Source organism: Mercurialis annua, linkage group LG7 (assembly GCF_937616625.2).
Source record: "Mercurialis annua linkage group LG7, ddMerAnnu1.2, whole genome shotgun sequence".
In the NCBI taxonomy this organism is placed as follows: Eukaryota; Viridiplantae; Streptophyta; class Magnoliopsida; order Malpighiales; family Euphorbiaceae; genus Mercurialis; species Mercurialis annua.
Window position 1 is genome coordinate 39,174,134 of NC_065576.1, and position 72,089 is coordinate 39,246,222.

At 34.0% G+C, this 72,089-nt stretch overlaps 1 protein-coding gene across 3 annotated transcripts; it reads right to left on the bottom strand.

The window, feature by feature from the left end:
* Nucleotides 1–33,838: 33,838 nt before the first annotated feature.
* Nucleotides 33,839–39,954, bottom strand: LOC126655736 (putative protease Do-like 14). Of its 3 annotated transcripts, none has more exons than XM_050350016.2 (12): nucleotides 39,764–39,954; nucleotides 39,574–39,659; nucleotides 38,948–39,019; nucleotides 38,700–38,827; nucleotides 38,328–38,614; nucleotides 38,092–38,158; nucleotides 37,744–37,874; nucleotides 36,747–36,867; nucleotides 35,191–35,283; nucleotides 34,445–34,569; nucleotides 34,227–34,287; nucleotides 33,839–34,088 (listed from the first exon to the last, which is right to left on the bottom strand). In XM_050350016.2, the coding sequence occupies exons 2-11, from the start codon at nucleotides 39,650–39,652 to the stop codon at nucleotides 34,269–34,271; spliced, it is 1,122 nt and encodes a 373-aa protein (XP_050205973.1). In that variant the 5' UTR covers nucleotides 39,653–39,659; nucleotides 39,764–39,954; the 3' UTR covers nucleotides 33,839–34,088; nucleotides 34,227–34,268. The 3 variants fall into 3 exon arrangements, with proteins under 3 accessions (XP_050205973.1, XP_050205974.1, XP_050205975.1); XM_050350017.2 differs by having other exon boundaries at nucleotides 39,741–39,954; XM_050350018.2 differs by lacking the exons at nucleotides 39,574–39,659; nucleotides 39,764–39,954 and adding an exon at nucleotides 39,493–39,532.
* Between the last annotated feature and the right edge of the window lie 32,135 nt (nucleotides 39,955–72,089).

The window sequence follows — 72,089 nt, forward strand, 5'->3', positions numbered from 1 at the left end:
TACATAATTATGTAATGATTGTATTAAATTGTATTTTTAGGTTTTTTTTATTGATATAATCATGGAAAATGATGGAATAGACAAGACTACAACTAGGGGTGTGCACGGTTCGGTTCGGTTCGGAGTGCACTTTACCATAACCGAACCAAACCACCCCTAATAAATGAAAACCAAACCACCCCTAATAAATGAAAACCAAACCACCTACTTCGGTGAATGGTTTTTTCGGTTCAGTACACCGAAATTTCGGTTTTAACCGACCGAACCAAACCATTTAACCGAAATTTTAGAAGCATCAAACTTTAAAAAAAATTCAAAACGAAAATAAGAATACAGATCTGAAAATCAAAATTACAGATTCAACAATAATTCAAACCAAATACTCTACAATTACAAATTCTTAAGGCATAAACTAAAATATGCTTATCACTCAAAAACTAAGAACTATGACAAAAAAACTCAAAATATCAGAACATAAATTAGCAATTCATCATTGCCGGCGACATGTGAACGGTCTCCACTGTTCTCCGATCTCTGGTCATCGTCATCTTTAATTACTCGCCGAACTTCACTCCTCTGATATCTCGAATATACAGATGCCAGGAAAGAGCATGAGTGAGGCGGAGATAAAAAAGAGATGGAGTGAGGCGGAGATAAATGAAGCAGAGATAAAGAAATATGGAGTGAGAGGAAGAAACTTAGAAAAAATATAGAAAATGAAAGTGAAGGTAAGGATGTGGGTTTGAGGCGGTGCAGTGTTAAGTGAAATGTTAGGGTTTTGAAATTTATAGAGTATATATAGTGTCTTATGAAAATGACCAAATTAACCCTTTACAATTTATATTATTTTGGTTTTTTTGGTTCGGTTCGCTGTCCGAACCCTAAAACCAAACCGAAACCGAAAACTGTAATTTTTGAAAATTCAAAACCAAACCACTCCATTTTAACCATTTTTCTTTCGGTTTGGTTCGGTTCGGTGTGGTTTGACTCGGTTTTTCGGTTCGACTCGGTTTTTGCTCACCGCTAACTACAACAAGTAAGTGTTTTTTTATTGTCATTTTATTTTTATTTGTTAATTATTGATGAATCTTGGTGTTGTGATTTTATATGATAAGTGAATTGCTAAGTTAATATTACTTGATGAGTCAAATTTAAGTGAATTGATGGGTTTTTGATTTTTTATTTTTCTTGTGAAATTTTTAGATAAAAAGAGAAGTAGAACTTTGTTGGGTTTTTACCAAAATGTGCCTAGGAATGTTGATTCTAGTAATCCATCATCTTCAGAAGCAACTAATATTCAGCATAAGAAAAATCATATAGAATTTAATCCGGATGAACTTATTGCCGATCCTGGGAATCGAAAATGTATTGAAAGGTTTCATTCAACAATTAGAGATCAAGTTAGGAGGGAATATTTGTTAAAGGGTTCATGTCAACCACTTGGCCATAATTTTCCAAGAAAAAAACAAGGAAAAGACATGAGAAATTTTAAAGAAGCATGGTTCAAGAAGCTTCTTTGGTTAGAGTATAGTGTGGAAAAGGACTCGGCATATTGTTTATATTGTTATCTCTTTGCTTGTCCTACTTCAAGAAGTGAAATTTTTACAAATAAAGGATTTAACAATTGGAAACATGCAATTGAAACTTTTAATGAACATGTTGGCCAAGTAAGAAGTGTTCATAATGACGCAAGACGCCACTGTGAGGATTTTCAAAATCAACGACAAAGCATTTCTCATGTTTTAAGTACTCAAAGTCGTGAATTGGAAAATGCTTATAGAATTCGTTTGACAACGTCTTTACATGTTGTTCGCTTTCTTCTTTTACAAGGTCTAGCATTTCGTGGTCATGATGAGGCTTCTAACTCCTCAAATCAAGGGAATTTTTTGGAGCTAATGACATGGTATGCGAAAAGGGATGAAAGAGTGAGAAATGTTGGTGATAATGCTCCAAGGAATAATCAAATGACATCTCCAGATGTTCAAAGAGATTTGGTTAATGCTTGTGCCTCGCAGACAATATTAGTCATGCTCACTGAACTTGGAGATAGGAATTTCTCCTTACTTATTGACGAGGCTAGGGATAAGTCAATAAAAGAACAGATGGCAGTAATTTTGAGGTTTGTGAACAAGAAGGGTGAAGTAATTGGAAGATTTCTTGCTATTGAGCATGTTACTGACACTTCTTCCATTGCTTTGAAATCAGTTTTGGATATGTTGTTTGCTCGTCATGGTTTATCTATTTCTAGATTACGGGGTCAAGCATATGATGGAGCATCCAATATGAGAGGAGAGTTCAATGGATTGAAGGCAATTATTCAAAGAGAAAACCCATTTGCCTTTTATGTTCATTGCTTTGCCCATCAACTACAACTGGTAGTTGTTTCTGTTGCGAAGAATATTCCAATTATTTGTGACTTTTTTACCTACACAAGTATGATTGTCAACATAGTTAGTGCTTCTTGCAAGAGGAGAGATGCATTGCAGAAAAATCATCATGAGATTACCTTACAGCAGTTAGAAGATGGTGAGATTTTTTCTGGGAGAGGTAAGAACCAAGAGGCCAATCTTGCTAGACCAGGTGATACTCGTTGGGGTACACATTATGTCACATTGATCCGTTTGTTGTCTATGTGGGATTCAGTCTTATGGGTTTTGGAAAAAGTCTATCAAGATGGTCCCATTTTAGAACAAAAGGGCACTGCAAGTAGCTTGATTGAAAAGATGGAGAATTTCCGTTTTGTCTTTATTCTTCATTTAATGATCAAGATGTTGGGTGCAACAAATGCCTTGTCAAAGGCCTTACAACAGAAAGATCAGAATATTATTACTGCTATGAACTTGATTGAAACATTGAGAGATGTGCTACAACAATTGCGGGTGAATGGATGGGATGCTTTATTACAAGAGGTCACTATATTTTGTCACAAAAATTGCACTCTGGTGCTTGACATGGAAGAGCAGATACCAATTCGGGGGCGATCTCGTCGTGAGGGGCAATTGGTAACCTACTATCATCATTATCATAATGAGATTTTTCTTGCTGTTATTGATTTGCTGGCTACTGAGATGAGTAACAGGTTTTCTGAAACCAGCGCAACCTTATTGAGGTACATTTCATGTCTTGATCCTAGAAACTCATTTGCTAGATTTGATTAGAACAAATTGATTTGTCTTGCTGAGCTATATTCCGATGATTTTTCCTCCACTGACTTGGGCATCTTGAAAAATGAGCTTCATACTTATTTTCATGATGTGAGCAAAAGTTCTGATTTTGCTAGTTGTGATGATCTTGCTAGCCTTGCAATAAAGATGGTTAAAACTGGTAGACAGTTAGTGTTTTTTTTGGTTTATCGCTTGATAGAGTTGGCTTTGATCCTACCGGTGGCTACAGCATCCGTTGAGAGAGCTTTTTCAGCAATGAACATTATCAAGACGGATTTACGCAACAGAATGGGAGATGAGTGGATGAATGATATGATGGTATGCTACATTGAGAGGGGGATATTTGCCACAATTGATGATGAAGATATTTTACAATATTTTCAAAACAAGCAAAACCGGAGAATTCAACTTCCGTCTCAGAACCACTCCTCTACTTAGTATTATGTTGGTTTTATGTGTTTTTTTGTTGCTATAAAACTCCACTATTTAGCGTGTTATTTTGTCGCTATAAAACTTTATTATTTAGCGTGTTATTTTGTCGCTATAAAACTCGATTATTTAGCGTGTTATTTTGTATATCACTCCTCTACTTAGTGTGTTATTGGTTTTATGTGTTATTTTATTTAGCGTATCTTTTTTATTTTACTATTTTAAATTTCGCCCCTCTTATATTTGAATCCTGGCTCCGCCACTGGATTTAACTATATACAATTATTCACTAATATACTTTCTACAGATACAAATTACAAGTGGAAGTCAATGATAATACAGAAACTACAACGTTTGTAATATTCGACAATGACGCCAAGCGCTTCTAAGGATGATTGCGGAAAAAATGTCCAACAAACAACAAAAAGATTTTGAAATTCCAGAAGAATTACAAAGAATAATCGGCAAAAGATTTCTTTTCAAAATAAACATGAATGAATGGAATTTAAAAAAAGGATACCAAAGTTTTAGAGTGACAAGAATCTTGTTGGAGGAACAAGAAAGCCAAGATCAACCATCGCAACAACAAATAATTCAGGTAAACCACACATTGTTTAAGTAATATTGTTTTATTAAATTAATTTTATCATATAGCATATAGTATTTTGTATATTTAACAACTTTCATCAACCAAACAAAACAGAAGATTAAGAAGGAAAAAGAGACAATTACAAGTTCAATAGAAACAGACAAAGGATCAAATTCAGAAAGTCAAAGCGAGGAAAATTTAGAAGATGATTTAGAAAGTAATGAAGAAAATGTCGGTAAAGTAATAAAAGAAGTTGCACACAATGAAAAGGAAGTCGAAAGTGAACAAATATTTGATGAACAACTTCCTTACAAATCAAGAAGTAAAAAACAAAAGATGATGACAGCGCTCGAATAAGAGCGGCACAGGTTAGAATATTTATTTTTGTTATTTACGGTTTATTAGTAATATGAAATTTTCAATTTGCTTTTTATTCAAGATAATTAGGTTTTTGTGTATAGTTTTGTTGTTGATGAATAACCGGTAGAGTTTTTAATAATGTTAATTATGATGAATTTTTACTATTAATATAAATTGGAAAAGCTGTTTTACATTAGTTTAAGCACTAACTAAAGAGTTATCTTTTGGCATAAATGTGATCAAGAATGCAATTTGTGTTTTTTGGTTGTTGGTATAGACGACCATTATTAATATCTAATCCCTTATCTTGGTTATATGATCAGATTCCAAGTTTTTTATGGGAATGTTTCAGGAGGTACTGTTTGGGAATGACGCTGCTGGTTATGAGCCCTTTACTATTTCATTTGATTGGATTTCGTTTTGTCCAAAGGAGATATATTATGTTGCTTGGATTTCTTTTTGTCCTGATTTATTATTTTTATTGGTTTTCTTTTTGTCCTGATAACATTCATTGTTATTACCTTATTTGATGTTCCGATGCTTTATAAGACAATCAATTTTGTTTGTGATATCTGAATCCCACAAATGTTTTATTTGTGATGTCTGGATTCCATAAATACAATAATAATTGGCATTGTTGGCAAAGTCTATGATAGTTGGCATTATTCTATATTGTTGTTGATTATAATAGCTTTCTGTTGTTGATTAGTTGGCTTTCTGGCATTAGTAATTCTTTAACGACCTGTAAATATGTCAAATAGCTTTCTGTCAAAATAAAGAGTTGGTTTATATTATTATATTTGAATAGGAGATAATTTCTTTTAATTGTTAGATATCACAACCGGAATAAAATAGCAAATCAGTAAGCATAAAAATTGAGTATTAGTCAGGTCTTATAATTACCTCAAATTCAACTATCATAATTAGTATCAATCAATTTATGGCATAGTCCTAATTAAGTCATTAAACATCAAAATACCACTTTTCAGTCTTATCACATTGCAAGTTGCTGAAGGTTTTCAAAAAAATTAACCACATTATTGAATTAAAGTTCTTTTATAACTATGCATCAGTTTTAAAAGAACAAGGCGATCTTCATGAACTTTATCCGTGACAATTATTTATTAAATGTGTTTTCTCCAAAATTAAGTGCTGGCTTTTATTATTATATATTTGTTTTTGGGATAATTTCTTATGATTATTAGTTTTAATGTTATTAAGAAATACAATTTTATAAAGCATCAAAAATTATAAATTAAACTCAAATAAAAAGCAAAATTACGAATTTCACTCAAGAAAATCTATCATTCTACTACTATTATGTTATAGGGGTAGAAATTCGTAATCATTCTCTCATTAATTTATGAACTATTTAATTAAAAAAAACAATTAATTTTGAATCTTAAAAAAAATATCCATCTAATTTTTAAAATATGCAAATTGTACATCTAAATCTTCTATAACAAACTCTATATATCTATCTAATACGTTTTTATGCAAACTCTATAACTAAAAAATTTCTATAAATCAACCTCTACATCTAATTCTTATATCATTCAAACTCTACAACTAATCCTTTCATAATGTTAAGTCTATCCAATTTGTTTATTACGCAAACCCTGGCTCTATATAAGTTCAAATATTTCAATAATAAGTCATTCAATTTATTTTTTACTAAAAAGCATCAATGGAGCATAAACTACCTATTGAAGAACAATTATGTGGTTCAGGTAACAATTAAACATTAAATTTAAAGATTTCAATTCTGTTTTTTCAATTAGAGTTAGCATAGTTATTTGCATACAGATAATTAGGGTTGATATACTTATATATAGAATGCACACAGAATTTGGAGAAACAATTTAGGCAGAATGTCTCATGGTATGTACGAGAATGGAGATGGGTTTGATGCTCAAAACACCCATACCAAAGAACGTGCCGTATTTTTTAATATAGCTATCAAAATTGATGAGTTAATGGGTCAACTTTTATTTTTTTTATTGATAAAATATTAAATATAATTAACACTTTAATATTCTAAAGTACTACTAAATCTTATTATCACTATTGCTATAACATTAATTATACTGATACTAATTTCATACTTTTATTTTATTTTCTGCAGATACGGTGTCACTGATACAAACAAATATGAAAAATTTGACATTTTCTTTTAAAATTCTTCGAAAAATAGCTACAAAAATGAAAAAAAATCAAGCATAGAAGATTTACAAAATTTTCAATTAATGTAAGTATAGCTTTAATATAGAAAGAAATCTAATCACCTATATTTTTTTTACAGGTCATTCAAATTTTATATTGCAACTCAAAATTCAAATTATTTGAAAAATTTGAACCTTGAGTTTCTTTTATATATATATTCATATGTCATGTTAAACAAAATCAATATAATATGATATTAAAATATAAAAGAGCCAATAACAAATATGCTCTTTTTATTATTGGAATCTATCAATATATTTTTTCAGGAAAATTAGTGCAAGGACTTCGTAATCTAAAGCAGTCTTATAAAAAAGGAAACAAGCATGCAGGTTTTGCATATGCGGTAATCAGACACGCATTTTACAGTGGAATAGGAACATCAATTTTATTATCAATTGCGAAAGAACCAGATCATACAAGAAAATTTGATGAATATCGTAAAGTATTGAGAAGTATGGTACCTGATCCACATTTCATTATCAAAAGTGGCTGCAGACAGATTTGCATGGAAACAAAAGAAGGTCATTGGAGAGATAAACAACAAATACCAATAGAACAAATAAAATACAAAAAATGTATCGTATATATTCAATATTTTAAAACAATTCATTATTAGGATTGTTAGATAGATTTTTTTTATTAGATTATAAATTATGAATTTTAATTTTTAGAAATTATTTATATTATTTATTCAAAATTTAATCACTTAAAAAACTATATCTAAATTTGATTCCGCGCAAATGCGCGGGGTTTACGACTAGTGATAATAATCTTTGAGAAAAACAAAGTATGATAATAAATTCTATTAATTAAATATAATTAATTAATAAGTTATAAGACATTATTTAGATTATTTTTGTAAACATCTTGATGGTTTAAATAAAAAGAGACAGAGTGCTTCTTTACTTGCTCATAAATAATGTGTATTTATTTCATATAATTTACACTCTCCAATTGCAAATTAAACTCTTAATGATATATTTATTTCTATTATTTTGAAACTTCTCTTTCAATTAAACTCTTAGACTTTTAATTATTAAGAAAATGAGTCCTATTAGCTTAACATTCTTATTAAAATGGATACTTAATGCATACAAAGCTAATCTGTCACGACCCAATTTCATGAATCGTGACCGGCGCTAGGGTATGGGTATGGTCGTACCAAAACCCGTAACAAGCCTCGCGGAAATCAAATAAACATTTAAACCTGCAGGAACTGCTCGGGGGCAACCGAGACTCCAACATAAGTCTAGCAATTTATATTACAGTTCTAATATAAATAACTTAAATATCTGAAACGTTCAACGGCATGCCTTAAATATAATTATAAAATAATTCAAATTAGTAAACATGCCAATAATAAATAATTGGACAAAACGACACTCCCAATGTACAATAACCAAAGTAATATATAAACTAGTTCTACTGCGGTGGTCTAAGAGTTCGAAAACAGTAACTAGTTTAAATAATATAAAATCTCTGAGGAATCAAAAGAATCGGAGTGGAACAGCTTTCAAATCATAAACCTGGAAAATTTGGGAAAACAACGGGGTCAGATATACTGAGATGAGTTCGCAATACTATTTACATTTATTAAGTTTAAAATCCTTAAATCAAAATATTTTATACTAATATAGTATGATTATGGAAAACAGTATTGAAATGATCCCAGCGTAAGTATGACATAGCATACTGATAAACCCAGAGTGGACGGGAACAAATCCTCGTCATATATATACCAGCGTAAGCAAAACTTTAGTCTGCCGATCCCAGAGTACTTACAGGTGCACACAGTCTCGATACAAGCCTATCGAGCAGCTCGTTTCAATCCATATCCATAATCCGTAAAAACAGTTTAAAACAATTTATAATATTAAAATATGATGCGATACTTAATAAAGCGGTAAATAGCACTACAAACTCACTGCTTGCTTATCCACGTGATACTTGGCAAACAGCTAACCCTGCGTAGACTCCGAAGCACGAGTAGTCGACGGGTCTAAAATAATAAATAAGTTAATATCTGACAACCCCTAACTCTAAGATTACTAGACTCCACATAGGACTAGTACAAATAAAAAGACAGATAAAATCACAGAGAAACACAATTCTCAAAATAAATTATAATGTCATAATAATTCTATTGGAGTTAATGACCATTGTATTCTTCATTTGCTAATTATTTCTCAAATTACCCCCAAAAAATAATTAATTATCATTTAGTACCTTTCAGACCGCGGAACTGTTCCGCGGTTTGAGTAAACCGCGGAACTGTTCCGCGGTCTGGCTTACGTGGCTCCTCGCTGGCCAATCAGGGAGGAGCCACATGGGCAAAGAAAACCGCGGAACACTTACGCGGTTTGCTTTGTCCAACGTGGCAAACCGCGGAAGTGTTCCGCGGTTTGCTCCACCTGCGTCCAGGTGGAGCCACGTGTGCAGACCGCGGAACAGTTCCGCGGTTTACCCCAAGCCGCTTAAGTGTTCTGCGGTCTGCATGGCACAAATGAAGAAAAAAACTTAATCGGGGGCTAATTTAAGAAATTTTCTTAATTTTATAAATAAATATGTCATTAACCCAGACTATTGAGTTCGCACTTAAAATCCAATCCGAAAATATTACTAAAATAATATTTAAATAATAGTTAAAATAAGTTCCTCAAATAGGGGGTTAGCCGAGTTTCTAAAACTACCAAACTAATCCCACATGTCGGGCGACCCAAGTCTAACCCGACCCAACCATTTAACCAGAATTATAAACCACAGTTTATAATTATAATTTGATAAAATATTAATCAAATATCAAAATGGAACTCAATAGCTTGAACCAAAGTAATCAATAATTTTCGGAAAAATACCTCACTAAAATAATTTAATAATTAATTATAAATTAAATTATAAATTTAGTTAAATTGGCACGTCAAGCCAATAATAAAAATTAACAATTATCCAAGTAATTATTCATTTAAAAAATTATAAAATAACTTATTGTTTTTATAATAATCAAAAACAATTTAAATTATAATCGATACTAATATTATTTTTAAATTTAAAATAATTTAATCGACCAAATTGATATTTGAAAGTTTGGTTCTAAAATTGTATGTAATCAATTAACAGACTAAAAAAACATGGAAATAAATTGAGACCAACCAAGTAATTGACAAACAGAAACCAATCCAATATGGTTCACAACGTTTGGATCGAACCAAGCAACAATAAATTATGAAACTATGGCCAAAGGATTAGTGAACTCTCAGAGTAAAATAACAATTGATTTCAGTGTCCACACCTCAAGCCACATGATTACTTTAGCCCGGACAATAAACAATTTCAATAAAATCAAACAATGGCCATCAATATTTAAATATCAAAACAGTCGCCAAAACCCAACTCACATGAGTTCACGACCAAACGACGAACCCGATTAACAGTACCCAATTACTTCTTTAAATCAAAAAGAACAACAAACTTAAGGTAACCTTCAACTAATGAATTAAGAATAATCTCCTAACAAGCATGAAACATACTAATAAAATATGAACAACATTGACAGCAACCATATTAAAACATTCACAGTTTTTAACAAAATAATACGGTGAGACGACGACGATTCTAACGAATAGAATAACGTACCGTTGTAAAATCCAAGACTATAAAATTGTAGAAAATCGAGTCTAGAATGGCTAATTTCAACAAGCTTTTGAGAAGAGATTGCAGCGTTTTTCTTCAGAAAAAGCTAGAGAAAAGTGACGGCTAGGGTTGATGGAAGTGTAAGATTAATAAAATTAGGTTTAAAGAATAATCTAAATACTTAAGGAAAAACGTTGCAGAATAAATAACAATTGTTTTCAATTTAAATAATATGACTTGGTTAAGCATGGAGGGAATAAACAATTCCATGTGTGAATGGGCTGAATAATGTGAATTTATTTAATTAATGGCCAAGGCAAACATGAGCCTAATTTGTTCTATGTTATGTTATTTTATTTTATTTTTTTATTGACAATGTGTATGGCTAAAAATTAATAATGCATGACATAATCTATTTATTTATTTATTTATTTTGAATAAACATTAAGCATGGTTAACATATTAAATTTTATAATACAAATCAAACACGACTCGAACTACGACCGAATCAACGAACGACTCAAATAATATTAAATAAAAATATTTAATAATAATATTAATAAATTACCTAAACCTCGACGGAATGCAAAAAAAATTAAATTAAAAATATAAAAAAATAATTTAAAATAATAAAATAAAAATACGGGATATTAAATTCTCCCCAACTTATTAAAAATTCGTCCTCGAATTTAACATAAAACAACTCCAATAAAACATCAAAGATAGTGTGCTCACAAAATAATAAAAATACATAAGCAACAAACCCAACAAACATCGAGAGAAAAAAAAAGAATACCGATTCTGCAAAATGTACTCCGTCTCCAAATTAAGCTTCTCAACCCCAACTTATTAAAAATTCTTCCTCGAATTTACCACAGACCCAAGGTACTATAAACATCAACCATAGCACGCAAAATCACACATAACTCAAAATACCAAGCAACGCATCCTCAACGGAACGAAAGAAAACAATTACGTATCACAATTCCCGATTTCTAAAGTTACTCACGACCGAGTGACATCTCAACGGATGAGAAAAACAATAAGAACCGCTTAAATCAGTCTAAGGAAAAACATCACTGCAATTTCAATGGATTAACCCAACCTACCCAAAGAATTCTACCACAAAGACAACTGAGGAGAGTCAAGCGAAACGAAACATATTATAACCGAAAACATGTTGAAATTTTTTTACAGACATACTCCCAAACTTATAAAAATACGATCTCGAATTTAAAGCTGATTCGAAATATTCAAATGATCCCCACACGCATACGCGGAAAAATTCTTAGTTCAACTATTTGGTACCTCACACGACTTCTCAACACCACGAGTGAACGAAATGGAAGTTTAAAAATTTATTTATACCCGGGAAATAACCAACGCGCTACAAGAGAAAAAGTTTCAAAATAACCAGATCAAGTCTCCAAGACTACCAAGCAACACCACAAGTGTAGGAACAATCTCAAAATTAAATTGAAATCTTAATAAGCCAAACTCCAAAACTACAATTGAAACACACACTCTCAATGGAATTAATCTTACATTACTCAACGCATACGCACTATAAAACTTATAGTGGTCATAATACCAATTACCTCACATGAGAAAGCTTATCAGCAAATCAAAATATCGTCCTGCTTATAATTGCTCTTACAAATAATGGCTTAAAACTAACTAGCACTAGAATCGTCCTGGTTCAACTAACTAATATCAGTTCAACAATTCCATCAACCTTTCAAACCCAGAAGTAAGAAAAACACACCAATTCTAAGGAATACATATCTTAAACTCCTGACAGCATAATTTTGTTTCATCATCGACATTTATTTTTAATCACTAAGACCCCGAATCCTACTGAAGATCATTAAAAGCAAATCGCACTCAAATTGATTATTGGTTATGCTCAAAACATAATTTTTCCAGAAAAACACTTTACGTAAACACAAATATATAATAACGCAATCCACCTTTAATTTGAAATCACTGGCACCTCATATTAAATTTTCAATTTTAACCGAAATAATTAACCCGTTGAAAAATCCTTTTGTTTGTAAACGTATCAACATAATAAGATACTCTCAATTTGAAATCATAACTGAACCTTACTTTCAAAATAAATTCACAATTTTTTATAAAATCGTTCATTTAGAAAAATCTTAAAATCCACTTTTAAATCAAAACTGGCAAGGTTTCATCATTTTTCAAAAGTTAAAATCATAAAAATAAAAATTCCTTTATTTACAAAAAAATTTCCTTATCGGTAACAAAACTTTTAAACATAAATTGAATCTGTAAATACAAAATTCCTTTTAAACCTTTCAGTGTAAATAAACACGCAGAGCATAACCAATTTCCATAAATCAAAATTCCTCAAATTATATAGTATAAGCTGACACAAATTATTTTAATTATTTATTTATTTTTTATTTTTTTTTGCACTTACCACAACTAAACCTCAAGTGCAACTTATAACCATAGCTCCTATTTACCAAATGTTGATACTCTAATAATATGGAATAAATCCTTACAATGCAATTCCTCTTAAATCACCACCATCATCACAAAGTATTTGTCTAGTTTCCAACCAAATAAAAATTTCAAAACCGTTTGAAATTTAATACCTTTTAAACACTATTTTTACAATATAACTCGCGAGTTTATAACAAATTTTTTTTTTTTTGAAAAATCTCACTGAGAAAATTTATTTTACATAATTGTGCGTCAGGGTGATGACAGCTCTCATCGCTAAAGAGTTGCATTCAACCCTAATAATTTAATGACGTGATGAATGTTCTAAATGCATGTATCAATTATTTATTTCTCTTTTAATTAGTGATCTGTCACGACCCATTTTCATGAATCGCGACCGGCGCTAGGGTATGGGTAATGTAGTACCGAAACCCGTAGCTAGCCTTTCATTTAATTCATAAACACATAAACCTGCAGAAAACCAATGCTCGGGGCAACCGAGACTTCAGCCTAAACTAGCAGTTATAATAATCAACAGTTAATATAACATGCTTATTCAATTCTGAGTCTAAAAATAGGCATATCATAAATAATCCGAAATAATTACATAACATGCCAGAGCAATATAACTAGTCAGACCAATCCGACAAACAACTGTAATAATAGTAAAGACGTCTAGTCAACTACTGCGGCCTAAGAATAAAATAGTTTGACAGTTTATCAAAATAAATGGAACCTCCGAGGAAAAGTAAATGCGGAGATCACCAGACTCTCTCAGATCATAACCCTGGGAAAAATTGGGAAAACAACGGGGTCAGATATACTGAGATGAGTTCATACCACTATTTACATTTATTAAGTGGAAAACCTTTAAAACATTTAAAACATTTAATAACGATATTACAGATAATAGTTGGAACCCTAATCCACAATTCTAAAATAATAATCATAATCCAATAGGTCTGGTCCCGAGAGCTGAGCTACACCGAGTTACCACTAACCACACTTATACCAGAGTCCCGAGAGCTGAGCTACACCGAGTTACTCTACCTGGTCCCGAGAGCTACGCTCACACCGAGTTACCATATTTCCATGTATACTTTACCCAGATCAATACCGGTGCGCACGCAGTCCTAATGATGCCCATTAGGTAGCATGTTCCAACTAAGAGCCATAATATAAAAACAGTTCGAAATATACGTACAGTATATATATTTTATATTAAAATAACAATTTACTTAATAAAGCGGTAAATAGTATATATAAACTCACTGCTTGCTAATCCGCGTGAAATACCGGCAAGCAACTAACTCTGGTTCGCCTCTGAAGCACGAACAGTAGACGAGTCTAGACAAATAAAATAATTATTAAAATCAGGCCCTAACTCTAAAGAGTACTAGACACCACATAGGACTAGCACAAATAACACGTCGGAATAAATAATCAAAAGCACACACAAATAATACCCATTAGGTAATAAAACCCAATTAATATAAGTCTATTGAGTTCTCGCTTATAATTCAATTTATAAATATTATTTAATAATTTTAAATAATAAATAATTTCCAAATAGTGGGTTAGCCGAGTTACCAATAACTACCAAGCTAACCTCACTTGTCGGGTGACCCAAGTCTAACCCGACTCAAACGTTTATCGAATATAAACCCGAGTTTATATTTATAAAGTAATTCGATAAAATAATAATCCATTTTAAAAGCAGAACTCAATAACTTCAATTTCAAGTAACCCAAGTTACACCCCAAAAATTTAACCATTTTAAGTTTATAAAAGTTTAGGGACTAAATTGCACTTTAGCCAATTAGGGACTAAACTGTACTTTTGCCAATTTGATATTTAAAATCAAATTAACTATTCGTTATCAATTTATAAATTCATAATTTAATCAAAAACCAAAAATTATCCAATAGATAAAATTTACTTAAATAGTCTTTTTTTTAAAAATATTTAGGGGCTAAACCGCAATTTAGCCAAATTGACATTTCAATTAAAATTACATATAATTACCCGAGTAATTATATTAATTTAAGTTATAAATTTTTTTTTACGTATACAATTTGCCTATTAAAAATCAAAGTTTTTATCGAAACAATTTACAATAACTTAAAGGATTCAATTAATTCAAATGAAACAACTTGATAACCAAAGTGGCTAATTAGCCACCTTCATCATTTGAAAAAAAAAAGAGAACCCGCCTAACCCTCTTCCCATTTGCAGAAACCATATAAATGAAACATTCCTAAAAATCAAAGTTCCCTAATTCATCAATAATCAAACAACACTAAATTCCATCAAAACCTTACAATAATACATCAATCTCAAGCATGGACAACCCAAACATAAATCGTCTAACCAAAATCAAGAAACAGTGGCAACTGCAAGGCACGGACGACGGCAAAAATTCAACCAACAACTCAATCGTGACATTCAAATTGATAGCTTAAACTGAAATCACTAATCATTCCAATCGATTTCTAACCATTTACATAGAAAATCATTGACGAAAGAAAAGGATAGCATCGGCAGCAACAATGAAATAAGAAACAGATTACACAAAGCTTTAAAACGGAAACCGTACGGCGATTGAAACGAGATCGATTACGTACCGTTTAACAAAACCGAGATAGGGAATCGAAGGTACGGGAGTCTAGAACGTCTGAGATCAAACGGAATCAGTTTCGATCTAAAAACGAGAGAGAACGATCAAAAACACTGAGATGTCGATTAAGGCAAAAATCTGGAAATTTGATGAACAAAGGAGCTTACCCGAGCAGCAACTTTGGAGGATGATTACAGCTACGTTTCTCAGCGAAAGAACGAAAGAAAAGTGGCTAGGGCTACCTTGCAGCGTGATCTAGGTTTTATATGAAGAAACCGATTAAAAATAACGTAGGGAAGTGAGCCGTAAACGAGTTCGAAGTGGGCCAAACGAAAGGGTCCACGGGAACAAATGGTTCTCGAACGGGAATGGCCCTTCAGGCCTGATTCCCGTTCGAGAAAGGGCCTGGTCTCGAACGAGACCAGGCCTGCCAATGGATTCTCGTTCGAGAATCCTTGGATTCTCGAACGAGAACCAACGTTTTTCCTCAGGTCTCGATTGAGACCTGAGTCAAACGGAAGTGGTTCAACCACTACGGTTGAACCACAAACCAAAGAAGAAAAATCTTTTTTTTTTTAAAACCGAACCAAAACGAATCGAACCACAAAAATCTACGAAACTTCAAATACCCCTCAAAACACATCCGGAACCACGTCGGAAATTAACAAAATAAATTCAAAATTTTACGGGATATTACATTCTCCCCAACTAATTAAAAATTCGTCCTCGAATTTAACACGATAAGCAATTACCATTAGAACAACACGTAACACAAGTAAAAATCATAAAAGTCACAGAAATCAAGATATTGTACCTCACGGAAATAGAAAAGGATAGCGATTCCGCATATCCAACTCGGTCTCCCAAGTACACTCCTCTACAGAATGATTGCGCCAGAGAACTTTGACCATCGGAATCTCCTTGTTCCGCAATTTACGCACCTGCGTATCAACAATCTCAACTGGGTGTTCCTCATAGGACAGCTCCTGGTCAATCTCAACACTCTGAGGCACAATCACGTGCGAAGGATCAGAAACGCACTTTCTCAACATAGAAACGTGAAACACCGGATGTACTAACGACATGTCTGGCGGTAGAACCAGACGATAAGCCACAGCTCCAATCCTCTCCGAAATCTCATAAGGACCAATATACCTCGGTGCCAACTTTCCCTTGACACCAAAACGAACCACGCCTTTCATAGGCGAAACCCGAAGAAATACTAAATCACCAACCTGGAACTCAATGTCTTTCCTCTTCGGATCAGCATAACTCTTATGCCGACTAAAAGCAGTCTCTAACCTCCGCTTAATCAACGGTACCTTCTCTGAGGTAATCTGAATAATATCCGCTCCCGAGAGTTTACGCTCTCCGACCTCCTCCCAACAGATAGGAGATCTACACTTGCGCCCGTACAAAGCCTCATACGGCGCCATCTCGATACTCGCGTGGTAACTGTTGTTATAAGAAAACTCGATCAACGGCAAATAAGTATCCCAGCTACCCTGAAAATCGAGAACACACATCCTGAGCATATCCTCCAACGTCTGAATAGTCCTCTCAGACTGACCGTCAGTCTGAGGATGAAAAGCTGTACTGAAATCCAACCGAGAACCCAAGGATTCCTGTAACGCTTTCCAAAACCTCGAAGTAAACACAGAATCTCTGTCTGAAACAATAGAAACCGGTACACCATGCAAACTGACAATCCTGTCGATGTACAACTGAGCCAACCTCGAAGAAGAATACGAAACCTTAATTGGAAGGAAATGAGCTGACTTGGTCATACGGTCAACTATAACCCAAATGGAATCGTACCCCTGCCGAGTACGTGGTAAACCAACCACAAAGTCCATAGCAATCCGTTCCCACTTCCACTCTGGAATAGGTAGTGGTTGCAGATAGCCAAAAGGTCTCTGATCTTCCAGCTTCACCTGCTGGCAAGTCAGACACCTAGAAACATACTCAGCGACATCCTTATTCATTCCGCTCCACCAGTACGTACCCTTAAGATCATGGTACATCTTAGTAGAACCCGGATGAACACTATAAGCAAACTTGTGCGCTTCCTCCAAGATCTGGTCCCTCAAACCATCTGAATCTGGAACACACAGTCTCGAACCATGTCTCAGAACACCATCCACAAAAGTAAACTCAGAATTACTGTCCTGCTGAATCTCCTCAATAATCTGTTTCAACTGTGGATCCTCAGCTTGTAAAGCTTTGATCCGATCAATCAAAACGGGTTGCACTTGCAGCTGTGCTAACAAACAACCAGTCTGAGAAATCTGAAATCCATAGCCTGAAACTATCAAACTGTGCCACTCCCTAACCATGGGTCTACGCCCAATTTCAGAAATATGAGCCAAACTGCCTGAAGACTTGCGACTCAACGCATCGGCTACCACATTAGCCTTACCAGGATGGTACTGAATAGTACAGTCGTAGTCTTTCAACAACTCTAGCCACCTCCTCTGCCTCAAGTTCAACTCTCTCTGATCAAAGATATATTTCAGACTCTTATGATCAGTGAAAATCTCACAAGTATCACCATATAAACTAGTTCTACTGCGGTGGTCTAAGAGTTCGAAAACAGTAACTAGTTTAAATAATATAAAATCTCTGAGGAATCAAAAGAATCGGAGTGGAACAGCTTTCAAATCATAAACCTGGAAAATTTGGGAAAACAACGGGGTCAGATATACTGAGATGAGTTCGCAATACTATTTACATTTATTAAGTTTAAAATCCTTAAATCAAAATATTTTATACTAATATAGTATGATTATGGAAAACAGTATTGAAATGATCCCAGCGTAAGTATGACATAGCATACTGATAAACCCAGAGTGGACGGGAACAAATCCTCGTCATATATATACCAGCGTAAGCAAGACTTTAGTCTGCCGATCCCAGAGTATTTACAGGTGCACACAGTCTCGATACAAGCCTATCAAGCAGCTCGTTTCAATCCATATCCATAATCCGTAAAAACAGTTTAAAAGAATTTATAATATTAAAATATGATGCGATACTTAATAAAGCGGTAAATAGCACTACAAACTCACTGCTTGCTTATCCACGTGATACTTGGCAAACAGCTAACCCTGCGTAGACTCCGAAGCACGAGTAGTCGACGGGTCTAAAATAATAAATAAGTTAATATCTGACAACCCCTAACTCTAAGATTACTAGACTCCACATAGGACTAGTACAAATAAAAAGACAGATAAAATCACAGAGAAACACAATTCTCAAAATAAATTATAATGTCATAATAATTCTATTGGGGTTAATGACCATTGTATTCTTCATTTGCTAATTATTTCTCAAATTACCCCCAAAAAATAATTAATTATCATTTAGTACCTTTCAGACCGCGGAACTGTTCCGCGGTTTGAGTAAACCGCGGAACTGTTCCGCGGTCTGGCTTACGTGGCTCCTCGCTGGCCAATCAGGGAGGAGCCACATGGGCAAAGAAAACCGCGGAACACTTACGCGGTTTGCTTTGTCCAACGTGGCAAACCGCGGAAGTGTTCCGCGGTTTGCTCCACCTGCGTCCAGGTGGAGCCACGTGTGCAGACCGCGGAACAGTTCCGCGGTTTACCCCAAGCCGCTTAAGTGTTCTGCGGTCTGCATGGCACAAATGAAGAAAAAAACTTAATCGGGGGCTAATTTAAGAAATTTTCTTAATTTTATAAATAAATATGTCATTAACCCAGACTATTGAGTTCGCACTTAAAATCCAATCCGAAAATATTACTAAAATAATATTTAAATAATAGTTAAAATAAGTTCCTCAAATAGGGGGTTAGCCGAGTTTCTAAAACTACCAAACTAATCCCACATGTCGGGCGACCCAAGTCTAAATTGAGACCAACCAAGTAATTGACAAACAGAAACCAATTCAATATGGTTCACAACGTTTGGATCGAACCAAGCAACAATATATTATGAAACTATGGCCAAAGGATTAGTGAACTCTCAGAGTAAAATAACAATTGATTTCAGTGTCCACACCTCAAGCCACATGATTACTTTAGCCCGGACAATAAACAATTTCAATAAAATCAAACAATGGCCATCAATATTTAAATATCAAAACAGTCGCCAAAACCCAACTCACATGAGTTCACGACCAAACGACGAACCCGATTAACAGTACCCAATTACTTCTTTAAATCAAAAAGAACAACAAACTTAAGGTAACCTTCAACTAATGAATTAAGAATAATCTCCTAACAAGCATGAAACATACTAATAAAATATGAACAACATTGACAGCAACCATATTAAAACATTCACAGTTTTTAACAAAATAATACGGTGAGACGACGACGATTCTAACGAATAGAATAACGTACCGTTGTAAAATCCAAGACTATAAAATTGTAGAAAATCGAGTCTAGAATGGCTAATTTCAACAAGCTTTTGAGAAGAGATTGCAGCGTTTTTCTTCAGAAAAAGCTAGAGAAAAGTGACGGCTAGGGTTGATGGAAGTGTAAGATTAATAAAATTAGGTTTAAAGAATAATCTAAATACTTAAGGAAAAACGTTGCAGAATAAATAACAATTGTTTTCAATTTAAATAATATGACTTGGTTAAGCATGGAGGGAATAAACAATTCCATGTGTGAATGGGCTGAATAATGTGAATTTATTTAATTAATGGCCAAGGCAAACATGAGCCTAATTTGTTCTATGTTATGTTATTTTATTTTATTTTTTTATTGACAATGTGTATGGCTAAAAATTAATAATGCATGACATAATCTATTTATTTATTTATTTATTTTGAATAAACATTAAGCATGGTTAACATATTAAATTTTATAATACAAATCAAACACGACTCGAACTACGACCGAATCAACGAACGACTCAAATAATATTAAATAAAAATATTTAATAATAATATTAATAAATTACCTAAACCTCGACGGAATGCAAAAAAAATTAAATTAAAAATATAAAAAAATAATTTAAAATAATAAAATAAAAATACGGGATATTAAATTCTCCCCAACTTATTAAAAATTCGTCCTCGAATTTAACATAAAACAACTCCAATAAAACATCAAAGATAGTGTGCTCACAAAATAATAAAAATACATAAGCAACAAACCCAACAAACATCGAGAGAAAAAAAAAGAATACCGATTCTGCAAAATGTACTCCGTCTCCAAATTAAGCTTCTCAACCCCAACTTATTAAAAATTCTTCCTCGAATTTACCACAGACCCAAGGTACTATAAACATCAACCATAGCACGCAAAATCACACATAACTCAAAATACCAAGCAACGCATCCTCAACGGAACGAAAGAAAACAATTACGTATCACAATTCCCGATTTCTAAAGTTACTCACGACCGAGTGACATCTCAACGGATGAGAAAAACAATAAGAACCGCTTAAATCAGTCTAAGGAAAAACATCACTGCAATTTCAATGGATTAACCCAACCTACCCAAAGAATTCTACCACAAAGACAACTGAGGAGAGTCAAGCGAAACGAAACATATTATAACCGAAAACATGTTGAAATTTTTTTACAGACATACTCCCAAACTTATAAAAATACGATCTCGAATTTAAAGCTGATTCGAAATATTCAAATGATCCCCACACGCATACGCGGAAAAATTCTTAGTTCAACTATTTGGTACCTCACACGACTTCTCAACACCACGAGTGAACGAAATGGAAGTTTAAAAATTTATTTATACCCGGGAAATAACCAACGCGCTACAAGAGAAAAAGTTTCAAAATAACCAGATCAAGTCTCCAAGACTACCAAGCAACACCACAAGTGTAGGAACAATCTCAAAATTAAATTGAAATCTTAATAAGCCAAACTCCAAAACTACAATTGAAACACACACTCTCAATGGAATTAATCTTACATTACTCAACGCATACGCACTATAAAACTTATAGTGGTCATAATACCAATTACCTCACATGAGAAAGCTTATCAGCAAATCAAAATATCGTCCTGCTTATAATTGCTCTTACAAATAACGGCTTAAAACTAACTAGCACTAGAATCGTCCTGGTTCAACTAACTAATATCAGTTCAACAATTCCATCAACCTTTCAAACCCAGAAGTAAGAAAAACACACCAATTCTAAGGAATACATATCTTAAACTCCTGACAGCATAATTTTGTTTCATCATCGACATTTATTTTTAATCACTAAGACCCCGTATCCTACTGAAGATCATTAAAAGCAAATCGCACTCAAATTGATTATTGGTTATGCTCAAAACATAATTTTTCCAGAAAAACACTTTACGTAAACACAAATATATAATAACGCAATCCACCTTTAATTTGAAATCACTGGCACCTCATATTAAATTTTCAATTTTAACCGAAATAATTAACCCGTTGAAAAATCCTTTTGTTTGTAAACGTATCAACATAATAAGATACTCTCAATTTGAAATCATAACTGAACCTTACTTTCAAAATAAATTCACAATTTTTTATAAAATCGTTCATTTAGAAAAATCTTAAAATCCACTTTTAAATCAAAACTGGCAAGGTTTCATCATTTTTCAAAAGTTAAAATCCCAAAAAACAAAATTCCTTTATTTACGAAAAAATTTCCTTATCGGTAACAAAACTTTTAAACATAAATTGAATCTGTAAATACAAAATTCCTTTTAAACCTTTCAGTGTAAATAAACACGCAGAGCATAACCAATTTCCATAAATCAAAATTCCTCAAATTATATAGTATAAGCTGACACAAATTATTTTAATTATTTATTTATTTTTTATTTTTTTTGCACTTACCACAACTAAACCTCAAGTGCAACTTATAACCATAGCTCCTATTTACCAAATGCTGATACTCTAATAATATGGAATAAATCCTTACAATGCAATTCCTCTTAAATCACCACCATCATCACAAAGTATTTGTCTAGTTTCCAACCAAATAAAAATTTCAAAACCGTTTGAAATTTAATACCTTTTAAACACTATTTTCACAATATAACTCGCGAGTTTATAACAAATTTTTTTTTTTGAAAAGTCTCACTGAGAAAATTTATTTTACATAATTGTGCGTCAGGGTGATGACAGCTCTCATCGCTAAAGAGTTGCATTCAACCCTAATAATTTAATGTCGTGATGAATGTTCTAAATGCATGTATCAATTATTTATTTTTCTTTTAATTAGTGATCATACTTAATGCTCAATGCAGTTCCCTATTTGTGGCATTTCAAATGCATGTTCATGATATGTCTGGGCACAATTATATGATAAAAACATTTCAATTACTTTAACAAGTTAACATTTGAAATCAATTTTCCTTCGAAACATTTTTCTAGACATTACACTCTGTGAGACGGGCACTCGTCCATCTTGACATATTTGCCCATCTCTATTATACTAGTTCACCAATTTACATCGTTATTAACGAAATAACCTAAAATCAACGACGAAACTAAAATTTACCTAACAACAAATTCCCCCTCAAATCGAATTGAAAATTTTCTAAAGGCATCAAACAACACGAACGCCTTCACAGTCCCACTATCAGTTTTGGTATATCACTGATCTACCTAATGAAAGATGCCAGTGTATTACTACACTGATCAACCTCGAACACAGTTTCCACATTCTTTTCCAGAATGCCAAAAGCCGAAAGATTTAGATACACCAATTTATCACAAACGAGCCCGTCCTAAAAACGCATAACGCTCAAAATTTCACGCACTAGGAAAACGCTCACGAGTACAATTATCCCTCTGGTGCTGAGTAATATAACTCAAATCGCCTTTCTCTGACAAAGACAGATTTTTGAAATTCAAATCTGCGAACAGCTCTTGAGAATCGCTTCTCGAATTTAATGATAAGAAAGTTAATCACTTCTATTTCCAGGGTCAAACGTCCGATCCGGCTAAATCAATTAGAACATCTAAATTAATCGCAGGGTCAAAATAAAGGTTCGAATCGCACATCGACACCAACGCCAAAGTTAAGCCAAAGAAAAACTAGCGAGGAGTACCCTCACGTGCTACTACACACAATGAGGCCAACGGGAACAGAACCGATATGGCTTAACTTAAACAAACACAATAGACAAGAATAATAACACAATAATATAGGTCAAGAACTGATCACACATACGAAAAGCACTTAAGCATCTTGCGGTAAAACAATTACTCATCTGGGTAGCTAACCAATATAATTCCAAAAGATTAAACATGCAACATCTTATATGGCCAACGAATTCCTACCGACATGTTGACAACTCAAAACAACATGTTATTGATGAAAATTTAAATCATACAATAACATTTTCAACACATCAACTCAAATCAAAATAATAAAGATATTGGTCAAAAAGTACTTATCAAAATCCACTTTGAAAGATAAAATTTACAAAATAGATTTCAAGTTCATGTCGAGCCCACAGTTTTAAAATCATTTTCCGGAAAACCCCTTTATGAAACTATGATTATAATTGTTCCCAAACGCCTCAATTTAAATCATCGAATTAACCGAGTGATTACCACTTCCAAGCTCAACTCCAAATTTGGGTGACCCAAGTCAAACCCCTAATATCCATTTATAAAACGTATGCAACACATTTTCAAATCCGAAAAAAACGTCTTTCGAAAATAAATCTCAATATTTTCAAAATAGGTAGTTCGACGTCACCCAAAGTAATAACATCAACTCATTGCCCAAGTAGAAAAACAATTTTTCTTTAACAATCTTTTCAGAAATACTGGCTCCAATCAAAATTTGTAATCGAACATAAGACCAACAACACCAAAGTGTTTGACAAATCGAAATATGGTAAAATTACAAAATTAAAATTAAAGTATCAAATCGATATCGCCTTTGAAAATAGTATTATTTCAAATCAATCATTTTGAAAACACCAAGCTAGACGTAACACTTTAATATATTTTTTTAAATACAAGAATTCCATTTTATTTCAAAATAACAACCCTTTTTCAATCCTTAGTCAAATGCAAAACTTTGAAATATAAGATTTTCATTTTACTAGCAAGATACTAAATATAATATTTTAGAGTGTCGTGTCCAGACTACCCATTTGACTTTTTACGTCACAATACTAGTTAGGTAAAAAATAATTTTCTTAAGGTAGTTTAAAGCCAATACGTGGCCAACAACATAATTCACAAATGTGAAAAAGATTTTTCGGTCAAAATCATTTAAACTCAAAACAGTGGCAAATCCTGACAAATATAATTTAAAAAAAATCAAGACTCTCGGCCAAAACCAGAAGTACTCAAACAATTTAATGACAACAACATCCTTAAAGTATAACAGCCAAAATATATCACCCAAATGAAAAGCAACATCATCAAGATAAGGCAATTTATATCATACCCAAGTATGACATAAAGAAAATTACCAACAGAAGATTTTCCGAGAAATCAAAATCAATTAATTCACCCAAGTGAAATAACATCAATATAGTAAAATAAAAACATCAAATCAAAGCATAATTAATGACTGACTTGATGCAATTATATCGGTGTAGGCAGAAAGTTTTAAAATCAAAAGATGACGTTTCAAAGACAAGATGTGAACCTAATTCCGCAGTAGTTCCTATGACTCTATAACAAACTTAACAGAGTAAACACATAGCAAGCGATGACCTTGGTTTGAAATCAAAGCTCTGATACCAACTTTGTCACGACTTAATTTCATGAATCGTAACCGGCGCTAGGGTATGGGTATGGTCGTACCAAAACCCGTAGCAAGCCTCGCGGAAATCAAATAAACATTTAAACCTGCAGGAACTGCTCGGGGGCAACCGAGACTCCAACCTAAGTCTAGCAATTTATATTATAGTTCTAATATAAATAACTTAAATATCTGAAACGTTCAACGACATGCCTTAAATATAATAATAAAATAATTCAAAGTAAACATGCCAATAATAAATAATTGGACAAACCGACAATCCCAATGTACAATAACCAAAGTAATATATAAACTAGTTCTACTGCGGTGGTCTAAGAGTTCGAAAACAGTAACTAGTTTAAATAATATAAAATCTCTGAGGAATCAAAAGAATTGGAGTGGAACAGCTTTCAAATCATAAACCTGGAAAATTTGGGAAAACAACGGGGTCAGATATACTGAGATGAGTTCGCAATACTATTTACATTTATTAAGTTTAAAATCCTTAAATCAAAATATTTTATACTAATATAGTATGATTATGGAAAAGAGTATTGAAATCATCCCAGCGTAAGTATGACATAGCATACTGATAAACCCAGAGTGGACGGGAACAAATCCTCGTCATATATATACCAGCGTAAGCAAGACTTTAGTCTGCCGATCCCAGAGTACTTACAGGTGCACACAGTCTCGATACAAGCCTATCGAGCAGCTCGTTTCAATCCATATCCATAATCCGTAAAAACAGTTCAAAAGAATTTATAATATTAAAATATGATGCGGTACTTAATAAAGCGGTAACTAGCACTACAAATTCACTGCTTGCTTATCCACGTGAAACTTGGCAAACAGCTAACCCTGCGTAGACTCCGAAACACGAGTAGTCGACGGGTCTAAAATAATAAATAAGTTAATATCTGACAACCCCTAACTCTAAGATTACTAGACTCCACATAGGACTAGTACAAATAAAAAGACAGATAAAATCACAGAGAAACACAATTCTCAAAATAAATTATAATGCCATAATAATTCAAGACTATTGAGTTCGCACTTAAAATCCAATCCGAAAATATTACTAAAATAATATTTAAGTAATAGTTAAAATAAATTTCTCAAATAGGGGGTTAGCCGAGTTTCTAAAACTACCAAATTAATCCCACATGTCGGGCGACCCAAGTCTAACCCGACCCAACCATTTAACCAGAATTATAAACCACAGTTTATAATTATAATTTGATAAAATATTAATCAAATATCAAAATGTAACTCAATAGCTGGAACCAAAGTAATCAATAATTTTCGGAAAAATACCTCACTAAAATAATTTAATAATTAATTATAAATTAAATTATAAATTTAGTTAAATTGGCACGTCAAGCCAATTATAAAAATTAACAATTATCCAAGTAATTATTCATTTAAAAGATTATAAAATAACTTATTGTTTTTATAATAATCAAAAACAATTTAAATTATAATCGATACTAATATTATTTTTAAATTTAAAATAATTTAATCGACCAAATTGATATTTGAAAGTTTGGTTCTAAAATTGTATCTAATCAATTAACAGACTAAAAAAACATGGAAATAAATTGAGACCAACCAAGTAATTGACAAACAGAAACCAATTCAATATGGTTCACAACGTTTGGATCGAACCAAGCAACAATAAATTATGAAACTATGGCCAAAGGATTAGTGAACTCTCAGAGTAAAATAACAATTAATTTCAGTGTCCACACCTCAAGCCACATGATTACTTTATCCCGGACAATAAACAATTTCAATAAAATCAAACAATGGCCTTCAATATTTAGATATCAAAACAGTCGCCAAAACCCAACTCACATGAGTTCACGACCAAACGACGAACCCGATTAACAGTACCCAATTACTTCTTTAAATCCAAAAGAACAACAAACTTAAGATAACCTTCAACTAATGAATTAAGAATAATCTCCTAACAAGCATGAAACATACTAATAAAATATGAACAACATTGACAGCAACCATATTAAAACATTCAAAGTTTTTAACAAAATAACACGGTGAGACGACGACGATTCTAACGAATAGAATAACGTACCGTTGTAAAATCCAAGACTATAAAATTGTAGAAAATCGAGTCTAGAATGGCTAATTTCAACAAGCTTTTGAGAAGAGATTGCAGCGTTTTTCTTCAGAAAAAGCTAGAGAAAAGTGACGGTTAGGGTTGATGGAAGTGTAAGGTTAATAAAATTAAGTTTAAAGAATAATCTAAATACTTAAGGAAAAACGTTGCAGAATAAATAACAACTGTTTTCAATTTAAATAATATGACTTGGTTAAGCATGGAGGGAATAAACAATTCCATGTGTGAATGGGCTTAATAATGTGAATTTATTTAATTAATGGCCAAGGCAAACATGAGCTTAATTTGTTCTATGTTATGTTATTTTATTTTATTTTTTTATTGACAATGTGTATGGCTAAAAATTAATAATGCATGACATAATCTATTTATATATTTATTTATTTTGAATAAACATTAAGCATGGTTAACTTATTAAATTTTATAATACAAATCAAACACGACTCGAACTACGACCGAATCAACGAACGACTCAAATAATATTAAATAAAAATATTTAATAATAATATTAATAAATTACCTAAACCTCGACGTAATGCAAAAAAATTAAATTAAAAATATACAAAAATAATTTAAAATAATAAAAGAAAAATACGGGATATTACATAATGTTTCTGCGATTTTTGGTTGTTTCATTATATTTGAATTAATTTAATATTATTACTACAATAATTAGACTTTTACTTAACCAAATAACTTTTCTAATGGAATTAGAATTTTATTTAATTTTATATTTGTTTATTAAGTATAATAATTTGTTATTAGAATTATACTTGTATTTAACTTAGTAATTTTTTTAATTATTGAACACTAATATCGTAATTTTGCCTGCCCCCGCCCTTCGCTCTTATAGTATAGTTATTATTATTATTATATTATAGATAGATAAATTATAGACTAGCGTTTCGCCACGTGCTACGCACGTGAGCGACACTTATATGACCCGTTATTTAAATTAACCATTAATTAAAATATTAAATATAATACTTGATTTTTAAATAAATTATTATGAATTAATTTAAATTGAAATTATATCACATCTATATACATGAGAGACATATATATGACCTGTTATGCGTATTATATATTAATTCAATTATTAAATAAAATTATTAGTTTTTATAAATTATTTTTTATTTAAACTAAAATTATATTACATAAATAATATTTATATGACCCGCTATATATGTTAAACAGTAATTATATTGTTAAATATAATATTTGATCTTTTAATAATATCATTATAAATACATTGCAGATTATAGATATTATATATTATCCAAACAAAAGAATTACATAAATATATATTTCTATTTCTGCAAATAATTTAAATTTAAAAATTACGGTTTTGAATAAAGAATTCATTCATTATGTGCTTAACATATTATATATAAACTCATATTTATGAAGCTATTAAAAAAGAGAGACGTTTAAAACAAAAACAATACCTTTAAAATTAGAATCGTCATAACATTTTAAAAAGCAATTCTTTTTTTTTCTTACTGAACACTTAGATTATATGCTAATTTCCCTAAATACGTGTTTCGCAAAAATAATTATAACTTTACATTGCAAGTTTTGAGTTTTATTTTTTGACTTTTTGCCCTAACTTTATTTACCTGTTTTGTTTTTTTATTTACCAAAATACCTTTTTTGGTTTTTCAATTTCGGTTTTCGGTTTTTCGGTTCAGTCAATCAAACCGACCGAACCGACCGGCAGTTTTTTTATATAGTGTAAGATTAGTGTATATATAGTGTTAATTTTTATTTTTTATAGATTTTTTTCCTGAAATTTTTTATAGTATAACAGTAGTGTTTTTATGGTGTTTATATAGTGTATAAGTAGTATATAAGTAGTGTATAAGTAGTGTATTTATGGCATTTGTAGTGTTTTTGTGGTTTAACCATAAAACACTGCAAATACACCATAAACACTGCAAATACACCAGAAACACTGTAAATGCACCATAAATATACTAAAAACAGCAGAAATACACTATTAATACACCAAAAATACACTAAAACGTAAAGATATTATAAAATTATTACAAATGCACCATAAATCAATATTTTCTTTACAAAATCAGTAGCAATAAACAAATTTATGAATAAAAGAAGACAAAATAAATAATTATATGAATAATAGAACAATTTTATAAACAAAAAATTATAGATCTACAATAATTTACTTACAAAATATTTAAATCATTACAAAAAATCTAAAAAATTACACAAATCTAAAAGCGAGTCGAGAAATCCATAGCGCGAACGGAAAAGACGAACGGACTAGCGCGAACGGAAAAACGACCGGAAACGACGAGAAATCTATCGGAAATAGACTAACGGAAGAGCGACCGGAAAGACGAACGGAAAAAATGAATGGAAAAATAATTGGAGGAGATAAACTGAAAATCAAAGAAAAGAGAAGAAGAGAGAGAAAAGAGAGAAAAAAAGGTGGCTATAAAAAAATTTAACATAAAATAAAATAAGACTTCTTTATATATTATGTATTTTTTATAAATAAGTTAGCTTATTAGGTAACATAGGATAAGAGGAAAAAATGGGTTAAAATTGTATAAATACTTTACTCAAATCAGGTATTTGAAAAATAATCCCTTAGATTATTGCACTAAACTTCACACTTTTTATTTTAAATTGTATAATATTGCTCTTTATCTTTTAATAGAAGAATGCAATTATATATTTACTAAACTTCCAATGTATAACCACTTTTGTTGTCACTAAACTTCCTTTCCTAACCTAATTCCTACTATATACTAATATATAATTATACGTATTTAATGTTAGTGGAATTGTTTCTAGCAAACAATCCAAACCCAAATACAATTCCATCAAACAAACAATTGTAATTCAATTCTTACTATTAACATATTTTTTATTAACTTTTAATTCTAACTTCGTAATATTTTTTATTATTGGAGGATAATATTGAGTCTGCGCAATGGGACATGTATACGACTATTATTTGTAATTGAGAGAACCAATAAAGTGCTTTCATTGTCTCTCACTAATTAAATTTTTTTTACTAATTCTCACCGAATAAAAAAACACCGAATAAAAAAAAATAGTTCTCACTTTTTTAAAGCCTTAAATGCACAAAAAATCACCAATTTTCGCGTAAATTTAGTATTAACATAATTTTTTAATTTTGGCAAAAAAGTACATGAACTTTCAAAATTTTGCAATTAAAGACACCGACACCATTTTAGATGTAAAACGACGCCATTTTAGATTAAAACGGTGCCGTTTTGAATGTAAAATTGCACTATTTTTCATAGGAAAACACACATGGTCTTAATTGCAAAAAAAAATGAAAAGTTCGTGTTAAATATGCCAAAATTAAAAGATTGTGTTAAATACTAAAAACACGCGAAAATTGATGATTTTTGGTGCACTTAAACTTTTTTAAAACGAACAAAGGGTCAACGCATCCCCTGAACTTGAAACACAGAGTCATTTAACCTAATTTTAATTTGTTTGAGCAACCAACCCCAAAACTCTTCATTTTTGAGTCAAATAACTGCATAATTTATTTTTTTTATTGCAAAAAATTAGTTTAGGATAATTTTATCGCAACAATTAGAAAATCTTTTAATTTCTATTTCACATTCCTCACCTCAGATTTGTATTTTACGCGTTTTTAATATACAATTATTGGATTATCTGACCCAAAAATGAAAAGTTTTGGGGTTAGTTGCTCAAATAAGATAAAACTGGGTTAAATGATCTTCTGTCACAAATTCAGGAGGCGTGTTGATCCTTTTTTTTTTAACTACTGATTTAAGTGGTCTCTTCATAATTAACAACATCCTATCTCTCATCCATATATATCGTGATAAAAACACCCATATATATTCATCAAAAAAAAAACACCCATATAACTGAAATATTTGCCAGTTTTCTTTTCGTCAAAAGACACCTTATATTATTATTAATCCATCAACGAACAAAAATTCCTCCTAATTCTTGTCTTTTTAATGAGAATGGTGGCTGTTGCATACTTTTGCCAATTATATGGCAAGAAGTGTGCCCATTATTTTTAAAAAGTACATCAAAATAGTTTTTCCAACATAAATGTGGCTTGGTTATTTTTTTTTAATATTTATATACTCGGTATTCTCTTATTGAATTTATATTTTTAATAAAATATGTAATTTTTTAGTTAATTATATGGAAATATAATTTTAAGATGAATTTTTTGAACACTAATAATTATAATACAAAATAAATTCCTCCCACAAGCATTCACCATCTCTAATTATCAAAAAAAAAATACAAAATAAATGGTTCAATAATTAAAATTTCATTAAAGTTAAATAAATTATTTATGAAAAATTAAAAAAGATATGAATTTATTTTTTATTCTAAAATAATTGCTTTAGAATTCTACTAAGTTATTAATTGCTCTATATAATTTATTCAACCAATAAGGTTATTTAAAGAGGTAAAGAAATTTAAGTTTAATAAGTACAAAAAAAAAAAACTAAATCGACATTTTAAGAGAGACAACATTATAAATAGAATAACAAAAACATTACTCTTGATATTCTTTTTAAAAATAACTACAAAATTTTTAATATCAAACATGATTGATTTATATTTCCTTCATTGATGTAAATTTAATAACTTATTTATAATTATAAAAAATGTTTAATCTAATTTGTCAATTTAAAATTCAAAATCTCTAAAGAGTCAGAATATCGAATTTCTTCATAAATGCATACAAAAGTAAATATAATATGACATTAAGATATAAATGAGCCAACAATAAACACGGTGTGCTTTTTATGAATGATATGTATATTAAAACCACAAGCAGTGACAAAAAATTCAACTTCGAGCTTTCGTACAAAAAGTGGCACATTCTAGATGGCAAAAAGGCTATGGCCCAGAAAGAAGGCAACAATCATGATTTAGATAATAAGATACAAAAAAAAAATTCTATGCGGTAATCATAATAAAAAAATATATATTGTATTATCAATTGTGAAAGAACATGTAACACAAATAAATTAATTTGATGCATATCTTAAAGATACCGAGAACAATGATATCTGATTTATATATCATTAAGAAAAAAAAAAGCTATGTGAAATCTTTTAATACTTTATAATAAAAGAAAACAAAAAGAAATCATGACAAATAAAAAAGTCATTGAAAATATAGTATGATAAGACTCCAAGACAAAAGCTTCACACAATATAAAAATATATGATAGATATTTAATATTTTAAAATAGTTGATTATAATTGATATAATAAAATTTAGTTTATTTACTTTTTATTAGTTTATAAATTTTAAATTTATATTTTATATTTTTCATATTAATGTCTTTTCAATAAAGATATTATTAATATAGATTCCGCGCAAATGCGTTTTACATTAATACGAATTATGACATTTAAAAAAAATTATATTTTGAAAAATTGACAATTCTAATTTTATCAACTTAAAAGAATAGTAAATTTAAAACCTACAAATATTTTACCCAAAAAAGGCCTAATTATTTAAAAAAAACCCCACCTTGTAATAATTTTTCGTTTATACCATGACCTAGGAAAAAGTTCATTTGTATCCTATTTTTGATTTTTCGTTTTTAACTGTACCCCGAAGTACTAAATTGATCTCTTTTCATATACAAAAAAGGCTAAAATAATCCTTGAAATTTAACTATTATTCTAATAAGACATTAATCATATTAATTGTTCAAAAATACCTTCTTTTCCAAAAAAAATTAAATTGATAATAAATATTTAATTTACATAAATTTCTTTTTTTTTTAAAGAATTTCGGGCTCCTCCTCGAAGGAGGAGCACGAGCTGCTCCTCCATGGAAGGAGGAGCAGCTCAGCTCCTCCTCCCATGGAGGAGCACGAGCTGCTCCTCCATGGAAGGAGGAGCAGCTCAGCTCCTCCTCCCATGGAGGAAGGAGCAGATCTGCTCATTCCTCCATGGGGGAGAGGAGCAGCGTGCTCCTTCCTCCCATGGGGGAAGGAACAGATCCTCCTTCCTCTATGGGAGGAAGGAGGGCTCCTCCGGCATCAAAACGATAAAAAAAAAATTAAAAAAAAATTAGCGGGTTCGATATATCGGGGAAGTACGATGGTACGCCGAAAATATTTTTTTAAATAATTTAATTTGTTATTAAAATATTTAAAAATAATAAATTAGAAGATTTATTTGAACATTTTTAAAGTTGGAGGACTTATTTGTATTTTTTAAGATAAAGAAAAATATGGTGGAACCCTTCTATTTAGTTGTTATTAACATTTTTATCCTTAAAAATTTTATATAGTCAATTGTACCCTTTTTGGGGTAGAGATGAAAATGAAAAATCAAAAAAAGGGTACAAATGAACTTTTTCCTAGGTCATGGTATAAACGAAAAAATATTACAAGGTGGGGGTTTTTAAAGTAATTAGGCCCCCAAAAAATAGGAGTTAACCAGTATAGTTACTTATTAAAAATAAAAGATTCATATACAAGAAACAATCTAAATAAAAAAAAAATATGAATAAAGGTTCATCGATTAATATTTTAAAAAATGTAAAAGTGATGATAAATAAAAATCATGCACACACGGACCAGAGCTAGTTTCAGTAGTACTCGCACAGCCAGCTGGTTGTTAAAAGTATGTTTACAAAGAGATTCTCAAAAGTTTAAGTTAAATTGCTTTCCAGGGATATCGAATTGCAACCCTATACTGAACTATTTAACAAAAATAATTCCCAAACTCAATTAAATTGCTGGGGTATGACATCCTACAGAACAAAGCGAGAGAGGTTATAGTACCAAAACAAACTAATAACTATTAAAAAAAACACAATTTACTGTCGGGTGACAGTATTAGTTTAACAACAGTAACACACATGCAATGGAACACAGGGATGCATGCTTACATTTGGCAGGCCGACCCCCAAAATTAGCAGGTAGTCCATCATTCATCGCCAAAGCGGCCAACTAATGGAAGGATTAAAACATAAATCATTGATGAGAAATAAATAAAACGGTGGGAACTCCAAGAGCTAAACAAACATGGTTCTGATATACATAACCTATCACTGGCTTAATAGAAAAAAGATGGTTCTGATGTACACCGGCTTAAAGAGATGCATACCTATACAATCTATCTGCTGTGGCCTCATCCACCTTCATTTTAAGAAGCAAAGGATCATCATTACCTGTTCTAATGACCACCAGCTCCACATGCTCCCCAACCTTGCTCCACATACTTTCAAATAACTGATACCAATTTTTATAACCAGATATCAAACCAGCAGTTATTCTTTGTTGCATATCCTAAATACTAAAATTCAAGGTCAAAAAGGAAAGGATGAATATTTTATTTACTTTATGCTGATAGTGGTATATATTCAAAATGGAAGGATAACTAAATACTCAACTAGCTATATCAGTGAAACAAAAGAAATGCACAGTAGTTGAGAAAATGTGTCAAGAAAATCATTTTCTAGCTTCAACAGAAAATGTCTAACAGGGAACATAAAAATCAGTGCTTAAGAAACAAGCACATGCTTGCTAGATGTCGAGATATAAAAGCAAATGTTCCAAGGACAAGAAAGAGGAACATAATAGTAAGAGAATAAGTAAATCAGCTGTCAGAAAAATAGGATCGAGAAAAAGATGATGACATGTGCATAAAAGAACATCCAAACTGTGAATCAGTGCAACACTTGTGCCAAGATTATAAATTCAACAATAATTTTCTTCAAAGAATCACATGTACGACTGTTCAAAACCTTCAGCGAAATGGAATAGAGATAGAGAACCTTTAGCCTTTTTTTCTTTCTACGGAATAATAAAATAGCAACATTACTAATTGCAGCAGCAAGAACGATACTATACCTCCAAGAAACTTTGAACGGTTTTCCCATCAAATTGAACGATAACATCATCTTGTCTTATTCCAACAGAATCAGCAGAAGAGCCTTGTAATACCTATTTGACAGTTCAGATCACTAATCCAATTACTACAAACATTTCAGTTGCAAAGGACAGCAAAGGTAAATGCCAATTGACCTGATATCATGGTCAACATGCCTATGCAAATAGGGCAAGGTGCTCGTGTACATCAATCATAGTTGTTAAAGCGCAAAGCGCACTTGAAGCGCAAAGGGTCCCATATCGCTTTAAGCGCAAGGCGCAAAAAAAGCGCACGCCCGAGTGAAGCTCGGCGCATATATGTAAAAAAATATTAAAATACCAATAACACACAATAATTGTCCCCAAAATTAAATATATGCTTTTGATAAAATCATAAGTCCAATAAAGCTACTAGCCTACCGCTAGTTGCAACCTAAAATCATCTATTAGTATGTTTTATATTAAAGGCTTGCTTGGATGATCAGAGAAGAGAAGAGTTGATCCTTTGTGGAAGTTTGAAAGGTAGAAAACAGAGAATTGGAGAAGAGGAGCAGTCGTTTAAATTTTCTATGCATTCTTTTAATATTTTTAAAAGCCCAATACCCAACTAACTCTTTTGTTAATGTTTTGTTTTTAAAGGTCCAAAACCCAAGCCCAAAATTATTAGGGTTTCTCAGATGCGCTAAGCGCGCCTCAGAGGCTCGCCTGAGCGCTTTAGCGCGCCTGAGGCGCGCCTTGATGAAGGTGGTCGCCTCAGGTGTTTCTGAGGCGCACCACCTGCGCTATGCGCTATTCTAGCGCTTTAGCGCGCCTCAGGCGCGCTTTTAACAACTATGACATCAATGAGCTTCAAATTATGAAGCTCGTGAATTAAACACTTGAAGTTACACATACTCATTTTCTCCAAGAACACAAAACTGTAAAACTGCAGCTTTCTTAGATAAGTGCATGAGACATTAACTTCCTAATAATGGTCAATTATAGGGAAGCTCTCAATAAGGTGAAACAACCTAATAAGCTATTTGAATTAAACTATGATGCGCAAGGTATGATGTAGTTTAGCACTTTGCAGGTTTGAAAACAATCTCAGAATAGTTGAGTACGGTACGTTTTCAAGTTATTGTAGCTTATTTTAAGTATCCAAATTAGTGATGAGCTATCTTTCACATTTAGAGGAAACAGAGCTAGAAGCAACTAGATAGGGATACAAGTCATGATATATAGCAGAATAAGGTTGATCCTGATTCTGATTCACTGCATTAACATCAAAAAGGCATGGAAAAGTGTCAGCAGTTTTGTTGCCAGTGAATTATTAAGTTATATGATACTTCCATTAACATGTCTTCTCCCGTGTTCTACCTTTAAAGAAGCTTTTTTCATGTAAAATTCTAAAAACATGAGGTTCCAATAAGATACCGTTTCTCATGCAATAAATCTATCTTCCAAATTTTAGAGATTTGAGATAAATAAAGGCCAACTAATACCACCGGAAAAACTACTATGCTTAATGGAAAAAGGAAAGTAGATAGAGAGCATACCTCCTTAACAATAACACCTTTGAAAATGTTGGGGAACTTTTTAATGAAATTTTCCAAAAAACTTAGGTTAGCTGCATAAAGATTAGTCACTCCCATGCCAAGCCAAGGTCGACGTGGTTCCCTATAACATAAGATGAATCATTATAACCTGAAAACTCTGCAATACTTACCATTCATCATTTCTTAGCTGAATTAGCAACAGAGTACTTAGTCTTCATTTACAATCTACCTAATTACAAATTAAAAGTAAAATAGATTAGTATTTTAGATATTATTAAAGGCCAGCCTAAGGAGCAAGGCGCGCTGCCAGTGCCAGCACCTCTCTAACCAAATAATAGAAATGATTTGGTGTGTAATTTTTGTAAGAAAGTTACTAAAAAGGAAAGGGCTTGAATCGGACTACTAGATATGTGAATATGAACAACAATCCAAGGCATAAAGGGCCTAAATTACAGGACCAACTCAAACTAACAAACCATGTTATGTTTGCTTGTCATACACAAAATGCCCATTGCTTGGCTTGCACTTGTTCCATCTATTCAAAACCCATGATTAAATCATTTCACATTAAGTACTACTTAATAGTTCAATTTATACCTTATTCCAAGACTAGCTTTTGACAATCTAACAAAAGATTGAGAACTTCATTTGCAATGACTCATTGGTATCAGCAAAAATACTCCCAAGTCTCCCGAACTTGCAATAATAAACTGACTCGTTTCAATAACAATTTAAACATAACAAAGCAAATATTTTACACAAAAAGGCGGTAAAAATGAATTACAGTTGTATGCACTTGGTTAGGTGTATTTAAGATCAAAAAGGGGAAGGACCCCACTGGACATTTGCAAGACAATGAACAGACATATCACGATTTCAAGACATGATTAACTTCCCATAAATTTTGTTAATTTCAAGTGCATTTTCATTAAGAATTAGTTCTCTCAAGTCGAAACCCTATGAATATAATACAACTCATAGTAAGGTAATTAGTTACCCATATTTTTTGATATGGTCCCACCATATGGAAGCTATTTTAACCGGCAAGAATGGAGTGTACAACCGGTGATAAAAACAAATTCCAATGACTTCGCCATTCATGTTGATAACCGGGCCACCAATGCCACACTACACCCAAAAGAAAAAAATGCTATCATTCATTTATTTTCTATCCAGTAGTTCTAATGAAACATCCATGTCACATCATATAAGAGCATACATCAATAAAAAAACTGATGTTTTTTACTAAAATGAAATCTGCAAGCGAAAGAATCCATAAAGAAAAAGTGACTAACTCAACAACACCAAAAATGAAGAATAGGCAAAAGGGTAGAGAGAAAATTACTTTGGAAATTTTGCTGGTTGCCCTTAAAAGCTCTTTACAGTCATAGTCATATCGGCAGACATTGAGACTTAAAAACAGCAGCAGTTAGATTAAAAAGAAAAGAAGTGAGAAATTATTAGTTGGTATAATTATTCGCTCGTATACATTATAGAAACTAATAACAAACTGATGCTTCCAGAAAGTATAAATGATCAAAATCTCAATTTAGTAAAAGAAAAATGAACAATATAGCTGACCTGATTTCACCAGGTGCAGCCATGAGCTTAAAAGACTTAGTAGAAGAGCGGGCAAGAGCGGTCACTGCTTTTCCAGGAATAAAATTACATGACTTCAAATGTGGACGAAGCTGAATTGGAGTGCGAAGACAGCTTGGATCAATTGTTGAAGAATGATCCAACAACGCCAAAGATGCAACTTTTAATGGAGTATCACACAGTATTTTTAGAGCAGCTAAGTTGTAATGAAAATCGCATGCTATTATTTCAGCACCAATTGATGTATGCTCCGATAGGTGCACAACAACCTACAAAACAATTGTTCAAAACTCTCAATTTAACAAAACAAACATCAGCTTGAAATAAGTTAAACTGTGCAAATAAGTTACTGACCATAATCTCATTTGCTATAGAATCTTGACGGTTGTGACACTCAACGAGATTGGCAGAGGTCAGTATAATACCACAATTATCATTATATTCAATGATAATTCCAGAGCTATGAGATAACTCATTCTCACCTGAGAAATTAGGTGGAATAAATAAAAAAAGGAAAAGCAATTTGAATATTTAGTAAATATTCAGTGAAGCAAAGTAAGCAAAGAACAAATATAAGAAATTAGACAAGATTGAATAACTACCTAAATAAGATGTAATACTGACAACAGATGCAGAAGCTTTCAAAGCAGCCATCTTTGTATCAATATCCAAGGCTGAGCATTTTATCAATAAAACAACATGAAAATAAAATCTAGAAAGTATATTTAAACAATTATTAGTAATACAAAACTAAGTTGCACGGAAACGGAAACAACATAACGGATTTTCTCAAAATATAGAAACAGGAATGTGGGGAAAAAGGTGTAATTAGTAAAAATATAGGGGGTAATTATAAATACTAAAAGTTATAAAGTTATGTAATATATATACACACATTAAGTTTCATTTATAAAAATATATTTTCATATAAAGAAACTAGAATAACAAATTATTTAAATATATAACAAACATACATATCAATAAATTTTCTATAATTTGAATCTATAACAAATATAACATATCAATAAATTACATAATAACTATAAAGTCGGATAATTGATTGGGTCCTTTAAGTTATAGATAACCTTTTTTAGTTTTTTTAGCTATTACAGATTCCTTTTTTTATATAGAAAACGGGTTTACCGACCTGAAAGGTTTCCGAATCAGGGAAACTCATCCTACATAAGGTTTCCGTGCATCCTAGTACAAAACTCAAAAGAAAACTCACGGTAAAACATGACATCTATCTCTAAATCCCTCTCCCATTGGGGACAATCTGTAGCCTTCCTCTTTCGTCCCAAAAACATAATTTACCTACAAGATACATAACATCAAGTTAGAGTGATTTAAAAGTTTTTAATTTGTTAAGTTGTAAAATTTAAAACACAAAATTACAGCCGAGAGAAAGAACACAACACCAAGCAGCAGCTGCGACGGAAGAATAAAACAAAGGAGGCGGAAGCGGGCGGTTTGGCACAGTACTAGCAGCTGCAGGGAACGGCAAAGCGGGCATTAGTATATTTTGTTTGTATTTTGACTTTTTATTAGAGATAGAAGGTAGAAGATATAGCGCCACTGAGGTTTTTATTTAGGGTTTTCGACACTTTAAAATTGATTATTGTTTCCTTTATAAAACAAAAAGAGCAAATTACTCTAAGTTACTTCACATTTGTCATAATTTAAAATTCAGTACCATTTGTTTAAAAATCAAACGATTTAATACCTTAGTTTTGATTTTGTAAACTATAAGATCCTTCTGTTAGTTCTGTTAATAATTTAAAATTTACTTTCAAATTATTTGGTACCTCAGTTTCAATTATATAAACGATTTGGTACCTAAGTTTCAATTATTTAAACGATTGGGTACCTCATTTGCAAACGATTTGGTACCTCACATTTCATTCCATTAATGATTGAGTACCTATATTTAACAGAAGGACCTTATAGTTTACAAAATCAAAACTGAGGTAACAAATCGTTTGATTTTCAAACAAGGGGTATCAAACTGTGAATTATGACAAATGTGAGGTACCTTTGAGTAATTTGCTCTAAAAAAATTAATTTTGAAATAGGAAATCTTATCACCTCGTGCTCACTCCCTCTAGGGATTAATATACTTTTACCGTCTCAACTTTAAAATAAATGACAATGTGGTTTCTGAATAAAATTTTATACCGAACTGGTAAGTGAACTTGTTCAAAATTTACAAGTTAGTTGTTCAAGCTGATTTCTGACAAAAATGGTGATATGGAGCATGACATGGCTGAAAGATATATGGTGGTATTAATGACATGGATTTATGTTATTTAATAAAATAAAAAGGGCATATGTGACGATCACATGACGAGCAAAATGACAAATTATGCCCTTCATCTATCAAAACGGGACTGAGTTACAAAAGTTAAAAAAATTAGATTAAAACTTGGGAAAAATTATAGCCAATTTGTGCAAGGGAGAACGCTGAAATCAAGACTGGAAAAGGGACTATAAGAACGTGATTGTGCTTAAGATACGTATCTCAAGCAAGTTTGTTGAATGTTTTGTATACAATAACGAGATATGTGCAATTTTTCTAATGTTTTTTTGACCTAAGTTTATCGTTTTATTCTTTAATGATTCTTTTAAACTCATTAAAGAATTGTATAATTATTAGTTGATCACTCTGTTTTGCTTATTTTTAATAATTTATTGAAGTGTATTTTTTATATTTAATAGTGAGCGGTGTGGATGTTGATGTAGAAAAAATTTACTTTATCGAGTTTTAACAATATCACACAAGACTTGCTAGGAAATAGACAAATTAGCAAGATTCATTTTAGATATCCAGGAAAACCTTAGCACATGGGTTGAGGTTGTTGATTGAGTGGTCCATTTTAGACTTGGTTGAATTATTACTAGAGCATAAAGTAATAGAGGTGTACATTGAGTACCATGAAATTTTTGTTGAGGGTAGAAGTGGCCACGGTTCATAACTCGGCAGTTCTGGTTCGAAACCGCCGGGTCACGGTTCAAGAAAAAGTGGAACCGGCTCGGAACCGCCTAAGAGACGGTTCCATGACGGTTCGGAACCGGACGGTTCTAGTTCCGGTTTAGGACGGTTTAGAAAATAATTAAAAATAAAATTAAAATTTAATTACTAAAAAATGTAATTTAACAATAAAATAACTCACACAGATAGTATTACAAGAAAATAAAGATTTTTTTAAAAAAAATTAAAATATTAATAAAAAATTAACTAAAACAAATATAACATATATTTTATTATAAAAGTAAATATATTATATGATAAAGATATAATATATATTTTAAATATATAATATGTATTTTTTATCAACGGGTTTGACTCTTGAATCGCTGGTTCCGACCCGAAACTGCCGGTTCACGGTTCAATAAATATGGAACCGGCGGGCCGGTTTTAGTCTGGTTCCGGGTTTGACCAGTTCCGGGCCGGGTTTGACCGGGCCGACTCACGGGCTGACCCAGCCCATGGCCACCTCTAGTGGGTAGTTTAGGCATTGTCTTTATAAGTGAGGGTATAAGGGAAATAAGTAATGAATTAATAGAGGGAGATGAGATAAAGCTTACAGGTTGGACATATTAATAATAGTAATAATGGACAACAAAAGAGTAGTCGTGAGAGTGAAGGAAGTGCAACTACATAGGTAAATGCAGCTAGTGAAGGAACTGAAGCTACAAAGGTAAATGCAGCTGGTGAAGGTTGTGGAATTGCACTAACATAGGGAATTGTAGCTAGTGAAGGTGTTGGAAATGAAGCTACTAAAAGTAATTTGTAATACCCCGTATTTTTTGTTATGTTTTCGACTTGATTTTGGATTGTTTCTGATTGGTTTTAGCATTGTAACACTTTGTCTGAGTCTTGTTTTCTATCTTGTATTTGCCACAAGTGTCGTGTGGGTATTGAATTTTGATTCGATTCACTTTCGGTATTCATTGAAGTTGTTTTCGCATGTTTTCTAAAACTGCCATGTGTTAGTAAAACATTGATATCTCCCAATTGAATGGTCGGATCAGACTCATCTTTGTATATGTTGTTTCTGAGAGGATTTTCTAAAATCTGGTCGGTGGATCATTTTTCTGATGTCGCGGGCGCGACGTGTGCGTGTCGCGGCGCGACGCCGACACTATAAGGTTCACAAAAGTCTATAAACCCCTAACTCAATGTATTACGCCTTCTTTCGACCCCTAAACTCTAAAACGAGTATATACATTAAAATATCAGTTTCTATCAATCTCCCATGTTCTTTGGTGATTATAAACAATGAAAGTGCGATTTTTACATCCTATTCGCTTGTTCTTCGTTGGTGTTCTTTGTTGGAGAGTTGGTGATTTGTCTATTTCGGTCTAGAACCTTTTCCTTGGGTTCAATCTTTGTGTTACCCTATTGTTTATCAATATTAGGTAATGTTTTCATGTCCTTATGATTTATTCTTGATTTATTATATATTTTTGTCTAGAATTGCATAATCTAGGGCTTTTTTTTGGATTAAATGATTTTTTAATGATTTCCTACGTATAGCTACTGATCTTGTATGATAAAATGATTTATTGGGCAAGTAATTCTGATTTTATATGATTCTATTATAGTTGGTCATGTTCAATTATAGTTTAAGCAAATTATATTATTTTGTAAATTCATTTCAAAATTTATATGTGGCAATCATATTGGATGTTATGACGCTTGATATAGTATGATTATGTATTTCAGGTTAATGGTCTAATGTGGTTTGGGTTGGTACCAATTGATGGAATTGTGGGATTTGTTAAAAACTCTACGATTTGCAAAAATTGTGAATTTAAGGTGTTTGAACGTTGATGTCCCACGATTTCTTTAAAATCGTATACCTACTGTTCTAAAATGATTTGAATGATGTTTATATTCTTTAGGATCAGTGGTGTCATAATTTGAAATGGTAAAAGATTGATTTGGCTTGTTTAGCGTGTTTAGACAATTTCTAGCGATATTGCGAAATTGTTTATTTAACTGTTGTTGGAATAAATTTAGATATGAGCTGTTTTGTGTATATATATACACTACTGATCTAAGTGAGTTTTGAATTTCCAATCATAATTGTTTTGGTACGAGTGGCATATTTTCGAAACTAGCTAGTTTTACGCTAAAATGTGTTGATTTTGAATTCGATACTTTTTGATGGTTTAAGATTTGAGCTGTTTGCATATTATGGGATTACCTTGAGGAGATTAGGAGATCAAATGTTGGCGGCACAACCATTATGAAAGTGGAATGACCTATGCTAGAGTCTTTGTCGATGTTTCAAAGATTATACATCAATTTTGACTGTTTGAAGAAAGGATTGTTGAATGGATGTAGAGGGGGTGATTGGGCTAGATGGTTGCTTTTTGAAAGGAAATGTTAAAGGAGAGATTTTAGCAAATGTTGGGGAGAGATCCAAACAATCAAATGTTTCTTGTGGCTAATAATCACCCACGGCCCCTGACTTTAGGGGTACCTTACGACAAACCCCCTGATAAAAAAAAACGATCAGTAAACCCTCTAATCTTTGTGGCGGCGTCACCTAAACCCCCCAAACCCCAAATATGACGAAAATACCCCTGGCGCCGTTTTTTTCAGTCAACTGTCATTTTTTTGAAAAACAAAAAACAAATCTGACGGCGCCACGTCAGCTGCCACGTCAGCAAAATACCATAAAAATTTTAAACACCCAAAATACCCCTAATTTAATTTAGAAAAAGACAAAAATAAAATAAATCAACCCAATCTATACCATTTAATTAACCGACCCAACCACCGCCACCCGACCAACCCACCGCCGGAAAATTTTCCGGTCATCTTCTCCGAGATGACCGGAAAATTTTCCGGTCATACTCAGATCTGTTCTTGGAACAGATCCACCATGGATCTGTTCCAAGAACAGATCCATGGCGTGTGGATCTGTTCTTGGAACAGATCCATGGTGGATCTGTTCCAAGAACAGATCTGAGTATGACCGGAAAATTTTCCGGTCATCTCGGAGAAGATGACCGGAAAATTTTCCGGCGGTGGTCGGGTGGCGGGTTGGTCGGGTGGCGGTGGTTGGGTCGTTTGTGTTTGGGTTGATTGAATTGTTTGGGTTAAATAGAGTTGAGTTGAGTTATTTTATTTATTTTTTAATTAAATATGGGGGTATTTTAGGTGTTTTAATTTTTTATGAATTTTCGATGACGTGTCAGCTGACGTGGCGCTGTCAATTTTTTTTTTTTTTTGAAAGTCAGTTGACCAAAAAAGACGGCGCCAGGGGTATTTTCGTCCAAAAGGGGTTTAGCGAGCGCCGCCATAAAGATTAGGGGGTTAGTGATCGTTTTTTTTTATCAGGGGGTTTGTCGTAAGGTACCCCTAAAGTCAGGGGCCGTGGGTGATTATTAGCCGTTTCCTGTGGCTTGGGCTAAGTTGACACAAAAAGGAGGGAAACATGGGATTGGTTCATCAAGTTGCTTGTAGAGTATCTTGGCATGGTTCAGGTGGCATGATGTTGCATTATCACTGATCAACAAAAGGTTAGTTATGACATGTAAAATGTTAGTTAGTAACAAATGTGAATTGGTTAGTTATCTAACAATGTGAATTAGTTAGTTGGTTATCGAATGAGTTGTGAATTAGTTAATGGGTAATGTACTGAAATTGTTAGTTAGTAGGTTATGTAAGTTGGGAAGTTAGTGGTTGTAAGAGTTGTGAATTGGTTAGTTAGTTGGTTATTTAATGAGTTGTGAATTGGTTAGTGAGTTATGTAATGTAACTTTTAGTTGGTTATTGTGATGAAATATGAAGTGGTTATTTATCTATGTGATGTAAATTGTTAGTTAGTAGGTTATGTAAGTTGGTTATATAGTTGTCTAAGAGTTGTAAATTGGTTAGTTGGTTATCTATGTGTTGTGAATTGGTTAGTTAGTTATTGTTATCATTTGCAGATAGTTAGTTAGTTAGTGGTTGTTATCATCTGCAGGGCTTGTTGGATTCAATATCCAATGTGCTACTAAGAGCTGAACACATGTGTTGTGCAAGGCACCTATATGCTAATGGAGGAAAAAGAATGGAAGAAGAGAGGATTTACAGAAGCAACGTTAGAAGTGTGCCAAGTCTTCAAACATGTATGACTTTGACAAAAACATGGAGACAATGGGACAGCTCGCACAAAAGGGATTTGATGACATGCTAGTGACCCACCCTAGACACTGGTGTGTAGGGCTTACTTAAACACCGAGGTAAAGTGTGACATTGTTGATAACAATTCAATAGAGGCTTTTAATTGGAAAATTATTGAAGCTCGAACAAAGAATGTCATTTCTATGTTAAAGACATACGATCTTTAGTATGAGTAGGTTGCTAACCAATAGAGACCTCTCATCTGACTGTATTGGTGGTTTTGGGAACAGAATAAGCAAGAAACTGCATGAGAGAAAATTATAGAATGCTAATTGTAACTTTTTATGGAATAGGGATGGCTTAAAAATAGGGCACCTCGGAGATACCTATGTAATCAATCTGAAAAATAGGGCATACCCTTGTAGACAGTTTGATCTAACAGGTATACATTGCCCTCATGTCGTATGTGCCATCACATACCTAGAGGAAAATCCTGAAAATTACATTTTCCATTGATTTAGGAAAGAAACATACCTAAAGGCTTATATCTTCATGATGCAACCAATGAATGGGAGAGATTCTGAAGAAAAAAAACTCTGTTTGACCCAGCTTAGCCCTCTCCTTTCAAAAAGATGCCTGGCAGGCCTGCAAAAAACAGAAGAAAAGAAGACGGAGAAGCATCTAGTTGTTATAAGTTATCTAGTAAGGGCGGATAGTGATGACTTTCCAAGTGTGTTTTGAGAAGGGTGTTGGTAAAAATATGCAAGCGTGTGTACGCCAACTTGTAATATAGATTGCAGTCCAGATATTGTACCCATGGGGAAAGCGATCAAAATACAACCAGTTAAGATACTTAATTTGTTTAGCTAAAAAGATAATTTGAATGAAGTAGTAGTGTCAAAACTAAATATAGCAATATTAGCTAAAACTAAACTAAAGCTGTGTGATAAAATAGAGTTCTAATAATAATGAGGAAGGTACGGATTATTAACTTTCATTATGCTGTTTAATCAATTTAGGTTATGGATTTGGTTATTCTACTACGGTTCAGGCTAATTCAATGCACCTAACTACAATAAAAAACAAGCAATGAACTAATAAACAGGCTAATTACTCACTCTCGCATAATAATTAACCTAATTTACTAATTAATTGAAGTATATTAAGTAATCCAAGTCAATTACTATGAGGTTGCGTCTTTGTAATTTTTCTGCACAGAGAACAAAATAAGCTTTAAGGGTGTCAGGCTGGTTTTGCCTGAAAGCCACTCTGATGCCTAAGTTAGTAAGGGTTTTTTGGTAGATAATTAGTGTGGTATATGTTTAGGGCTATTAGAATGATGACCTTTTCAGGCACCGGAGGAATTCTATTTATAGGCCTTCGAAAGACCGGTTATCGTGTGCCAGATCGTGGCTTGTTCCCACGATCTTCTGGTGAAGATGGGCCACGATCTCCGAATTATCCGCTTAGTGGGAGTGAGGGATCCAATTCGCCTCTTATTCTTCTAGGTCCAGGCGAACTGGGGCCCCTTAGGTGTTGTCTCTAGCTTATGTGGGAGACCTCCCAACTGGACGTTCTTTGATCCTCATAAAGGGGTATACTTTACTATAGCGAGGTACTTAAGAGTGGCTCACGAGGAGTCCAAACTATGTTAGGGTGATATCAGATGTCGCCCATTAGTTTGGTTAAGTCAGAGACATTAGGCGGTTCTTTCGTCGTTTCGAATTTCAAACGTGAAATCCTAAATGCTACCTTATAGGGGGGGTGAATGTCACGAGCCAATTTCATGAATCGTGATTGGCGCTAGGGTATGGGTATGGTCGTACCAAAACCCGTAGCAAGCCTTGCGGAATACAATCAAACATATAAACCGGCAGAACATTGCTCGGGGGCAACCGAGACTCCAACCTAAATCTAGCAATTTATATCACAGTTCTAATATAAATAACTTAATATTCGAAATGCTCAACATCATGCCTTAAATATAATAATAAAATAATCCAGAGTAAACATGCCAACAATAAACAATCGGACAAACCGACAATCCCAATGTGCAATAACCAAAATAATATATAAACTAGTTCTATTGCGGTCTAAGAGTTCGAAAACAATAACTAGTTTAAATAACATAAAACCTCCGAGGAATCAAAAGAATCGGAGTGGACCAGCTTTCAAATCATAAACCTGGAAAATTTGGGAAAACAACAGGGTCAGATATACTGAGATGAGTTCGCAATACTATTTATATTTATTAAGTTTAAAACCCTTAAATCAAAACATTTAATACAAATATAGTATGATTATGGAAAACAGTATTGAAATGATCCCAGCGTAAGTATGACATAGCATACTAATAAACCCAGAGTGGACGGGAACATATCCTCATCATATACCAGCGTAAGCAAGACATTAGTCTGCCGATCCCAGAGTACTTACCGGTGCACACAGTCTCGATACAAGCCTATCGAGCGGATCGTTTCAATCCAGATCCATAATCGCTTAAAACAGTTCAAAAGCATTTATAATACTAAAATAAATTGCGTACTTAATAAAGCAGTAAATAGCACTACAAACTCACTGCTTGCTATCCACGTGAATCTTGGCAAACAGCTAACCCTGCATAGACTCCGAAGCACGAGCAGTCGACGGGTCTAAACCAATATATAAGTTAAAATCCGAACAACCCCTAACTCTAAGATCACTAAACACCACATAGGACTAGTATCTTAACACAACCAAAGAACAACATTCAAAACACAGTAAGCCTAAAGCCAAAGTACATTACATATCCAACCAATACAATAACTAGTTAAGCTTAGGTGAGTTCTCGTTTTAAAAACAATCCAGAGTAATATAATTTAAACAACACCTTGCGATATCCAAGAAATCCCGGAGTAACGTGTTAGCCATATATCAACTATATGCTTAACACAACATGTCGGGCGACACAAGTCTAACCCGACCCAGCCAGAGTAAAATCTAAAGTTAAATCCTTTAAAACCAAACCAATGTATTTGATAACAAAGAACTCATCATAAGCTTAACCCAACACAAGTCAAAACCATAACAACAAAATACAATAATATTGCCAACACTTGGCCACTTCCACCCGGAGTTCATACATCTCAAATAAAACACCTTAAGTGTAACTAAACATGATTTTAATCATTTTAAATTAACTAAACTCAGATTTGAAGTATATACTTAAAATAGCATTAAAATCCTGTAAGAATATCCACAACTCAAATGCCAAGACAATCATCGATTATCAAGACAATCCAAGGTAAACTAACATCTTTTATAAGTTCAAATCATTTTCAAAACATATATTCCAACCTTTAATAACTTGGTTTAAATCAAAATTAAGCCAAAGCACTCACATAATCAAGTATGTCAATTTTGCCGAAAATTGCCTAAACTAGCCAAACGATTCAAAACCAAAAATTGATGAAACAAAGTATGTTATTAGTGATTTAAAACCTTTAAAACATCACTTAGAATATATTATATCAGTAGGTATAGAATTTGAAAACCATATTGTATTTGTAACGTTCAATTTCCTTAAAATCGTCATTTTCGCAAATCGTAGCATTTTTACAAACCAAACCAATTTCGATTCTCATTTACAAATAAACTTTTTATATCAGTAGCAATTGATATAAGAACACCTAATAATCAATAAATTTGGATTCAACCATTTAAATAATTCATTAAACGAATCCAATTCGCACAAGTCTAGAAATCGCCTAATCATTTTTTAATTACACAAATTCGTTATTGAATCATGCCAAACTCTTTCCAATACTTATAACATCAGATTATATATGTATAATCCATCATTTAATCATATAAGATCAGTAGCTTAAACATAGCATATCAATAACAACAATTCAATCCATCAAAATCCTATATTATGCATTTGTAGGCAAAATCACACAACAACGAATCCATAACTCAATTAGGTGTAAAAACATTACCTAAGAATGATGAACAAGATTATAATTGATGTATTAACCCAAGGCTCAAAGGGATGGGCCGAAATCAATTGGATCTACAAGCCACCAACGAAGAACACAACGTAGAAATCGCGTAGATCTTGCGAGTATGATGAAAAATCAAGTTCTTAGCGTAATGAATCGCATCTGGACTTGTTAGAACAAAGGAAATGTGTATTTTCTATGAAGATATTCGTTTTAGGGTTTGTGAATAAGAAAAGGGGGCTGCTCACATGAAAATAAGGGTCTATTTATAGACTTATGCGGGCTTTACATGGGCTTTAATAAAAGCCACGGTTTAATTATCATTTTGGGAGATAGAAGGATCCAAAAAACGTGCAAATTTTAATCATGCTAGAAAATACTCTTATGAACAACATATCAAAAAATTGGCCTGATCCGACATTTCATTTGGGAGATATCAACGTTTTACTAAAACATGATAGTTTTGGAAAACATGCGAATGTTGTTTTGATATATTACCCGAAAATAAATTGAATCAACATCAAACACATACGAGATCATGGGATACATATAAGACACTCAAAAAGACACAACCAAGGTATCACAAGTGTTACTTCTAACATATAACCATTCAGAATCAAGCTCGAAACATAACAAGAAAAATGTTGAAATGCAAAATAATAATAAATGCAAGATTACAACCAATTTGTAACGGATAACCAAACTGACAAATCAAGTTTGAAAACATGGGGTATTACAGTGAATAAGGTATATAAAAATTTAATGGAGTTTAAGAGAAAGAAGATGACACAAGGAATTTAGAGTGGTTCAGATCACAAGATGATCCTACTCCACTACTCAATCAAAGATTGAGATTTTGATAATCCACCAATATGTGTTTTAAAGCTTAACACTAACAATTACAAAGAGATTTTCTAAATCTAATCTCAAACTTACAATGTAATTTTTCAAGGCTAATCATAAATCCACACAACACTAAATGATAATCAACAACAAAGAAAATCAATCAATGTAATTGATGCACAAAAGAGGAAAGTAGTAAGAATTGAATGCTTGTATGTTTGGAGTTGTTCTTAGAGTATCTAACCTCTTAAAAGAGGTAGAAAATGGGTATTTATAACCCAATAACTTTCCCATGAAGCTTCTAAATCAAAACAAAAGTTTTGCTAAAAGAGCCTGGGTCACGCCCACTAATCCTTGGGGTCGCGCCCAAGACCTCTGATGTCTACTGAAAAGTCAACTGTCATGTGCCACATGACACTTCTTCATAGGGGCGTTCAAAAATGACCTTTGGGTGAAGCAACAAATATAATGGTCGCGCCCGCGAGGTCTTGGAGTCGCGCACACGAGATCTCTAAGGAATCAAAGGATTTGAAGCATGCTTGGTCGCGCCTGTGACCGTTCCCTTGTCGCGCCTGCAATAGCTTGGTCGTGCCCGCGACTACCTATTGGTAGCGGGCGCGAAAATGTTCTATTTCTCAAAATTCCCAATTTTTTGATTCTCGCTAGAAGGCTCTGAATTGACCTACGATGGTTTTAATGTATTCCTACACACTAATAAACAATATTAGAACCTTTAAATTGATTGTCAAAAGTCAAAATTGAAGAAATCAAAAGGACTTGGTCCAACAAAATGTCGCTAGCATTTATGGAATATAATGAGTCGCATCTCTTTGATTTCTACATTAATTGTTTGCCTTTTCGAGGAAGCTATGCCATGCTCTCAAGCATTTAAGTGCTTTTAATTGCCTTTCTATAAAAAGAGGTAAGAAATATTATTTTCCTTTTTACACACAATTTATCCTTCAATTCCTTTGCTTATTTGCTTTGTTTTCTTTCGTTGTTCGTTTGCTGTAAGGTTTCGATCTGTTTGAGGAATTTCTTCAAGCCAAGCTTCATTTTTTAATCCTAAATCAGTAAGTTCCAGTTGACCTTTCTTTCCCTTTTGTTGTGTTTTTTCTTTTTCAACACCAGATGTCTTTTTCTTCATCTTCTTCTTATTTCTTCTTTTGAAGGATCTTATGGTAGTCCTTCCTTCAGTATACCTCATATCACTATAGTCTTAGACTCCAATATAGAGGAATTATATAATAGGATACTAGAGGACAACGAGGAGGGTCCTTCTAGTTCGGATGGGGAAAGTGCAAAGGAGGAGGTTGCGCATGCCACTAGAGTGGGTGGAATGGAGAAGCTCCTGTAATATATGGTGAAGATGAAAATGAAGAGGATGGAGAGGATGAGGAGGATGAGGAAGAGGAACATGTTTTTAAGAAACATAAGAGGCCTTCCAAGTCTTTGCCTCGTCCATTATCTAAGCCCTCGTCCAAGAAGAAGCCCCATATTCCTCTATCAGAGTACCCTATTATTTGGGCGATTGTGCTATGGTATGGATCCATAGGCGATATGATATATCAGCTTCGGCCGAGATGCGAGTTCCTACCAAGGGATGTCCCCTGGATCAAGTTTTGGAAAAAGATGTACAACTCCTCTTTTTTCAGATCTGGAGGCTGGTTTGAGGCTTCCTTTAGATTCATTTACCCAAACAGTGTTTGAGAAATTGGAGATCCCCCTGGCCCAGTTGCATCCCAATGTACATAAACATTTGACTTGTAATAACCCGTAAATTTTTAAATTTTTTCTAATGGGTTCTAGATATAAATTCGGGTCATTTTTGGTTTGGTGGTTCGATTCGTGGTTTGATTTATGGTTCGGTTTAATTTCAGGTTCGGGTCAGGTTCCTTTGGTTTGTGGTTCAACCAAACGGTTGAACCATACGATTTTACTCAGGTCTCAAAGTGAGACCTGATGTCCCCGTTATGTCTCGTTCGAGACATTTCAGTCTCGGACGAGCACTGGATTTTTGTTGCTGGTCTCGTTCGAGACCAGCAATGTTTCGAATGAGACCTCAGCTTATCAGGTGGTCTCGTTCGAGACCAGCGTGCATAGTGTGTAGGGGTATTTTTGCCTTTTCGTGCTCCCTAGTTTAGCAACGATTTTAACCTAATTCTTCCATATAAATACCTATTTTTTTAACCCTAATTCATTACCACATTTCATACAAATCCTAGCCGCTTTCCCTACTCAAATTCACTGAGAATTCTTGAACTAATCATCAATCAAAAACCTGGCGTCATCGGTAAGTTTTCAGTTCCTGGTTTTCAGTTTTGCTTATAACCGACCTCTCCGTATTTTGATCCGTTCGTAACCGTTTCAGATCCAAATTTAGTTCTGATTCATCCTAGTCGAAGTAGACTCACATCTCTACGAATCCCATTTTTAGTTTTGCAAAACGGCATGTTATCCTTTTTGTTATAGTCGCCGCTGTTTTACCGTTTTTCATGTTATTTACAGTTTTGAATTCTAAAACCGATACCTTCGTTTTTCGATCTGTTTGTAGCCATTTCTAGATCGAATTCAGAGCTGTCTCGTCCCCTTGGAAGTAGACTCATTCCTCTACAACTTTTCTTTTCATTTCTCGCAAATCGGTACGTAAATCACCATGTATCGCTTCCGTCGTTTTATCATTTTTCATTGTCATAACTGTTAAGCTCTTGATGTTACTGTCTTCGCATTTGAATCTTGTTCGATTAAAAGAAACCCATTGTGATCTCAGGCTTGATAGGGAATTGTTGTTTCATGATAATTCATTCGATTGTAGTGTCAATAGCTATATCTGTTTGTTTTGAATTCTCTGGTTCGGTTCCTTGATTATCGTCTTACTGCCAAGATTAGTAAATCTTCAAGAGTTAAGCTTTTAATTATCTTGGATGGCTACACTTTTGATTGTTGTTCTTAAATTGATTTGTAAATGTTTGGATGTCTTAGTTAATGGCAAATTTAAGGTTTCTGAATTGTTGTTTTGGAGGAATGACGAGTTACATTAGGTTGAGGTTTGGTTTTTGAATGTTTGTGAGGAAGATGAATACGTGTCATCTGTGTATTGGTTGTTTTGAATTTGTTTTGGCCAAAAGTTATAAATGGTTAATGAGTTCTTATGACTTAATTAAATAAGTTTCTTAAGTTATTTATTAACTAAGTATATTTGATTTTATCAATTGGTTAGCTAACTTTGATTTCTAATTGAGGATTTCGTTTAATTTGAAAGTTTGCCAAATTAGTAATATTATTTTTAAAAACCTAAAAATAATATTTGAGCTATTTAAAATTAAATTAATAATTATTATTAATTATTATTTAATTGATAATTTGAAATTTTTGGCTTAGCGGGCCAAAGTGATATTTTAGATTTAAATTTGTTATTAATTTATTTGGGATATTTTGCCAATAATTTTAATTACTTGGGTAATTATATTTTATTTTATTATTGACTGATTGTGTCAATTTGACGTTTGAGATTTAGAACGTTTTTTTTAATTAATTTTAATTAAGTAAATTGGTTGTTACTTGGGTTACTTAAAGTTAAAGCTATTGAGTTCCGTTTTAAATATTGATTAATTATTTTATCAAAGTTGTTTCTATAATTATGAACTATGGTTTATAATTGAATATAATTATATTTATTTTATCGAAGTGATTTTTGGGAATTATAAACTCTGATTTATATTTTTGATAAAATGTTTTGGGTCGGGTTGGACTTGGGTAACCCGACATGTGAGGTAGCTTGGTAGTTATTGGTAACTCGGCTAACCAAATATTTGAGGAAATAGATTTAAGTTATTATTTAAATATTATTTTTTTGTAACATTTTCCGGAACGGATTTTAAAGCGGGAACTTAATAGATTGACTTATTTATTTATTTGAGTATTGTGTTACGCGATGTGGTTCGTTTTTGACTCGGATCATTACGTAATTAATTATCCATTCAGTTCTGGTTATGTTTGTGCTTGACTCGGTATTGTGCTAGTCCTATGTGGTGTCTAGTACTCTCTAGAGTTAGGGGTTGATTTTAACATTGATTTTACTCTGTTCTTAGACTCGTCGACTGTGCGTGCTTCTGAGTCGATTCAGGTTTCATCGCTTGCCAGGTTTTTACGTGGATTAGCAAGCAGTGAGTTTGTAGTGCTATTTACCACTTTATTAAGTACCACATCTTATTTTAGTATTATAAATGTTTTTGAATTGTTTTAAACGATTATGGATCTGGATTGAAATGAGCTGCTCGATTGGCTTGTATCAAGACTGTGTGCACCGGTAAGTACTGTGGGATCGGCAGACTAATGTCTTGCTTACGCTGATATATGACGAGGATTTGTTCCCGTCCACTTTGGGTTTTTCATTATGCTATGTCATACTTACGCTGAGATCATTTCAATACTGCTATTCCATAATCATATATTATATTAGTATAAAAGGATTTGATTTAAGGGTTTTAAACTTAATAAATGTAAATAGTATTGCGAACTCATCTCAGTATATCTGACCCCCGTTGTTTCCCCATTTTCCAGGTTTATTAATTGAGCGAGTCTGCTGATCTTCGATTCTTTACTCCTCGGAGGTTTATTTTATTAAGTTGTCAAACTAATTTTATTCTTAGACCGCAGTAGTAACTAGAAGTCTTTTGTCACGACCCATTTTCATGAATCGCGACCGGCGCTAGGGTATGGGTAATGTAGTACCAAAACCCGTAGCTAGCCTTTCATTTAACACATAAACACATAAACCTGCAGAAAACCAATGCTCGGGGGCAACCGAGACTTCAGCCTAAATCTAGCAGTTATAATATCCAACAGTTGATATAACATGCTTATCCAATTCCGAGTCTAAAATAGATTTATCATAAACCAAAGTAAATGATATAACATGCCAAAGCAATAAAACTAGTCGAACCAATCCGACAAAGATATAATAATAATAAAGACGTCTAGTTCTACTGCGGTCTAAGAATAAAACAGTTTTACAGTTTTACTAAAATAAATGGAACCTCCGAGGAAAAATAAATACGAAGATCACCAGACTCTCTCAGCTCATAACCCTGGGAAAAATTGGGAAAACAACGGGGTCAGATATACTGAGATAAGTTCATACCACTATTTACATTTATTAAGTGGAAAACCTTTAAAACCGTTTAAAACATTTAATAACGATATTACGATTAATAGTTGGAACCCTAATCCACAATTCTAAATAAATAACATAATCCAATAGGTCTGGTCCCGAGAGCTGAGCTACACCGAATTACCACTGACCACACTTATACCAGAGTCCCGAGAGCTGAGCTACACCGAGTTACCAAATTTAAATATATACCTTACCCAGATCAATACCGGTGCGCACGCAGTCCTAATGATGCCCATTAGGTAGCATATTCCAACTAGAAGCCATAATATAAAAACAGTTCGAAATATACGTACAATATATATATTTAATATGAAAATAACAATTTACTTAATAAAGCGGTAAATAGTAAGTACAAACTCACTGCTTGCTAATCCACGTGATAACCGACAAGCAACTAATCCTGGTTCGCCTCTGAAGCACGAACAGTAGACGGGTCTAGACAAATAAAATAATTATTAAAAACAGACCCTAACTCTAGAGAGTACTAGATACCACATAGGACTAGCACAAATAACACGTCGGAATAAAACAATACAGAACAACACAAAAATACCCAATAGGTAATAAAGCCCAATTAATACATGTCTATTGAGTTCTCGCTTTAAAATCCAATTTACAAATATTATTTAAAAACTTTAAATAATAAATAATTTCCAAATAGTGGGTTAGCCGAGTTACCAATAACTACCAAGCTAACCTCACTTGTCGGGTGACCCAAGTCTAACCTGACTCAAAAAGTTAATCAAATATAAACCCGAGTTTATATTTATAAAAATAATTTGATAAAATAATAAACCATTAAAAACAGAACTCAATAACTTCGAATTCAAGTAACCCAAGTTACAAACCAAAAACTTAATTAAATAAGTTTTAAAAACGTTCAAGGGCTAAATTGTAATTTAGCCAATTTCATGCCAAACTGATATTCGAAATTAAATATAATTATTTTGTTTATAATTCAAAACGAAATAATAAGTTACTAACCAACAACTTAACCAAATAAAAAAAAACGTTAAAGGGCTAAACTGTAATTTAGCCAATTTGATATTCAAATTTGATATTCAAAATTTAATATAATTACCCGAATAATTATAAACTTAGGTTGTAAAATAATTATCGTTTACACTTTACTAACTTATAAATTAATTCGAAATCCAAAAGTTAATATTAAAAATCAAACAATAATTGAAAGTCTGGTTCAAAATCAAAAATATAATTTATAACCTTTCATTAAATAAATCAAATCAAAATAATAATAAAAAAAATGGACCAACAATTAAGCACCAACATCTCTAAGCCCACGCCTATTTCAATAAGGAAATAAGAAATCAAATTGAGGCCCAACAATTTTGAACAAGAAGGCCATTACCGCCTAACACCAAATTCATAACTCATCTTCCTCATATAAAGCCATCATTTGAAATTTACAATTCCAGTAACCATATCAATTAACCCAAGCAATTAATTTCCATAACCGTGAATCAGTGGACAATAACAACTCTCATTTGAATCACATTATTAATAACCAATTCAGATTATCATTTTTTTTAGCGACATAATACACAATTTAGGACAATAATCCTTCGGCAGAAACTATGAGAACGCAACCGGTAATTAACGAAGAACGGATGATGGAATCTATCAAAACTAGCGTAAATCAGTTAACAAGAAATCTTATTAATCAGTTAAAGCCTTAGGAACCATATAACAACTTTATCAAAGAACAAATCCTTCGACAGTGACATCAAGAAGCAAAACAGCAAATAATATCAAGAAACGATGAAACGGCGGCGGATATAGCGGAATGAATAACGTACCGTTTTGTGAAAACGAGATTGGGAATCGTAGAGGCGTGAATCTACAATCTCTGGGATGAAACGGAACTGATTTCGATCTAGAAACGAACGAGAACGATCCAAATTACGAAGGTATCGATTAAAAGCCAAAACTGAGAATTAAGAGATGGAAACTTACGATGGAACCAAGATTTTGAGGACGATGGCAGCGTTATTTCACAGGGATTTTGAGGGAATCGTGACGGCTAGGTTTTGTTTTAAAGTGATGAAAATTTTAGGTTTAGAGACTAAAGAAACGTGAACATAATATAATATAGGAGAAGGAAAAAAAAACGCAGCAAATAAACACTGCTACCTAAAATTAGTTTCTGTTTCATATTTTGAAACATAGGATCAATGGGCTTTTGGCCAAGATGATAATGAATGGGCCTACGTGGAAGATAGAATAATTGCATGCATGGGTTCATCTTCATGCATGAAAAATATGTTTACTTTTCCCTTTCTTTTTTCTTTAAAAAAACAATTTTTATAATACAAACCAAACATGAATCGAATCATCACCGAATCAACGAGCGACTCCAATAAAATTTAATAAAAATATTTACTAAAAATAATAATTAAAACTTTAAAATAAAAATTTAAAAATACGGGATATTACATCTTTATTATTATTCTAGTTTATTTGTCGGATTGGTCTGACTGGCTTTATATAATGCTTTGGCATTATTATTGTGTAACTCTGGTGATTCATTATTTAATGGAAGTAATTATATTTAAACTGTTAGTTTAATTTGGAGTCTCGATTGCCCCCGAGCATTAGATTTTCTGCAGGTTTATATGATTGGTTGTTTTACGCAAGGCTTGCTACGGGTTTTGGTACAACCATACCCATACCCGAGCGCCGGTCGCGAGCCATGAAATTGGATCGTGACATGACTGGCATGTTCCTCTATAGGATGAAGTATAAGAGTGAGGTATATTATGAAATGGTCGCTCCATCTACACCCTCCAAAGAAGAAGAAGAAGGGCGATGAATTTTGTTTTCTTCAGCCTCAGTGATCTCTTTTCAAGGGACTCCCTAACTCTTTAAAGCAATGGAAAGATAGATTTATCACCGCCAAGTACGTGAACAGATGGGGAAAGATTCCCAATGAGTTTGCTGATAAGGCCAAGAAACTTGATAAAGTGGTGCTGGAAGAGACGGATCATGAGGCGGTTGATTATTTCTGAAAGTTCGCCAAGATGCACGTGGTGAAGATGATCAAGAGTTAATTTGGCTGGACAAAAGATATTGATCCCCAGAAGAAAGAGAATAAGAAGAAGAAACTGGAGGAGAAGTAAGAGATTGAAGACCTTCCTTCTGGACCGTCTTCTCCCCCCATAACTCCTTCTTTATCTTCTATTCCTTCTGGTACCTTGTTTATATCATGAAGTTTCAATTTATATATGAAGTGTTGAACTCTATTTATATTGATTGTTTTCTCTTTTTCTTGTTGTGGTGGATTTCTGTGGGCTCGCCCAAAAGAGCCGAGAGGAGAAGAAGGCCAAATGCGAGATAGTGGCTCGGGAAAAGAGAAGATTTCCCAAGCGGCGAATCAGTCTGGGGCTACTAAACCTATCACCGAAGGTCCAATTTTGCATGGACCAGCTGATGGCCCCAAGAAGTCGGGTGAATCTTCAGCTGATCCTTCGTAGAAGAAGGGTGATGACGTTCTTACTCCCCGTCCTCTAGTGCCTCTATAAGGTGTTATATTGTAAGTCTTTTTTTAATCCTCGGACAGCTCTGTCCACTTATACTGGGAAAGGGACATATCACATGCCCGAGGTCCCAATCAAGGAAAAGTACTTGAAAAATTTACATGGTCCTTCCTCAGGTTAAAAGAGATGAGGTTAATTTCATTAATAATATTCAAGTGATTCGGATCATTGTTTATGGAATATAATATTTAAAATTCAAATTGCATAACGAAATTCAAATAGCTTGGAATAATAGCAAAATATAATAGTGAAGTTCATCAACAGACAGGGGGTATGTAATAACCCGTATAATTTTTAATAATTTCCGACGAGCTTCCGGTGGTGTTTCGATGTTAATTTAAGATTTGGTAGTTGGTTTCGTGTTGGTTTGAGGTTGGGTTAATTATAATTGGGCCCAAGAAACCGAACCATTCTTTCGGCCCAAGGGAATTGGCTTTTAGCCAATTCCCGTTTGATCCAACACAGGTCTCGAACGAGACCTGTGTTGAAAATTTGTGTTCTCGTTCGAGAAACTCAATTCTCGAACGAGAACCAAGTGTTTTAGGCCCAAGGAACACAGGTCTCGAACGAGACCTGTGTTGAAAGGCTTTGTTCTCGTTCGAGAACTCGGTTCTCGAACGAGAACCAAGGCCTTTTGCTGGTCTCGTTTTAGACCAGCTTTTGGCTTACGGAGGGGTAGTTTGGGACTACTTTTTCACTCGTTTCCAAAGCCTATGACTACGTAAAATTTTACCCTAATCATTCTCCATACTTCAAACATACCCTAGCCGTCATCAACTTCGATCATTTTCTGAAAATCGCTGCTCATAATCCCTCTTGAAGTTTGCTGAAATCATCGGTATGTTGTGTTCTTAAGTTTTCAGATTTAGCTTTAACGGCACTTCCGTAATTTTGATCGTTTTCGTTCGTTTTTAGATCGAAATTGATTCCGTTCGATCCTGGAGATTCTAGACTCGCGTACCTACGATTCCCCACCTCGTTTTCGTTGAACGGTATGCTATCGATCTCATTTTAATCGCCGTTCGGTTATTGTTTTTGTTTGTTAAAACTGTTCTTGAATTGAACATGAATCTATCGAATACTTTCTTATCCTTTTGCCATGATTTCACTATATGACGGATTGTAAATGTTCCTGGATTGATGCTTGTTAAGTTTTCAATGAGTTCGTTCCATCGTTCCTTATTTTTGCTCGTCGTTCTCACGTCGTTTAGGTTGAGCGATGTTCTTGAAATCAGTTTCAATGTTATTGTTGATTAGTTATACTTGAGGTTTGTTCATGCTACTACTGTTATGGGTCATTAATCTTGCTAAGGGTTATTTTTTTATGATTGATGTTAGAAGCAGTAATTTCAATCTTGTGATTAATGAGGAGCTTGGGCGGGGATCCTTTAAATTGAATGAAGAAGATGGCGTTTTAGCCACTTTGATTATTAATATGTTTTGTTTGAATTAATTAGATCCTTTAAGTTATTTTCATTTGTTTCGATAATAACTTTGATTTTAAATGGATAAATTTTATACGTTAAATTTTTATAACTTAAATTAATATAATTACTCGGGTAAATATATTTATTTTCTAATATCAATTTGGCATAAATTGGTTAATTTACAATTTAGCCCCTAAATGTTTTTAAAACTTATTTAATTAAGTTTTTGGTTAGTAACGTTATATTTGGTATTAATTATAAACAAAAGTTATTAATTTGATTTCGGATATCAAATTGGCTAAAGTACAGTTTAGTCCCTAATTGGCTAAAGTACAGTTTAGTCCCTAATTGGCTAAAGTACAGTTTAGTCCCTAAACTTTATAAACTTAAAATGGTTAGATTTTCGGGTTGTAACTTTGGTTACTTGAAATTGAAGTTATTGAGTTCCGCTTTTAAAATGGATTATTATCTTGTTAAATTATTTTATAAATATAAACTCAGGTTTATATTTGATAAACGTTTTGAGTTGGGTTAGACTTGGGTCACCCGACAAGTGAGATTAGCTTGGTAGTTATTGGTAACTCGGCTAATCCACTATTTGGAAATTTATTATTATTTAAAGATTATTAAATAATATTTGTTAATCGGATCTTAAGCGAGAACTCAATAGACTTGTATTAATTGGGCCTTATTACCTATTGGGTATTCTTGCGTTGTTCTGGATTGTTTTATTTCGACGTGTTATTTGTGCTAGTCCTATGTGGTGTCTAGTACTCTCTAGAGTTAGGGTCTGTTTTTAATAATTATTTTATTTGTCTAGACCCGTCTACTGTTCGTGCTTCAGAGGCGAACCAGGATTAGTTGCTTGCCGGTTATCACGTGGATTAGCAAGTAGTGAGTTTGTACTTACAATTTACCGCTTTATTAAGTAAATTGTTATTTTAATATTAAATATATATACTGTATGTATATTTTGAACTGTTTTTATGTTATGGCTCTTAGTTGGAACATGCTACCTAATGGGCATCATTAGGACTGCGTGCGCACCGGTAATGATCTGGGTAAGGTATTTATGGTAATGTGGTAACTCGGTGTGAGCATAGCTCTCGGGACCAAATAGAGTAACTCGGTGTAGCACAGCTCTCGGGACTCTGGATATGGTATAAGTGTGGTTGGTGGTAACTCGGTGTAGCTCAGCTCTCGGGACCAGGCCTATTGGATTATGTTATTTATTTAGAATTGTGGATTAGTGTTCCAACTATTATTCGTAATATCGTTATTAAATGTTTTAAACGGTTTTAAAGGTTTTCCACTTAATAAATGTATATAGTGGTATAAACTCATCTAAGTATATCTGACCCCGTTGTTTTCCCAATTTTTCCCAGGGTTATGATCTGAGAGAGTCTGGTGATCTCCGCATTTATTTTTCCTCGGAGGTTCCATTTCTTTTTGATGAAATGTAAAACAGTTTTATTCTTAGACCGCAGTAGTAACTAGACGTCTTTATTTTATTCTAATTGTTGTCAGATTGGTTTGACTGATTATTTATTGCTCTAGCATGTTAAACGATTATGTTAAGCGGATTTAATACTATTATTGGAAAGCATGTTATGTTAATTGTTGAATATTATAACTGCTAGATTTAGGCTGAAGTCTCGGTTGCCCCCGAGCATTGGTTTTCTGTAGGTTTACGTGTTTATATGTTAAATGAAAGGCTAGCTACGGGTTTTGGTACTATATTATCCATACCCTAGCGCCGGTCGCGATTCATGAAAATGGGTCGTGACAAACTTGGTATTAGAGCTTTGGTTTTAAACTAAGGCCATTTGTTTGCTATGTGTTTACTCTGTTAAGTATGGTTGTGTCTTAGGAACTACTGCGGATATAGGTTTCTGTCATGTCTTTAAAAATGTCATCTTTTGATTTTTAAAACATTCTGCCTACACCATTAGGATTGCGTCGAGTCGGTCATTATGTGTTGATTTAATGCTTTTGATAGTTGCTGTTATTTCACTTGGGTAAATATTTTAATGCTGTTGATTTCTCGGGAAATCCTAATTGTTACTTGTTTTGTTTCATACTTGGGTATGAATTATGTGTTATTTAAATTGTTTTTGTTCAATCCTTAGGATATGGACAACGTTGTTCGTACTCGTGCTCGTGCTGCGGCAGAGCAAGAAGCTGAGGCTGATGATGCGATTTCCATGGAAGTCGATCAGAACGTACCACCAGTTCAGGCAAATGCTGGATGTGGTAGAGGTAGAGGTGCTGGCAAAGGTAGAGGTGGTGGTAGAGGCAGAGGAGCTGGTGCTGGTAGAGGTGGAGCTAGAGGGCGTTGTGCAGCAGGTGTTCAGGCACCGAATGTGCAGCAGGCACCGAACATGCAGGCGTTCGACTTCACTACCTTCTTGGCTGGCATTGTCGAGATGCAGAACAATCAGGCTCTTCTGCAGAATCAGTGTACTGTACTGGGCCAGTTAGCGCAGCAACAACAACCTCAGGCTGGTGCTGTAGCTGGTATGGGTGGACTTGCTGGTGTCGATCACATTCCGACAGACAGAGAGATGGTGATGACCTACACGAAGTTGACTCCGACTTCATATGATGGCACAGGGGACGCTCTTGACTTTTTGGAGGAGTTTGAGTACAACTGTCAGAGGATTCAAGCTACTGATCGTCAATCAGTGATGCTTGTGGAGATGTCGCTGAAGGGTCCAGCTAAGGACTGATTTCGCGATAACATCAGGCCAGAGATGGCTACATTGTCTTGGGCTGATTTTGTGAACAGGTTCAGAGGTTACTATCTACCCTTCTCTGCTACTGAGAATTACAGAGAAAAGTTGCTAAATTTGAAGAAAGGGGATAGATCAGTGACAGACTACACTGCAGAGTCTGTCCGTTTGGGGCGGTTTGCTACAGATCTACAGGGTGATCGAGGGCGAGTGAACGACCGTTATGTTAGGGGTTTAGGCTCGGAGTTTCTTCCTTTGCTGATAGGGACAGACATGGAGTTTGACCGTTATGTTACAATCTCTGACCCTTTTCAGAATCAGAAGGGAAAGAGTGATCTTCCTAGTGGGGGGCAACAGCCCCAGCGCAGCATGGTAGTGGAAACTACTACAGTGGCTCTTCCCAGGCCAATAAGGGGAGTCGCCGTACGCACAACAAGGGGAGGCATAGTACTAGGATTGCTCCGTACAGTTCTAGTAGCAGTGGGAGTAACCGTGGTTCAGGACGCGGGTACAGTGGTGGATCGAACATTCCGTTCTGCCAGAACTGCAGACGCAGGCACTATGGTCAGTGCCAGTTAGCTCCTGGAGGTTGTTTCTCTTGTGGCCAGCCGGGTCATTTCTTCAGGGAGTGTTCGACATCTGGGCAGCAGATGTCTAACTCCAGTGTGGCGCAGTCGTCTTACCAGCAGCAGAGACCTGCGTTTACACAGTCTGTAGGGTATTCTCAGCCTGCAACATCTTTTGGTGGCCAGCGGGGCCATGGTTCTAGTGGCAGAGGTTTTGGTTGCCGTGGTAACAGTGGTAGAGGTTCCAACAGTTATGGTACTGGGCAGAGTTCGCAGCAGCAGCCGCAGGGTCAGGCCAGAGTGTTCGCACTTACTCCTCAGGATGCGCGTGCATCAAACGCTGTGGTGCAAGTTACCATTCCGATTTCTTTTACTGGTGCTTTGGTGTTATTTGATGCGGGTGCAACCTATTCGTTTGTTTCTACTTGTTTTGTGGGAAAATTGGGTATTTCACCACCTGTTTTGAGTGAACCTCTAGCTGTGTCTACACCTATGTCTGAAGGTGTAGTAGTGGACGTCGTTTATCCTTCTTGTCCAGTGGTTATTCAGGGTAGAGAATTATGTGCTGATTTGATTGTGCTTGACGTTCTTTCTTTTGATGTCATCTTGGGGATGGATTGGCTGTCACGCCACTTTGCTTCTATTGACTGTCGAGGGAAGTCAGTCGAGTTTAGGATTCCAAGTGATCTACCTTTTTCCTTTCAGGGAGAAAAGGCGGAGACACATAAGAATCTGATTTCCGCCATCAAGGCGAAGCGGATGTTAGGCAAGGGTTGCCAGGGTTTTCTTGCTGTGGTTCGTGATATGGAGGCTGATAGTGGTGATATGCATAGTGTTCCGATAGTGAACGAGTTCACTGATCTGTTTCCAGAGGAATTGCTTGGATTACCACCTGACCGTGAGATTGAGTTTTGCATTGATGTGGTTTCTGGTACAGCTCCGATTTCGATACTGCCGTATCGGATGGCTCCTGTAGAGCTGAAGGAGTTGAAGGACCAGTTACAAGAGTTGTTGGACAGTGGATTCATCAGACCGAGTACTTCGCCACGGGGTGCTCCAGTTCTGTTTGTGAAGAAGAAAGAAGGTTTCTTTCGACTGTGTATCGACTACAGACAGTTGAACAAGGCTACTGTCAAGAACAAATATCCTCTTCCTCGCATCGATGATTTGTTTGACCAGTTGCAGAGTGCGAAGTGTTTTTCCAAGATTGATTTGAGGTTTGGGTATCATCAACTTCGGATCCGTGATGTAGATGTGCCTAAGACTGCTTTTCGGACGCGGTATGGACATTTTGAGTTTCTGGTTATGTCCTTTGGTCTAACTAACGCACCAGCAGCGTTTATGGATATGATGAACAGAGTGTTCAAGCCGTTTTTGGATCAATTCGTTATCGTTTTCATTGACGACATTTTGATCTATTCTCGGAGTGAGGAGGAGCATGATTATCATTTGAGGACTATACTACAGACGTTGCGTGAGCATCAGTTGTATGCTAAGTTCTCAAAATGTGAGTTCTGGTTGGATCAGGTTACCTTTCTAGGACACGTAGTGTCGAAAGATGGGATCAAAGTTGATTCGAAGAAGATTGAGGCGGTTATTGATTGGCAGAGGCAGAGGTTAGTTACCGAGATCAAAAGTTTTCTGGGTTTAGCTGGGTACTATCGTCGGTTCGTGCAAGATTTCTCCAGAATATCTGCACCGTTGACTAAACTGACACAGAAGGGTGTTAAGTTTGAGTGGACTGACAAGTGCGAGGCGAGTTTTGAGAAACTCAAGGAGCTTTTGACTACAGCTCCGGTTTTGGCATTGCCTTCCGGCATTGATGGTTTCATAGTGTATTGTGATGCGTCTCCGATTGGTTTGAGTTGCGTTCTGATGCAACATGGACAGGTGATTGCCTATGCTTCCAGACAGTTGAAGAAGCATGAGGTGAATTACCCTACTCATGATTTAGAGTTGGCAGCTGTGGTTTTTGCACTGTGATTTAGAGTTGACAACTGTGAATTACCCTACTCATGATTTAAATTTGGAGGCATTATTTGTATGGTGCTACTTGTGAGATTTTCACTGATCATAAGAGTCTGAAGTACATCTTTGATCAGAGGGAGTTAAACCTGAGACAGAGAAGGTGGCTAGAATTGCTGAAAGACTACGACTGTACTATTCAGTACCATCCTGGTAAGGCTAATGTGGTAGCCGATGCGCTGAGTCACAAGTCTTCGGGCATTTTGGCTCATGTTTCTGCGATTGGGCATAGACCCATGGTTAGAGAGTGGCACAGTTTGATAGCTTCAGGCTATGGTTTTCAGGTTTCGCAGTCTGGTTGTTTGTTGGCACAGTTGCAAGTGCAACCTGTTTTGATTGATCGGATCAAAGCCTTACAAGCTGAGGATCCACAGTTGAGACGGATTATAGAGGAGGTTCAGAAGGACGGTAACTCCGAGTTTACTTTTGTGGATAGTGTTCTGAGACATGGTTCGAGATTGTATGTTCCGGATTCAGATGGTCTGAGGGACCAGATTATGGAAGAAGCGCACAAGTCTGCTTATACTGTTCATCCGGGTTCTACTAAGATGTACCATGATCTTAAGGGTACCTACTAGTGGAGCGGGATGAAAAAGAATGTCGCTGAGTATGTTTCTAAGTGTCTGACTTGCCAGCAGGTGAAGCTGGAGCATCAGAGACCTTTTGGCTATCTGCAGCCACTACCTATTCCAGAGTGGAAGTGGGAGCGGATTGCTATGGATTTTGTGGTTGGTTTACCACGTACTCGACAGGGGTACGATTCCATCTGGGTGATAGTTGACCGTATGACCAAGTCAGCTCATTTCCTTCCGATTAAGGTTTCGTATACCGCTTCGAAGTTGGCTCAGTTGTACATCGATAGGATTGTCAGTTTGCATGGTGTACCGGTTTCTATTGTTTCAGACAGAGGTTCTGTGTTTACTTCGAGGTTCTGGAAAGCGTTACAGGAATCCTTGGGTTCTCGATTAAATTTCAGTACAGCTTTTCATCCTCAGACTGACGGTTTGTCTGAGAGGACTATTCAGACGTTAGAGGATATGCTCAGGATGTGTGTTCTCAATTTTCAGGATAGCTGTGATACTCATTTGCCGTTGATTGAGTTTTCTTACAACAACAGTTACCACGCGAGTATCGAGATGGCGCCGTATGAGGCTTTGTACGGGCGCAAGTGTAGATCTCCTATCTGTTGAGAGGAGGTTGGAGAGCGTAAACTCTAGGGAGCAGAGATTATTCAGATTACCTCAGAGAAGTTACCGTTGATCAAACGGAGGTTAGAGACTGCTTTTAGTCGGCATAAGAGTTATGCCGATCCGAAGAGAAAAGACATTGAGTTTCATGTTGGTGATTTTGTGTTTCTTCAGGTTTCGCCTATGAAAGGCGTGGTTCGTTTTGGTGTCAAGGGAAAGTTGGCACTGAGGTATATTAGTCCTTACGAGATTTCAGAGAGGATTGGAGCTGTGGCTTATCGTCTGGTTCTGCCGCCAGACATGTCTTTAGTGCATCCTGTGTTTCATGTTTCTATGTTGAGAAAGTGCATTTCTGATCCTTCGCACGTGATTGTGGCTCAGAGCGTTAAGATTGACCAAGAGTTATAGTATGAGGAACATCTAGTTGAGGTTGTTGATACGCAAGTGCGTAAATTGCGGAACAAGGAGATTCCGATGGTCAAAGTTCTCTGGCGCAATCATTCTGTTGAGGAGTGCACTTGGGAGACCGAGTCGGATATGCGGAATCGCTATCCTTTTCTTTTTCCATGAGGTACGATATCTTGATTTTCTGTGATTTTTATGATTTTTACTTGTGTTACGTGTTGTTCTGGTGTTTATTGTTTATCGTGTTAAATTCGAGGACGAATTTATAATTAGTTGGGGAGAATGTAATAACCCGTATAATTTTTAATAATTTCCGACGAGTTTCTGGTGGTGTTTCGATGTTAATTTAAGATTTGGTAGTTGGTTTCGTGTTGGTTTGAGGTTAGGTTAATTATAGTTGGACCCAAAAAACCGAACCATTCTTTCGGCCCAAGGGAATTGGCTTTGAGCCAATTCCCGTTTGATCCAACCTGTGTTGAAAACTTGTGTTCTCGTTCGAGAAACTCAATTCTCGAACGAGAACCAAGTGTTTTTGGCCCAAGGAACACAGGTCTCAAACGAGACCTGTGTTGAAAGGCTTTGTTCTCGTTCGAGAACCGATTCTCGAACGAGAACCAAGGCCTTTTGCTGGTCTCGTTTGAGACCAGCTTTTGGCTTACGGAGGGGTAGTTTGGGACTACTTTTTCACTCGTTTCCAAAGCCTATAACTACGTAAAATTTTACCCTAATCATTGTCCATACTTAAAACATACCCTAGTCGTCATCAACTTCGATCATTCTCTGAAAATCAATGCTCATAATTCCTCTTGAAGTTTGCTGAAATCATTGGTATGTTGTGTTCTTAAGTTTTCAGATTTAGCTTTAACGCCACTTCCGTATTTTTGATCGTTCTCGTTCGTTTCTAGATCGAAATTGATTCCGTTCGATCCTGGAGATTCTAGAGTCGCGTACCTACGATTCCCCACCTCGTTTTCGTTGAACGGTATGCTATCGATCTCGTTTCAATCGCCATTCGGTTATCGTTTTTGTTTGTTAAAACTGTTCTTGAATTGAACATGAATCTGCCGAATACTTTCTTATCCTTTTGCCATGATGTCACTATATGATTGATTGTAAATGTTCCTGGATTAATGCTCGTTAAGTTTTCAATGAGTTCGTTCCATCGTTCCTTATTTTTGCTCGTCGTTCTCACGTCGTTTAGGTTGAGCGATGTTCTTGAAATCAGTTTCAATGTTATTGTTGATTAGTTATACTTGAGGTTTGTTCATGCTACTACTGTTATGGGTCATTAATCTTGCTAAGGGTTATTGTTTATGATTGTTGTTAGAAGCAGTAACTTCAATCTTGTGATTAATGAGGATCTTGGGCGGGGATCCTTTAAATTGAATGAAGAAGATGACTTTTTAGCCACTTTGATTATTATATGTTTTGTTTGAATTAATTAGATCCTTTAAGTTATTTTCATTTGTTTCAATAATAACTTTGATTTTAAATGGATAAATTTTATACGTTAAATTTTTATAACTTAAATTAATATAATTACTCGGGTAATTATATTTATTTTCTAATATCAATTGGGCATAAATTGGTTAATTTAAAATTTAGCCCCTAAATGTTGTTAAAACTTATTTAATTAAGTTTTTGGTTAGTAACGTTATATTTGGTATTAATTATAAACAAAAGTTATTAATTTGATTTCGGATATCAAATTGGCTAAAGTACAGTTTAATCCCTAATTGGCTAAAGTACAGTTTAGTCCCTAAACTTTATAAACTTAAAATGGTTAGATTTTCGGGTTGTAACTTGGGTTACTTGAAATTGAAGTTATTGAGTTCCGCTTTTAAAATGGATTATTATTTTGTTAAATTATTTTATAAATATAAACTCGGGTTTATATTTGATAAACGTTTTGAGTTGGGTTAGACTTTGGTCACCCGACAAGTGAGATTAGCTTGGTAGTTATTGGTAACTCGGCTAATCCACTATTTGGAAATTTATTATTATTTAAAGATTATTAAATAATATTTGTTAATCGGATCTTAAGCGAGAACTCAATAGACTTGTATTAATTGGGCCTTATTACCTATTGGGTATTCTTGCGTTGTTCTGGATTGTTTTATTTCGACGTGTTATTTGTGCTAGTCCTATGTGGTGTCTAGTACTCTCTAGAGTTAGGATCTGTTTTTAATAATTATTTTATTTGTCTAGACCCGTCTACTGTTCGTGCTTCAGAGGCGAACCAGGATTAGTTGCTCGCCGGTTATCACGTAGATTAGCAAGCAGTGAGTTTGTACTTACTATTTACCGCTTTAATAAGTAAATTGTTTTTAATATTAAACATATATACTGTACGTATATTTCGAGCTGTTTTTATATTATGTCTCTTAGTTGGAACATGCTACCTAATGGGCATCATTAGGACTGCGTGCGCACCGGTAATGATCTGGGTAAGGTATTTATGGTAATGTGGTAACTCGGTGTGAGCATAGCTCTCGAGACCAAATAGAGTAACTCGGTGTAGCACAGCTCTCGGGACTCTGGACATGGTATAAGTGTGGTCGGTGGTAACTCGGTGTAGCTCAGCTCTCGGGACCAGGCCTATTGGATTATGTTATTTATTTAGAATTGTGGATTAGGGTTCCAACTATTATTCGCAATATCGTTATTAAATGTTTTAAACGGTTTTAAAGGTTTTCCACTTAATAAATGTAGATAGTGGTATAAACTCATCTCAGTATATCTGACCCTGTTGTTTTCCCAATTTTTTCCAGGGTTTTGATCTGAGAGAGTCTGGTGATCTCCACATTTATTTTTCCTCGGAGGTCCCATTTATTTTTGATGAACTGTAAAACAGTTTTATTCTTAGACCGCAGTAGTAACTAGACGTCTTTATTTTATTCTAATAGTTGTCAGATTGGTCTGACTGATTATTTATTGCTCTAGCATGTTAAACGATTATTCCAGATTATTTATGTTAAACCGATTTAATACTATTATTGGAAAGCATGTTATCTTAATTGTTGAATATTATAACTGCTAGATTTAGGCTGAAGTCTCGGTTGCCCCGAACATTGGTTTTCTACAGGTTTACGTGTTTATATGTTAAATAAAAGGCTAGCTATAGGTTTTGGTACTACATTATCCATACCCTAGCGCCGGTCGCGATTCATGAAAATGGGTCGTGACAGGGTAAGCCTTCTAGTGGGGTTCAACAATAGACTGGGGTCAACCTTCTAGGATTTCAAAACTACATGTTAGTTGGTTAATACATATTTGTTTACATTTGTTTTCAGTTTGTGAAATTCATTGATTAATTTTTATGCCAACATTTGTTTTCAGTTTGTAAGAGCAACATATAGGGCACAAAGTAGCAAACAAAGTGAAACATCACACTCAAATGCAACAAATAGTGGTGTCACCAGTCCAAGAAAGGTTCCTCACAGCTACACAACATTTGTGAGAAGGGATCCAAGTGTGAAAAGGAATCCAACTTACATTCTAGGATTACATACACAACTTGCTAGAGGATATTGGTGTGTACAATGACTGAAACAAACTCTTATATGACCAATTTAGGCTATTTTATTTAGTCATAGTGATTGCCTGTAAGTAGTTGTGTTTTATATAAGTTGCTTAATGACTTTATATTTGCAACCCAAAACTACAAATCAAAGGGTCATTTACAGTGAAGGTGTGCGAAAGGTGGGTAATGAACCTGAACCAACATTTATGATTGGGAGAAAAGTGGGTTATAAGAGATTGGGAAAATAATGTGAAACTAGTGCACTGTTGACCGGTGGACTATTAATTTTGGTTGTTTTTATGAATAAGTGTTTTAAGTGTTTCTTAGGTGTATTTAAAGTATTTCTTTATTGTTTTCGGTGTATTTTCATTATTTTATTGTATTTGATGTTTAATTTGTTATATTTTTGATTGGTTTTTTGATTATTTTTTTCATCACTTCAACATTCTTTCAATTCTTTTTTTGTATTTTTATAAATATTTATTCAGTAGATTTAAAAAGTCTAGTATTATTAACTTTCATAAAAAAACCAACCTATTTGATTAGTTTATTTTTAATTTTAGGTTGAGCACATATAATTACCAACTAGCAATTATTATATTTTTTAAAAAGTTAATATCCTCCTTTTTTTTCCAGCTACTATATGCTTTTTTATTATAAAGAGTCCTATTAGCTTTACTGTTGGTATATCCATAATTAATGGATTGTGAGTCTCCGTTAACGGTCTTTGACCTGCAAAACAAGGTAGATGGTTGATCGGACTGGTTGTCCAATTAGCTTTCCGATACTTAAGTTAGTAGTGAGTTTTAGATGGAATATGTGTATTTAATTGGGTGTGTGCAAGCAGACCTTTGTCCCTTATATAGTAATAAGGATTAACTTGTTTGAATCTTGGAAGGAAAGTGATTCCTATATGGAAGTTGGAATGTGATTGAGACAAGATCCCTATCTTGTAGGATGAAATCTCGGTCTTATGTCATTAGGGAGGAATCTTGTTTCTAGAGATCTTCCCTTACTCGTCATTTACTCTAATTAAAAGAGTATCTCTTTATACGTACGCGCTTCATATTATTTTCACATTTGTAGCATATTTAGTCATTGTACGATCCCTTGGTGGGATTTATATCTCCAGTTATCGCCTTTACTTATGTTGCCGAGTCCTGGAGGATTCAGTTTTCCTTATCGGGGGCGATGTTCGTGTGAGGC

Excerpts from the sequence above, each read along its gene's own strand:
- LOC126655736 (XM_050350016.2), bottom strand. The coding sequence starts at position 39,652 with ATGTTTTTGGGACGAAAGAGGAAGGCTACAGATTGTCCCCAATGGGAG. Across the intron at positions 39,020-39,573 it reads GATAGATGTCATGTTTTACC|CCTTGGATATTGATACAAAG; the intron begins GTGAGTTTTCTT and ends TAAAATGCTCAG. Across the intron at positions 38,828-38,947 it reads CAGTATTACATCTTATTTAG|GTGAGAATGAGTTATCTCAT; the intron begins GTAGTTATTCAA and ends CTAATTTCTCAG.